Source organism: Mus caroli, unplaced genomic scaffold (genome assembly GCF_978045245.1).
Source record: "Mus caroli unplaced genomic scaffold, Mus_caroli_1 scaffold_1, whole genome shotgun sequence".
Lineage (NCBI taxonomy): Eukaryota > Metazoa > Chordata > Mammalia > Rodentia > Muridae > Mus > Mus caroli.
In genome coordinates this window covers 161051489-161123577 of record NW_028227256.1, presented here as the reverse complement: position 1 = coordinate 161123577, position 72089 = coordinate 161051489, and the positions used below count along the sequence as shown (strand labels likewise).

The 72089-nt window shown below is 39.8% G+C and overlaps 1 protein-coding gene and 1 pseudogene across 2 annotated transcripts; one reads left to right on the top strand and one right to left on the bottom strand.

Moving 5' to 3' along the window:
• Positions 1–32786: 32786 nt before the first annotated feature.
• On the top strand, positions 32787–53082 carry Gorab (golgin, RAB6 interacting). Of its 2 annotated transcripts, XM_021167294.3 has the most exons (5): positions 32787–32934; positions 39535–39892; positions 42022–42123; positions 44118–44258; positions 49923–53082. In XM_021167294.3, the coding sequence occupies exons 1-5, from the start codon at positions 32874–32876 to the stop codon at positions 50365–50367; spliced, it is 1107 nt and encodes a 368-aa protein (XP_021022953.1). In that variant the 5' UTR covers positions 32787–32873; the 3' UTR covers positions 50368–53082. The 2 variants fall into 2 exon arrangements, with proteins under 2 accessions (XP_021022953.1, XP_029338304.1); XM_029482444.2 differs by lacking the exon at positions 32787–32934 and having other exon boundaries at positions 39611–39896.
• Positions 34098–34197, bottom strand: LOC115032533 (U6atac minor spliceosomal RNA; annotated as a pseudogene).
• Positions 53083–72089: the final 19007 nt, after the last annotated feature.

The following is a 72089-nucleotide window of genomic DNA, read 5'->3' as shown; positions in this document are numbered from 1 at the left end:
GCTAAAATGTCGATGTTCTAAATATAGAAGTCCTACTCCATGTTTAACTCAGTACTGTGTCAATTGCTTTCTATTTTAATTGGAAGAACATATACCAGATACCTAATTTGATAAAATGTCAGTTTTTAAGTGTATTGTTGTTATGTCTCTTTTAACGTCTTTCTGGTTAGCCAAGATACCAAATGATAGGAATATTTGTGCTTTTTTTTTTCTTATTTTTGTGGGTATTGGTCATTAAGCACATAGAAAATGATTCATCCTATCAGTTCAGAAATAGCCAAAATTGAATTACTGGGGTTTTGAGGGGATGGCACCAGAGCTATGAAGAAATTGCCAACCGGATTCTAGTGCTGAGCTCTACAGCACAGGGATATTAATTTTTAACATTCTGAGACCAAATTCTTCCAGGTAAAAGGGCACCATTGCTAAGAAAATAAGATGCCTGAGGTAAATGAGATTGTTCTTCAAACTGTTTCCCCTTAGTAACAGTTCCAAGTCCACGTGTTTTAAAGTACAGATGCCTTCCATCTCTCCTTGGGACAATTTTGTGAGCTTAAACTGCAGACAAAGAACACCTTTCTATTGTAAAAACAGAAAAATGTTCTCAGAGACACGGGCACTTGTGAGAGCAATGCTTTGACATATATATATATATATATATATATATATATATATATATATATATATATATACATACACATATATACCTTTTCTGGAGTGTTGGGGATAGAACCCAGGACCTCACACACACTAGACAATATTCTACACTGGAGGCATGTCCTTGATTCCCTGCACACAAATATTTTGATGTGTTAAACTGTAGTTTTGGGTTGGACTTTCCTAACTCAGAACAAGAATCGTATTTTAATATCTGCTTGGGAAGTTTTATTCCTTTAATACTTGCAAGAGAAATTTCTTATAAGTATATAATATTTCTACTGGATTAAACACACATCTACACAGTGTGACTCAGACAGACTGTAACAGAGAACCCCTGACCAATCAGCTTTCTATTGGGTAGATAAAAGGAGGTGAAAAGAGCGGACCATAGACACATGACTTCTTATCTCTAATATTATGTGAGATTTTCTTTTGCAAAAGTATAGGCACATGGTTGGGAATGTGGCTCAGTTAGCCGGGTGCTTGCCAAGCAAAGCCCTGGATTCCATCCCCAGCACCACATAAAACCAAGAGCAGTGATGTTTGCCTTTAATATCGGCACTTGGAAGATAGAGTAAGGATGATCACAAGTTCAAGGTTATCCTCTGAGACATAACGATTTTGAGGCCAGACTGGCACACATAAGAATCAAAGAAATAAATCTACACAAAGTAGATCAAGAGAATCAAATGGTCCCAAAAACAGCAGGTCAGTGTGAAACTGGTGGAAAATTGTGAGACAAAAGATCAATTACTATGTCTAAAGGCACTATGGACTCACACACAAACTGTAGGTTTTGGAGTCCTATAAATTGGGGTTTGAATATTGATTAGTTCTACGACTAACTTGTAGAATGATTTGGACGAGTTACCTACCCATTGTTCAATGATTTGGACTAGTTACCTACCCATTGTTCCTGGAACTCTATTTCTTCATATGTAACATGTGGATAACGCTGACTATTTCAGAGAGGTGCTGTAAGGATTATGGGGCATGTGACTAGGAATGTATAAGCTAGGCCATGCCACACAACAAGACCTGGAATGATGACTACTCTCATGGTGGGAGATTAGATTGGAAGCTTTTTAAAAAGGTTCCTAGAACTGAGTAAACATCTCTCCCAGTACAAAGCAGACAGCACCACACCAGAAGTCCATAAACCCACTCCAAGCATCTGTTTTTCTTTTTCTCTTCTAATTATAGACTAAATTAAAGAATGAAATAAAAGGTTTAGTAACAATTAGGAGTGATTTTAAAGTCTTAAATCGGATGTGTAAGACTCTGGATTTGATTCCCAGCACAGAAAATAGCCATAATAAGAGCAATAAGAAAGCATTCAGATAATGAAGATATGTATCATCTAAAAAGAACTGAAGTTATCTTGGGTCCCAGATCCCTCAGAGACTAGTCTGCGCAGGTGAGAGTGCAGACTACAGAAGCAACACAGCTTCTGGGACAGACCCCTTTCAGGCTCCAGACATCCGGGCACCTTCCCCGCCAGAGAAGAGGTGTCTGCCAGGGAGGGCTCATTTGGAGCAGGTGAGGGAGCCATCTTGGGTCCCGGGTCTCTCAGAGACCAGTATGCACAGGTCAGCTCATGGACTGTGAAGGGTGAGTGAGCAGACTGCAGAAGCAACACAGCTTCTGGGACAGACCTCATTTTGGGCTCCAGACATCCGGGCACCTTCCCCACCAGAGGAGAGGTGTCTGCCCTGGAGGGCTCTTTCGGAGCAGGTGAGGAAGCCATCTTGGGTCTCAGAACCCTCAGAGTCTAGTCTGTCCAGGTGAGAGTGCGGTCTACAGAAGTGACACAGCTTCTGGGACAGACTCCATTTCAGACTCCAGACATCTGGACACCTTCCGTGCCAGAGGTGAGGTGTCTGCTGGGAGGGCTTTGACCTCCAGAGCAGGTGAGAGAACCATCTTTTGTCCCATGTACCTCAGAGACCAGTCTGTGCAGACTGCAGAGGCAACACATCTTCTGGGACAGGCCCTGTTTTGGGCCTTCATCTTCAGCCAGGAGGCAGATATGAATGCCAGATATCTGTGCACCTTCCCTGCAAGAGGAGACCTTGCCTGCAGAGAGTACTCTGACCACTGAGACTCAGGAAAGATCTAGACTTCCAGGTCTCCTGACAGAGGCTAACAGAATCACAGGAGGAACAAACTCCAGCCAGAGACAACTATGACAACTAACTCCAGAGATTACCAGACAGCAAAAGGCAAATGTAAGAATCTTACTAACAGAAACCAAGACCACTCACCATCATCAGAAATCAGCACTCCCACCTCAGCAAGTCCTGGGTACCCCAAACCACCCAAAAAGCAAGACTCTTATTTAAAATCATATCTCATGATGCTTGTAGAGGACATCAAGAAGGGCTTTAATAATTCACTTAAAGAAATACAGGAGAACATTGCTAAAGAGGTAGAAGTCCTTAAAGAATTACAGGAAAACACAACCAAACAGGTGATGGAACTGAACAAAACCATCCAAGACCTAAAAAGGAAAGTAGAAACAATAAAGAAAACCCAAAGTGAGACAATGCTGGAGATAGAAACCCTAGGAAAGAAATCTGGAACTATAGATGCAAGCATCAGCAACAGAATACAAGAGATGGAAGAGAGAATCTCAGGTGCAGAAGATTCCATAGAAAACATCGGCACAACAATCAAAGAAAATGCAAAAAGATCCTAATGCAAAACATCCAGGAAATCCAGGACACAATGAGAAAACCAAACCTACAGATAATAGGAGTTGATGAGAATGAAGATTTTCAAATTAAAGGGCCAGCAAATATCTTCAACAAAATCATAAAAGAAAACTTCCCAAACCTAAAGAAAGAGATGCCCATGAACATACAAGAAGCCTACAGAACTCCAAATAGACTGGACCAGAAAAGAAATTCCTCACATAATACATAATACACATAATAATCAGAACAACAAATGCACTAAATACAGAGAGAATATTAAAAAGCAGTAAGGGAAAAAGGTCCAGTAACATATAAAGGCAGGCCTATTAGAATTACACTAGACTTCTCACCAGAAACTATGAAAGCCAGAAGATCCTAGACAGATGGTATGCAGACCATAAGAGAACACAAATGCCAGCCCAGGCTACTATACCCAGCAAAATTCTCAATTACCATAGATGGAGAAGCCAAAGTATTCCATGATAAAACCAAATTCACACAATATCTTTCCACAAATCCAGCCCTTGAAAGGATAATAAAGGGAAAACACCAACACAAGGACAGAAACTACACCCTAGAAAAAGCAAGAAAGTAATCCTTCAACAAACCTAAAGAACAGAATCCCAACTTTAACAACAAAAATAACAGAAAGCGACAATTACTTTTCTTTAATTTCTCTTAACATCAATGGACTCAATTCCCCAATGAAAAGACAGATTAATAGTCTGGCTACAGAAACAGGACCCAACATTTTGTGGCTTACAGGAAACCCACCTCAGGGAAAAGAGCAGATACTACCTCAGAGTGAAAGGCTGGAAAACAAATTTCCAAGCAAATGGTCCGAAGAAACAAGCTGGAGTAGCCATTCTAATATCGAATAAAATTGGCTTCCAAACCAAAGTTATCAAAAAAGACAAGGAGGGGCACTTCATACTCATCAAAGGTAAAATCTACCAAGATGAACTCTCAGTTCTGAATATCTATGCTCCAAATACAAGGGCAGCCACATTCATTAAAGAAACTTTAGTAAAGCTCAAAGCACACATTGCACCTCACACAATAATAGTGGGAGACTTCAACACCCCATTCTCACCAATGGACAGATCCTAGAAACAGAAACTAAACAGAGACACATGGATACTAACAGAAGGTATGAAACAAATGGATTTAACAGATATCTACAGAATATTTTATCCTAAAACAAAAGGATATACCTTCTTCTCAGTGCCACATGGTACCTCCTCCAAAACTGACCATATAACTGGTCACAAATCAGGTCTCCACAGATACAAAAATATTGAAATTATCCCATGCATCCTACCTGATCACCACGGACTAGGGCTGATCTTCAATAACAGCATAAATAATAGAAAGCCAACATTCACATGGAAAATGAACACTCTACTCAATGATTCCATGGGCAAGGATGAAATAAAGAAAGAAATTAAATACTCTTTAGAGATTAATGAAAATGAAGCCACAACATACCCAAAATTATGGGACACAATGAAGGCAGTCCTAAGAGGAAAATTCATAGCCCTGAGTGCCTCCAAAAAGAAACTAGAGAGTGCATACACTAGCAGCCTGACAGAACACCTAGAAGCTCTAGAACTAAAGGAAGCAAATTCACCCAAGAGGAGTAGACAGCAGGAAATAATCAAACTCAGGGCTGAAATCAACCAAGTGGAAACAAAAAGAACTATTCAAAGAATCAACCAAATCAGGAGATGATATTCTTTGAGAAAATCAACAAGATAGATAAACCCTTAGCCAGACTAACTAGAGGGCACAGGAACAGTATCCTAATTAACAAAATTAAAAATAAAAAAGGAGGCATAACAACAGAACCTGAGGAAATCCAAAACATCATCAGATCCTACTACAAAAGGTTATACTCAACAAAACTAGAAAACCTGGATGAAATGGACAACTTCCTAGACAGATACCAGGTACCAAAGTTAAATTAGGATCAGATTAATGATCTAAACAGTCCCATTTCCCCTAAAGAAATAGAAGCAGTCATCAAGTGTCTCCCAACCAAAAAAAGCCCAGGACCAGATGGGTTTAGTGCAGAGTTCTATCAGAACTTCAAAGAAGACCTAATTCCAACTCTTCTCAAATTATTCCACAAAATAGAAACAGAAGGTACTCTACCCAATTCATTCTATGAAGCCACAATTACTCTGATACCTAAACCACACAAAGATCCAACAAAGATAGAGAACTTCAGCCCAATTTCCCTTATGAATATCAATGCAAAAATACTCAATAAAATCCTCCCAAACCGAACCCAAGGAACACATGAAAATGATCACCCATCATGACCAAGTAGGTTTCATCCCAGGGATGCAGGGATGGTTTAATATATGGAAATCCATTAACATAATCCACTATATAAACAAACTCAAAGACAAAAACCACATGATCATCTCATTAGATGCTGAGAAAGCATTTAACAGAATCCAAAACCCCTTTATGATAAAAGCCTTGGAAAGATCAGGAATTCAAGGCCCATACCTAAACATAATAAAAGCAATGTACAGCAAAACAGTGTCCAACATCCAACTAAATGGAAAGGAACTTGAAGCAATCCCACTAAAATCAGGGACTAGACAAGGCTGCCCACTTTCTCCCTACCTATTCAATATAGTTCTAGCCAGAGCAATTCGACAATAAAAGGAGATCAAGGGGATATAAATTGGAAAGGAAGAAGTCAAAATATCACTATTTGCAGATGATATGATAGCACATATATGTGACCCAAAAAATTCCACCAGAGAACTCCTAAACCTGATAAACAGCTTCAGTGCAGTAGCTGGATATAAAATTAACTCAAACAAGTCAATGGCCTTTCTCTACACAAAGGATAAACAGACTGAGAGAGAAATTAGGGAAACAACACCCTTCTCAATAGTCACAAATAATATAAAATACCTTGGTGTGACTCTAACTAGGGAAGTGAAAGATCTGTATGATAAGAACTTTAAGTCTCTGAAGAAAGAAATTGAAGAAGATCTCAGAATTTGGAAAGATCTCCCAGGCTCATGGGTTGGCAGGATTAATATAGTAAAAATGGCTCTCAGGCCGAAAGCAATCTAAAGATTCAATGCAATCACAATCAAAATTCCAACTCAATTCTTCAATGAATTAGAAAGGGCAATTTGCAAATTCATCTGGAATAATAAAAAAAACCCTAGGATAGCATAAACTATTCTCAACAATAAAAGAACCTCTGGTGGAATCACCATGCCTGACATTAAGCTGTACTACAAAGCAATTGTGATAAAAACTGCATGGTACTTATACAGTGACAGACAGGTAGATGAATGGAATAGAATTGAAGACCCAGAAATGAATCCACACACCTATGGTCACTTGATCTTTGACAAGGGAGCTAAAACCATCCAGTGGAAAAAAGACAGCATTTTCAACAAATGGTGCTGGCACAACTGGCAGTTATCATGTAGAAGAATGCGAATTGATTCATTCTTATCTCCTTGTACAAAGCTCAAGTCTAAGTGGATCAAAGACCTCCACGTAAAACCAGAGACAATGAAATTAATAGAGGAGAAAGTGGGGAAAAGCCTCAAAGATATGGACACAGGGGAAAAATTCCAAAACAGAACAGCAATGGCTGGTGCTGTAAGATCAAGAATTTACAAATGGGACTTCATAAAATTGCAAATCCTCTGTAAGGCAAAAGACACTGTCAATAAGACAAAAAGGCCACCAACAGATTGGGAAAGGATTTTTATCAATCCTAAATCTGACAGGGGACTAATATCCAATATATACAAAGAGCTCAAGAAGCTGGACTTCTGAAATTCAAATAACCCCATTAAAAAATGGAGTTCAGAGCTAAACAAAGAATTCTCAACTGAGGAATACCAAATGGATGAGAAGCACCTGAAAAAATGTTCAACATCCTTAATCATCAGGGAAATGCAAATCAAAACAACCTTGAGATCCCACCTCACAAGTGTCAAAATGGCTAAGATCAAAAATTCAGGTGACAGCAGATGCTGGCGAGGATGTGGAGAAAGAGGAACACTCCTCCATTGCTGGTGGGATTGCAAGCTTGTACAACCACTCTGGAAGTCAGTCTGGAGGTTCCTCAGAAAATTGGACATAATACTACCAGAAGATCCAGCAATACCTCTCCTGGGCATATACCCAGAAGATGTTCCAACAGGTAATAAGAACACATGCTCCACTATGTTATAGCAGCCTTATTTATAATAGCCAGAAGCTGGAAAGAACCCAGATGTCCCTCAACAGAAGAATGGATACAGAAAATGTGGTACATTTACACAATGGAGTACTACTCAGCTATTAAAAACAATGAATTTATGAAATTCTTGGACAAATGGATGTATCTGGAGGATATCATCCTTAGTGAGGTAACCCAGTCACAAAAGAAGTCATTAGATATGCACTCAATGATAAGTGGATATTAGCCCAGAAACATAGAACACCCAAGATACAATTTGCAAAACACAAGAAAATCAAGAAGAGAGAAGACCAATGGGTGGATAGTTCATTCCTCCTTAGAATAGGGAACACAATAACCATGAAAGGAGTTACAGAGACAAATTTTGGAGCTAAGACGAAAGAATAAACTATCCAGAGACTACCCCACCCAAGGATCCATCCCATAATCAGCCACCAATCCCAGACACTATTGCATATGTCAGCCAGATTTTGCTGAAGGGACCCTGGTATAGCTGTCTCATATGAGGCTATGTCAGTGCCTGGCAAATACAGAAGTGCATGCTCACAGTCATCTATAAGATGGAACACAGGGCCCCCAATGGAGAAGCTAGAGAAAGTACCCAAGGAGCTAAAGGGATCTGCAACCGTATAGGTGGAACAACAATATGAACTAACCAGTACCCCCAGAGCTTGTGTCTCTAGCTGCATATGTAGCAAAAGATGGCCTATTCGGCCATCACTGGGAAGAGAGGTCCCTTGGTATTGCAAACTTTATATGCCCCATTACAGTGGAATGCCAGGGACAAGAAGTGGGAGTGGGCAGGTAGGGAAGCAGGGCAGGGGGGGGGTATAGGGAATTTTCTGGATATCATTTGAAATGTATATAAGGAAAATATCTAATAAAAAATAAAAATAACAAAATTTTTAAAAAGAACTGAAGTACACTAAACTTCAGAACAGCAGTACATAATGAGCAGTAATACCACTAATAGGTTTAAGATATCTTCTATAGAGACAGGTATCACAGCTCCTACTTGTGATAGCTGTTCCTTGGAGGAAAAAGCAAGGAATCCTGAGTTCTTGGGTTTCCCAGCCCTGTGTAGTGAGATCCTGTCTCTAAAAACAAGGAAATAGAGAGGCCCTTCATGTATGCTTGACTTGGCTGGACAAATGAAGAGTGACAGAGCTTCTCATTGTGGTCATGGAGTCACTGCCCAGGATATCTCTAAACTAGCTGCCAAATAGATTAAAAATTTGAAGTTTTCATGACCCTAATACATATTTATTCCCAAAGAGTCTAAAAATCTATTTTGTATTCTAACGTTTTAGTTTATGTTAGGCTTCTGAGAAACTATTTTGTCTCCACTTTTCAGGTTATAAGGCAATAGAACCACAGAATAGAATGTTCATTGTTTCAATAAAACATGTTCAATATTATAGTCTTATATTTAGAAAAAGTAAACACAAAAAATGCCCAAATGCAATGGAAAAGATTATTTTGATGTAATTGTGGCTGTTAAGGGAACCTATAAAGAAAGGGGGTGGGTCAGAAAAATTGTGATAATTTCTTCCTTGCTTCATTTACCTCAGGCTTCCCTTTCTCTAGGGATGGTATACAATATTTTCCAAAGAAATATGGGGTTTTTCTTTATCAATAAAATGCAGAGGTTACTCAAAGGTTGAGAAATACTGAGGGAAACTCACCAGTCTACAAATCATTCACACAGCACCAGGGACAACACATTCTCCCTGTGAGGCTCATTGGTGAAAACTGATTGAAACCTTTGTAATCCCGTGCTGGTAGTTAGAGACCCAGATCTAATTTGAAGCACTGGAGTTCTCCATGCACCAGAGGTGTCTCTGGAGTGACTGTGTCCTAGCCTTTCTGTTATCCCTTCTCTTAGACAAAATTACTCTTCATAAATGAACAAAGTCCCTGAGTAAAGATCTACTTCTCTACAGAACTGTTGATCATGTGTCCACTTCAGAAGGGAAAACTGAGACTGGGTGTGGTATCCCCAATAATTCCATCAGTCAGGAAGCTCTGAAGCAGGAGGAGTGTGAGGGTAACCTGGGCTGTAACAATTCCCTCTCTCAAAAATAAGCCAACAAACAAACAGATGCAGAAAAAAATAAAACAAGGAAAAAAGGTTGGGGAGATAGGGATTTTTTGGGGGGAGGGTGATTGTTGTTGTCTGTCTTAGTCAGGGTTTCTATTCCTGCACAAACATCATGACCAAGAAGCAAGTTGGGGAGGAAAGGGTTTATTCAGCTGATACTTCCATACTGCTGTTCATCACCAAAGGAAGTCAGGACTGGAACTCAAGCAGGTCAGAAAGCAGGAGCTGATGCAGAGGCCATGGAGGGATGTTCTTCACTGGCTTGCTTCCCCTGACTTGCTCAGCCTGCTCTCTTATAGGACCAAGACTATCAGCCCAGAGATGGTCCCACCCACAAGGGGCCTTTCTCCCTTGATCACTAATTGAGAAAATGCCTTACAGTTGTATCTCATGGAGGCATTTCCTCAACTGAAGCTCCTTTCTCTGTGATAACTCCAGCTGTGTCAAGTTGTTACAAAACTAGCCAGTACATTGTCTTTTTGTTTGTCTGTTTGCTTGATACAAGGTCTTCCTCTCTCTAACCCAGAACTTGCAATGAAGAGACTTATGTTGAGTGCTGGATTACAGGCATGAGTCACCATGCCTTCTGCTGTCTTTCTCTTTGTCATTTTACATAAGCATATGGAGATTTTTTTGACACAGTCTTCCTTTGACCTTTTACATATGTGGGTCTTGTACTGATGTATTGAACTTTTCTATAAGAATAAAGTAATTACTACTTACATCAAGGATCTGGTGTCTTCTGCTATGAAGTCATCCACTATGTTTTTGTTTCTTTGCATCCCTTGGCCATTTGCTCAATGTTTTTGTACTCATTTCTTCAAGTAGCTCCTCATTATATTATATTTGTTGTTTTTAAAAAAAATCATACAAAAGAGAAAAAACACTTTTCTTTAGGTAATATAGACCAATTCAAAATAATCTGCATAACTCTGAAAAACCATATAAATGGTAAGTCTTGAGGTCTTAGCTGCAACTGGATTTCTGATCAGTTCAAGAGAATCTGTCATTAATAACAAGGTGCAGTTATGATCCCCAAATAATAAAAAACATCAAAGGATTCTCAACTTTATATCACTACAACCACTGCTCTTCAAATAAGAACACACAAAGGCTGTGGGTGATTGCTGAAGATTTTGGATGTTGCTAATTGTAGAACTTAGTTAATGATGTCATTCAAATAAAGTTGCCATCATGGCCAGATGGATGGTAGGTGGTATATTCCAGATAACAGTGGAGGCTGTATGCAGCCTTATATAACAGAAGTGCTTTATGGCTTACTAAACATGTTAAATCCCCATAAATAAAGGATGCACGGACAATATTGGAGTGGAGTGTAGCTTGGTTTCAAAGCACTTATCCAGCATGTACAAAACCTCGGGGTCCAGTATTAGTACTACAATAATGAAAATAAAGCCCATGTTTTCTGCCATGGATAGAGATTCTCTATATATGCACCCAAATTGAGCCCCACTCATGAAACCTACAGAGAAGACCTACTCTTCAGGTGTGGCACTAGACGACACAGCTGGGCTCCTCCAAAGACAGCTCAAGAGAAGCTAGAAAACCACTGGAGGGAAATGAAACATTCATATTGTTTATGGAAGCTGTGGCCATCCTCCCCTCCAGTATTCAGGTGGCTGACTCCAAACTGCATCAAACTACTGAGGAATAAGTAATTACTGAGAGAGGTGGCGTTTACTCCAGAGACACCGCCTTTAAAACTACTTGCATGCCTTAGGTTATTGGAATATATGGCAGTGTCTGTAGACTGGCCCCTGGGAGCTTTCTGCCATTTCAATCGCCTTGCAATCCAAATAGGCTTGCCTGTGTTTCAGGCATCCACCCATCATGGGATACAGATGAAGGAAGAAATTATGATTAGGCCTTTTACTGGCTGCTGTTGTGTGTGCCAACTTGACACAAGCTAGAGTCATCAGAGAGGAAGGAGCCTCAGTTGAGGAAATGCTTTCATGAGTTCCAGTTGTAAGGCATTTTCTCAATTAGTGATCAGTGGGAGAGGGATCAGCCCAATGTGGGTGGTGCCATCACTGGACTGATGGTCCTGGGTTCTATAGAAAGCAAGCTAAGAAAGCCAGGAGAAATAAGCCAGGAAACAGCACTCCTTCATCACTGCTACATCAGCTCCTGCCTCCAGATTCCAGCCCTGCTTGAGTTCCTGCCCTGACTTTCTCCGGTGATGAACTATGATCTGGAAGTGTAAGTGGAATAAACCCTTTCCTCCCCACTTTGCTTTGTGGTCATGGTGTTTTCATCACACGCAGCAATAGAAACTCCAAGTTTCTATTACTGAACACCCAGTACTACTTGTAAATAAAGCAGTAATTTGAAAAAAAAAACTGGGTAATGAGGAAAATATAGTAGCAACACCAAGTTCCAAGGCTTCAGTCTATGCTTAATTATTTGCTTCTGAATAATGACTTAAGAAATGTTCTTAGATGTAACAGTACTGCTTACAATTTTTGAAACCTAAAGAAACTTTTCTTGTCAGCAAGCACTTCTTAGCATCTGCAATAGTGTCTGGGTTTGGTGTCTATGTATGGGATAGATCCCCAGGTAGAGTAATATAGCTGTCTCCTGAGAGGCTCTGCCAAAGCCTGACAAATAGAGATGTGAATGCCCACAGCCAACCACTGGACTGAACATGGGGACCCCAATGGAAGAGTTAGAGAATGGACTAAAGGAGTTGAAGGAGTTTGCAATCCCATGGGAAGAAAAATATCAACCAACCCCCCTAGAGCTCTGAGGGACTAAACCACCAATCAAAGAGTACACACGGAGGGACCCATGGCTCCAGCTGCATATATAGCAGAGGATTGCCTTATCTGGCATCAATGGGAGGAGAGGCCCTTGGACCTGTGAGGGCTAGATATGTAGGATAATGCCAGGGTGGTGAGGTGGGAGTGAGTCAGTGGGTGTGGTGCACCCTCATAGAAGCAGGGGGAGTAGGGATGGATGGGGGGGTTGCAGAGGGGAAACCAGGAAAGGAGATAACATTTGAGATGTAAAGACATAAAATATCCAAAAAAAGAAAAAAAAGAAAAAAAAAAGGAATATTAACCTCAGAAGGAACTAAAGCTAGGGGTCTGTGTACAATTTCTCATTCACATGCACTCTCAGAACAAAGGCAAGATCTGGTCCAGTGATTTTTTTTTCTGAAAAAGAGGATAGTGAGTTTCATGAGACTAAGAATTTGCCAGCACCAATGTTTTAGAGTCTTAGATCTAATTCTAGATGAACTTGTGTCTATTAATTCAAAATACTTTATGGAAACAATGCCTGATAAAATCCAAAGAAAGCACAGTGATTTTAGGTTTTTTTTTAAATACCTAGTTCTTAGAATACCTAACCATAAACTTAGCATTCAGATATATCTATCTTATTGTTTAAGGGAAGGAGACAAAGAAAGAGAAAAGTCTTAGAAGAGTCAGTAGTGGCATCTTAAATATTTTTAAAATTAAGAGAGCTCATAACCAAATGTAATTGCTAATGTGAAGTTAAGGAAACTCACATTCTAAATAAATGTGGAGCTAACTGTATTTGATTTACTCAAAATTATGCCCTCTAGAGCCCGCAACACAGTAGACACTTGATGAATTTGCTTGTTGAATGAGTGCAATTCGTCTGAAGTTTTCACACGCCCAGCATATTTCGGCCAGTTGTTGTAAGTCCCACTGCCATCATTGCCATATCCCAGATTCAGCTGCCAATGCTTGGGCCCCAGTCAATTCCCAGAGAAGATAAGCATTAGACCCAGGAGACTGATTTCCCTGGAGCTTGGTCAGAAAGGGTCCTAGTTAACTATGATAAAAACACTCAGCAAAAGCAACTTGGAGGAGGAGGCTTTACTGGAATTATATGCTCTGATTACTGTTCATGGCGGAGGGAAGTTAGGGCAAGAACTTAAGAAGGAACAGAGGCAGGTACCGTGGAGGAAAGCTGCTCCCACTTGCTCACCTACCTTTCTTATCCAGCCCAGGCACAGATGCCCAGGGCCAGCACTGTCCATAGTGGACTGGATCCTCCCATATCAATCAGCCATCAAGAAAATGCCCACAGACATGCTCACGGGACAGTCTGATGGAGGCAATTTCTCAAGCGAAATTCCTTCCTCCCAGGTGTGCTAGGTTTGTGTCAATTTGACAAAAACTAATCCTGACAGAAAGTGAGCAACGAAAAGACACCAAAGGGAAGAAGGGAGGAAAGGCATTACAACTGAAGCCTGTGTAGAAATGCATAGGCTCGCCTGTATCCACAAGTGTTATCTGCACAACAGGCATACCAGTTGATCCACATCGGCTCTCTCCTAGATGTCTGAACAGAGACGTCTCTTATATATGCACGAAAGCTGGGTAAAGTGAGATGGATAAGGCAGAATCAAAGACAAAGTCTGTTCACGGATGATAGATTTTTTTTCAACTACCTGACCCTAACCTGCAGTTAATAAAAGCACTTCTGTGTTTGAAGTCTACCTGGTCCTGATCAGCGTCTCATTTTGTCTTGTTGAATAAATGAAATCAGCAGTGGAGGAAGCAATGACAAACCTGTCTCCATTCAAACAGAATCCTCCCTCCTCTCTTTTGCATATGGGTTTCCAAAGAAGCTCCAAGAGAAGGAGCCGCAATACGATGCTGTGGCTACAGTGCTCTTGTCTATTTAGCCAGGGAAACCACTGGCTGGTCCCCAGTCATCACAGTTTCTAGAGTTCGCGACCAAAGCCACATGAGGGCAAAACCTTCTCTCTCTCTCTCTCTCTCTCTCTCTCTCTCTCTCTCTCTCTCTCTCTCTCTCTCTCTCTCTTCCTTCTTTTTCCCCTTCCCTACTAAACACAGGATAGGTTCTACGGCCTTCTCTCTTACAGAGAGCATTCTCTCAGCATTCTCTCACAAGCCCCCTTTGTTTCCTGCCCTCTGCCCCATCTATATGCAGCAGCCGCAGCCACCCAGATGTTCTCTATCAAAGACTGAGCCATGCCAGCAAACTTTGGCAAGCGCAAGAGTGCTCTGCGTACTGGCCCTCCAGAAATACCTTTTCCCCCCTCTGATTTCTGCAAATATTTTTAAATGTTAATGGGTTCCACTCACCCACAACCTAGGGGGAGGTTACAGAACAGGGCTCTGTGTGTCCAGAAAATTAGCAGCCCAGGATACTGCTTGGCGCCTGGGTTCTGTCCCGCCCTGAGGCATTGGCTGGGTTCGCCAACCTTCAGCGTTTAAGGTCAGTTTGCCAGCACATTGCCTTCTAGTGACAGAGGTTAGGTGGGTTAGGTTGACAGGAAAGTTCCAATGAGCCACACAGAAATACGTAGCCTTATCTTACTCTCAAGTTTCAAGAGAGCTTGAAGCATCACTAAAAATACTTTGAAATGTTTCTCTCCCCTTACACATCCTTCGTACCCTGTCTCTCTTGTCATACCTTTTCCTGGCTCAGTAAATAGATACAGAATAATTTGACCCAAGCTCTGGTAATTCAGCAAGTCTCTTTGAAGCCTTGGTAGAGATTTTAATAAAATGGAAGCGTGGACTTTATTTGTTGAGGTTGGGAAAGTGATGTGTATTTGAAGGAGAAAGTAGAAGGCTGCTGGTCCATATTTTCCTGAGACATTCTAAGCACCTTACTTGCATAGTGTCACCTGTTTTTGTGTCTCCTTGGAACCAGATGGAGAATAATATAAAGCCACTTGCTGTGGGTCAAATACTTGCATCCTCCAGAATTCATATATTAAAATCCAAATCCTCACTGTGACAGAGTTTGGCAAGGGTATTTGGGGAAATAATAGTTTTTGAGTTCTGAACTAGAGTTGGATTTCCCTCTTCCTCTTCTTCCTCTTCTTCCTCTTCTTCTTCTCTTCTTCCTCTTCTTCCTCTTCCTCTTCTTCCTCTCCCTCTCCCTCTCCCTCTTCTCTTTTCTCTCCCCCCTTCTTTACTTCTCTTTATTTTCATCTATCCATACACCAGAAAGAGGACTCTCATCAAAAATCCAAACTGGATCCGAACTTCCATCCTCGGGAGAGGTGAGAAACATGTTTATTCCTTAAGCCACCTCATTTATGCAATTTTGTTACAGCAGCTGAAACAGACTGAGTCCTTGTTCCTAAGCCTTATTCTGAGAGCCTCACAACAACCCTGGGCAGAAAGTGCTCAGGTGGCTTCTCTTCTCAGCCTCCGTGACAGCTTCAGTTTAGCAAAATTCCCTTTTTCACTTAATAAAATCATGACACTTGGTGTCTGTGGCCCATGTGCATTGTCCATTTTGAGCAGTGGGTGATACAAATAATCACACTGCAACTCCCCACCCCCCAAGTTCCCCAATGTACACTTCCACTCTCCGTGTGTCCACGTGAGGTAGCATTTTATTACTGGATGTTCTGATGAGAAGGAAGATCCGGGTGATCCTTACCAGTGGATACAGGGCTTCATAGCCCAGATGACCTGAAACTCAAAACCAGCCATCCATACACCAGGTCTCTGAGGAGGGAAGCCACATCTTACCATCCACATCATGAGATTTTACTATTCCACAGTTTCTCACATCCAGGACTTCCCTAATAATCACATGTTTTGATTAATCATTACATTTCCCTAAAAGCCCATCAACCCCTCAATGGTGAGTACCAACAATTATTTCTTAGATTCTCTCACTTCCTTGTCTCAAAAATTATCCCCTTCCTTTAAAAGCAAGCAAACAAACAGCAACCAAAAGAACTGGTTGTAGACTGTTGTATTTGACTCCTGTACACTTTTTTAAAAGATTTGATATATATATATATATATATATATATATATATATATATGCATGCATCCCTGGAGAGTGCACCAGATTTCATTATAGATGGTTATGAGCCACCATGTGGTTTCTGGAATTGAACTCAGGACCTCTGGAAGAGCAGCTCTGAGCCTCTGAGCCATCTTTCCAGCCTACCTCCTGCACACTTTTAGTCAAGTGCCCACAATAAAAGGCCAGGTTAAAACCAAAGGTGCAATCTGGAATAAATCCTGCTTGGCCATTCTTTCTCTACTCCCAAATGTAATCAAATCTTTGTAAGGTTGTACTAGTTACTGACAGTAGTAAGCGTAAACTCAGTTCTAACCAGCAGGTTGGGAGGAAGTCCATAGAACCAGCTCTTGACACTTTTGCTGAGATACCCTGAGATAAAGCTTGGATTTTAACTTTATGCTTAGGTATATGAGGTGAGCTTTGTCAATCTTCTTTCTGAAACAAAATTTAGCTAGCACTTAAAACTTTTAGCTAGCACTTAAAAATTTCTGATATAATTATAAAATTGAAATTAAGAAGGATTTCTACTGAGTTACTTTTTAAATAAGCTCTACATAAGTTTAAGAAGAAAGTTGATAAATTAAAAACATAATCAAAGCCCATGGCATAAATCTCTTAATTGGTGGCAAATTAATTTTGTAAAATGACAAAATACTTTCAAATATTTATGTCACTGTTAAACCATTTGGGCTTTTTGAATGTTGCAAAGCCTAATGCACAGAATTATATTTTTGTCAGTCTCTGTGGTTTGACTCACTCTGAGTACAAACTAATAAGGCTCCAGTACAGTAACTCTCTGGATATCAGGAGAGCATAACTAACTATCTAATACATATGTGTGACCTTATTAAATACATTGTACAGAAAGTTTCTCCCCAAACTATATTTAGAACTCTATATGACACAGCTATACCACTTTGGAGTATCTACTGGAAGCATTCCACAAAGATTCTTGAATGTCCATGTCTTGCAAAACTATTCACAGTAGTCTGGGTGTCTCTCAGTAGAACAAGAATGAGAAAGATGTGGTATGCATCCACACTGGAGCTTATTCACCGGTAAAGAAAGATGACTTCATGGTGTTTGCTGCATGGAAGTGGAAATCATGTTAAGTGAAACAAGTGAGGGGCTGAAAGATAAATGTCACAAATCTCACCTCAGCTGTGGATCCTATATTTATTTTTTCTCACTTTATTAATTCTTGGAGAATTTTCTTTCAATGCATTTTTATCATATTTGCCTCTCATTCACCTACCCCATGTCCACCCACCCTCATGCCCACTCCACTTTGTGTCCTTTTTTATAAACCCATGGACTACAGTTGGTGTTGCCCTTGTACCCTTGGATGTGTATGGCCTTCCATTGGAGGGTAGCTAACCCACCAATGGCCATACCCTTAGAGAGCACTGTCTCTCCCTCTCCCAGAACTTATCAATTGTCAATGGCCTGGTAGTTTGGAATTGGACTTCATACCCACCACGTCCCTCCATGGTAGAATTCTGTCTTGAGTTTACATGACTCTTGTACATAGTGTCTCAACTGTTGTGAATTTGTATGAGCAACTGCCTTGCTGTATCCACAAAACACCATTTCCTCATAGTTTCTTACCACCTTGGATCTTCCTATCTTTCTGTCCCTTCTTCAATGATCCCTTAGGAGGGAATAAAATATAGACATCACACTTAGGTGTAAGAATGCTTCACTCTCTTATTCTCTTCACCTTGCACTGAAGATTCTCTGGTCTTCGGCTCTTACAATTGTTCTGGATCCTCACCCATGATATTCCCAAAGCCTTAGATGCTGGAGTTGTTCTCTACCTATCCACTGACACCCACCACCCCTTATTATCTGCATTTTGACTAGTTGAGATGAAGCTTCTTGGATGAGAGGTGAGAACAATGTTTGTCTATGAATTTAGAATTAATATTTAAAATGCAGTTAAAAATATGATTGTCAAGTAAAGTAGTTGTGGGATGTCCTTTTCTAGGATCTGTGACCTCACTAGCCCTGGATATTAGTCTAGTTTTCCAATACAAGGTATACTTTCCCTCATGTTGAATAGGCTTTAAGTAGAATTAGAGAGTTGTTGGTTGCTACTAAGGTGAGTCACTTCTGCACCCCTTAGGCCATTCATTGTCTTACAACTTGGTATGACTCTGGGTTGATGCTCTCCTTTGGATGTGTGCATAACACTGAAAGCTGGTTCTAAGAGGAGGCTTCAGATCAGATCAGATCCATATTCTGTGCCTGAAGCACATGTTACCTCCAGCAGTCGGGGCTTTCCCAGCCCTGTAGCTCCAATAGTAAAGTGCTTGTCTAGCATCCACCCATCGCAAAAGGAAAACTGTAAATATGCTGAAGACATTCCTTAAGGAATTTCACCAAATAATCTTTACTACCACTCAGTTGAAAGTTTTCCTGTGACTTTTAAAAATATTCCTTAAAAATATTAACATTGCACATCATTTCCTCCATCTGCTAGGACTTTGATATACACATAAACAACAAAAATGAGCTTATCATTTGTGTGTGTGTGTATTTGGATATACACATACATACATCTGCATGTAATAATAATAAAGAAAAAGAGGCTATTAATTTGAGAGTTAGAGAACATGGGAGGGGCTCAAGGAAGGGAGGGTAGCTAGAAAGGACTGAGGAAGGGGATGGGAGAGAGAAAGTGATGTAATTTTATTTAAATTAAAAACACATTTAAAATATTGTACCAGAGCTCTGGGAACACTGTTTCTGTGTATTATTCTCACCTTCTGTTCTGTGTTATGTTTCTTATTCTTATTTTACTTTAAGTGAAATTTAAATAAGAGTTCTTTGCTTCCATATATAATTATATGTGCATATGTGTATACATAATCATATATATGTATGTATGTACTCATATACTAATGTAAGTGTGTACATGGCATTTTACATTCTTTCTGGCCTAGGGAGCAATGTAGGGAGTGGGGATTTATTGCTTCTTGACAGATTATTTTTATTAACTGAAGGTAAGGGTGTAGTTTAGCCACATTATTATTTAATCTCAATTTTATTAAAATAATCCAAAAATTATATCTTTTAGAATGGTTCTAAGCTTAAAATGTCCACCCTTTACTATGATCTAAATTATCAATGACAGTTTCACTGTGTACCACATTCATGTATTCAATGACTATAAAAAAAAACTATAAAATATCCTAAATTATTGGTTAAATACAATTTAGATAGGCTGCTTTGTAACAGGACTTGAGAAGATGTTAATTAAGAGCAAAAATCTTAAATCAGGCCATCAGGTTAATCTAAGTTACCAGTTGCAGAAACTTGAGTCAAGTACTTCATCTCTTTATTCCTCAGAACCATTCCTATGTACACCCATGGGAATGGAGGCTCTTTGAAGGATGTCACTGAAAGCTCATTCAGAGCAGAGTACCAGTTAAAAAGTCTTTTATAAGGCACAGGTAGTATCAATCAAAAGTCACTACTTTAATTCTTTATTCAATGTGTTAAGCCAGTCATTCAAAAGTGACATAAGCTGGTGACTGGGCATTTACAAAATTTCTTCAAGCTCTATAAAAGACTAAATACTGTCAAAAGCATCAGGGGCTGAGCCCGTGATTAAGTCACACAGCACTTGCCTAGTTTGGGTTTGATCTCCAGAGCTGCAATAATAAACACTCTAAGACACGTACATGGTACATGTTCTCAGATGGTCTAAGAACACTAGTTCATCTGAGAGAAATGATTAGCACATCATTGCCTTTGATAATTATGGCTTATATCAGGACCAATTTCCTGAGGCTATTCCAATCTGCATATATGAAATAAATATGTGTTCTAGGTCCAACACTAACATTTTTGACTCAAATTCTATTCCTTCTACAAAATCTGAGAGCAGAGCCTGAGCTTTACTGGTACTGAATGGGGGTCACTATGTGGTTCTGTGAATCTACACAACAAATTAACTTGGAAATCCTGATTCATGATGTAAGTGCTTTTAGAAAATCCGTTTTATTCAGAAAATTTAAATCCAGATTTTTTTATTTTGTTCTGTAAATTTTATAAAGGCATTTTCCCAAAAGCATTAAATATTTGATTTTACTTGTTAAGATTTGCAGGAATTGCTTTAAATTTAAAATAAAAAAACTCACAGCTACAGGAACACATTTTCCCCCTTTCATTAAGAGTGAGGAAAAAAAGAATTTTAAGAGCTTTTCCATAAAAATGCTCTAAAATATTCCATTAAAATTAAAAGGCAACTGCCATTTCACACATGGTCAGATTTAACTATTCAAAGTTATTTTAGGTATATCAGTCTCTAAAGACCAAAAATTACCTGAGAGTCCAGCTGTGTTCAAAGGAGATGCTGAGCTCCAAGACTGCCTTCAGTTCCCCAGATCTGATAAAAAAAAAAAAAAAAAAAAAGCTGTTGGGATAGAGAAAACAATAAGAATTCTGTGCACCATATTAGTATTGTCCCTCCCCCAAACCTTCCCTTGATTATAGATTTTACAAGCAAACAATCATCTTCATACCGGAAGAGTTTTTTTTTTTTTTTAAATCATGGAAGTATGGAGCTTGAAACAAAAGCCAATTTCCAATACTCATGTTATCTTCTGAACACTGATTTAAGACTCATAGTATCAACCCATCCTCCAGTATGGTCACTTATACACATATTTAATTAGCCATGCAAACAGATAATTAAACAACCATTTACTTTTTCAAATATCAGGACATGTGAGTTTTAAATTTAAGCATGTTTCTCAGAGATGTATTACTGAATCATTCAAACTTGTACACTATTTGAGTAGATTCCTCATTAGGGTCTCAATTCCCCCCCCCCAAAAAATACAGTTATTTTCCTTACTACTGATGTTCTTAAAATTTTATATTTTGCTGTAAAAAGTTGTCAATAAAGGAAATCTGAGGACTAAAAGATTTTTAAGTACATAAAAAAATCTTTGTAAGTACAGTCATTAAATTTTAAAACAAAAGTATTCACCAATACGCTCTTGAGTATTATCCCTGGGCTGATGTTAGACCCTGATGCAAGTTTTGTAGTGTTTCTGCTTTGCAGTCAAGTGAAAGGTCAGGGAAGCTTTGTGCACCAAGCATATAAATCTGGCTCTATTTACTTAGATTGTCTAACATGAGAAAACCACTTGATTTCAAAAAAACCTTAATGTTTTGTCAGCTCTCACTCAGGCCCACCAGTGAACAACAAGTCAACGATGTTATTACACAAATACATTGTCAATAACAGGTAAGGATAGAGCAACAGCAATGCTATGTTATGCCATTGCAGATCTTTAGAAGGATCCCAGTCAGAGGGACTTTGGCCTCTTCTTTACAACAATTTCTTATTAAATGAGCTACAACACTATCTTAGATGAATACATTCTTCAAATTCAGACACATCTTCAGAACTTCCTTGCAAGCCAGCAGCCACTAGCTTTTCTTCCACCTAAATTAAGGAAGGGGCCATTTCCAGTCCACTTGCTTACTCATTTACTGTGAGCTCAAGTTTGTAGATTGGAAAGCTGCCATGCATTTATGAGAGCCTAAGGGATATTAGATGTCTGTCATCTTTCTCTTACTCCCTCAACTGCACCAAATGCCCTGGCAAAGTTACCACACCTGGACACTGCATTCCCTGCAGAGCACCTTGTTAACCAGAATTATGGAAAACCTGGACCGAGTTCAGAGAAGAACTACTAAAATAGTTAAGTGACTGAAGGGACCAATTTATTAGGAACTCAGAAATGTTTGGTTAAGAGGTAATTATCCTACAAAAGGTGTGGTGACTCTGGCATTAAAAACTTAAATCCAAGCCATACTCAGCAACAGGACTCTGCACTCAGAAATACTTTGAAGATGGGGTCGAAGCTGGCTCTTGTTGGTTCTCCAACCACACTACACATGAGGCCTGGGTGGTTCACATCTAAGGGGAACAAGTATTTCAAACAAGCACAAAAGAAATCACATAAGAAGACACTAGGTTGCTTCTTGGGAAGACTTTGCAAAGATCATAGAAGTTCCTTAAGATGGGAAGGAACAAGTCCCTTCTCTCAGTAAACATTTATAGTGCCATGTCTAAACACTGTGCTCAGTGGAAACTAAGAGCTGCCAAAGAGGTCCACCATGTACAGTGAAGACTAGACATTCCCAGCTAGCCAAAGATGGACACCTATGATCTGCTATGACAGCCAAGGAGACTGGTGAGGTCACAAATGAATGCTGCAGATTTCTTTGGGCTCACCATGAAGAGATCTTATATAACTATAACGTAATAAAAAACATGTCTGTTCTCATTTCATTGTATTCTTCCTAATGATACCACTGTCAAAGATATCATTATTATTTTTCACATGAAACTTATACTCTCCCTAGTCTATTGTTCTGTTAATATATATCTTATTCCAAATCATCTTGAAATGGTTTTCTCTATATCTCAATAGTTTAAACTGCAACACATCATTTTGTAAACATTACCACAAATAGAACTCTTGCAAAGATGATCTGAAGTTTTCTGTAGAATTTTTTTTCTTGTCAGAGTTTCTATTTAAATAATTCCAACCTGTGTTACTCCTAAGTTGTTACTCCAGTTTAATTCTTTAAGAAACTCATTTGCATTTATCTCATCATTTGGAATTTCCTGTTAGCTGTCCTAGATAAAAATAACTCAGCTTAATCCTTATCCTGGCTGCCTCCATTTGACATCATACCTGCAAAAAAATCAAATCTTATCATTTAACCGAAAATAAAAACATTTTATAAAATCAAAAAGTGACAAGCCACCATAATTATTTTTTATCATTAATCATAATCCAGTTTATATGTTTCTTTTTATAAATACTCAGTGTTGTGAATTTTTCAACCATATTTATTATCCGGCAAGACATTCTAGAAGTCACAAACACACATCTAGCCAATTTCTGTTCCAGACAAATCAGAGATGTGCATGGTCATTTTTTATAGCAAGAAAATTCCAAAATGCAGAACGAAGATTGGGTAATGAAGCCAAAACCTTTTCCTTGGTCCCTTCCTTTTCCCTCATCTTACACAGTCAGGGACTGTGAAAATATCCTGAGCCCAAAATAGAGGTGATGTGGTGCCAGATCAGCCACAGCCATTTCCAAGCCAGAGGGGAATTGACAGATACCCCCTTTACAAGTCTAGTGTTTGTAAATATCCAATGAAATGACTTCACTACATCAATTATTTCTGGAGAATGCTGGCAAAAAAGCATGGTGGTTAAATTGAGAACTGATGGAAACTGTTAAACAGGGGAGTTATTTTGCCTAGCAGCTCTAGTTAGTGCTTTTTATATGTTTTCATTTAAAAAAAAATGCTTGAAATACTAGTGCCGTTAAATGGAACTGCTGCTTCATTTGGAAAACATTTTACACGTGTTCCAGTGAAGATGATGTATGGGAAAGAAAAGAGAAATCCAGTTTTCAAGTATCTTCTTAGAGTTGGTATGATTTCTTTATACTACGAATGATGAATTCTGAAATCAAAAGATTATGAGTATAAAGCATATCCCAAAGCCTAAATATCACATTGTCGAAACTCAGTTGTCAACATGCTGTGCTTTCTTCATAGTAAATATTTTATCTGCCACAAACTGTGCTTAGACACTCTCTCTTTGGCTCTCCCAGTAATCACCAGCATTCCTTGTTCCATCCATCCATCCATCCACCCACCCACCCACCCACCCATCCACCCACCCACCCATCCACCCACACATCCATCCATCCATCCATATTAAGGCAGAATCTTAGACATTGTTCCATGTATTTGTAATGCAATAATAAATAAAGCATATTTTCTCATGCACCATTCACCACTGCCTAATAACCATGCATGAGGACATATAAAAATTTTAAGACTACAAATTCAAAGTTGAAAGCTGATAGAACTGTGAATGTTTACCAAAGGAAAGAAAACAAGCTGTTAACTTGTAGCTTGGTATTTGTATACATGTAGGTAAATCTTCATGTATACATGCCTGTGGAAGCCAGAGGATGATGTCATGTGTTTTCCTCTACCACTTTCTACATTTAAAAATGGCTGTGGTTGTTTTGGTTTTTGTGATGATGTCTCTTGCTGAATATCTGCAGCTAGTAAACTTGGTTAGATTGCCTGACTGGCAAGCTTCAGAGATCCTCCCGTCTGTATATCCCCAGAACTGGAGTTACAGACAGGTTCTGCCATGGTTGGCTTATTAAGATGGGTTCCCGACATGGAACTTGGGTCTTCATGCTTAGATAGCAAGTATCTTACTGAGTTATGCATGTCCCTGGGCCCAGAATTTTCTTTTTAAATACCTGTGATAGATAACTGCCATGTTTCCCAACACCAATGACATGAATGCAAATATTAATAAATAAAAATGGAAATAGTTAGGCCATCTGTAACAGTCTAGGGAATGGATTAAGAGATGTTGATAAAAAAATAAGAACAATTTTTAAAAAATCAAGCTAGAAAAATGCCAAGATGAAGTGAAACAGGGAGAGTTCATGAATAAAAATAGTGTTTTATCTTCAAAACTATTTCCTATTTCTCTTCATTATAATACAGAGAGAGAGAGAGAGACAGAGAGACAGAGACAGAGAGAGAAAGAGAGAACAAGACCCTATCTAAAAAAGAAAACAAAATACATCCAACTAAATATTTGCCATAGCTCCTTGGGAGCTAAGAAATCTCATAAACAGGATGTCAGAAGAGTTAGCCTCACAGATCCTGAGCCTATGGTACCTGAATGTGAGTAGAAGCGCAAACTGCAGTGGCTAATTTTGTCTCCTTGCAATTCACATTCTTCAGCTCTAAAACAGGAATAATATTTGAACTACTCTATAGGTATACTAACAAGTCCACTTATGCAGGTAAGTGGAAATGAGCATTAAGGAAATGAGATCAAATAAGATGTCCATCAATGGTTGAATGCATCACAAAAATGTTGTATGTGTACACAATAGAATTCTATTCAGCCATAAATAACAATGAAAATTTCAGAAAAATGTTTGGATCTAAAGACTATATATAGTAAGGTGACTCGGAGTCGGAGATATCACAAGTTCCTTCTCATGTATAAATACCCTCTTCCTTTCTCCCTCTTCTCACCCCACCCTGTGTGTGTGTACATAGAGGACATGAAACTAAAAGGGGACCATGAGGTAGTAAATAAAGAAGGATGATTGAACATATGTCACACAGATGTGTAAAGAGTAGTCATGGGGATAAAGGACCCAAACTGTGGCAGGGCGATAAGGGAGAAACAGAGAAAGATCAATAAAAGCAAATTAGATATGAATACATTGTAACACTTACTATTTTGTGTAATAACTAAAAGTAAACAAATACAAATAGTGTTAACAACTGTATTTTCAACTAACAGGCAAAAGGAGCTGAACTGACACTGTTTCCTTGTTCCGTTCCAAGACGACCAAAACAAAACAAACAAGAATGCATAAAAGAGTGATTTTTTTTAATGACACATACTATATGATATGACAGAGTGAAGGGAAAAGAATGTGGCAAGTTCTATGGCCTACATAGTCCCTATTGTAAGAAAGTTCTCTGTTCTCAGGATGGGGCATGTAGTATCCAACAAAGCCCAGAGGGCCACCTACTTGGGAAGATGGAGTTCAGAATGGGAGAGACCTAGGGTGAGAATGTGCATAGTAAAGTATCAGAAAGTAGAAGGATATCTGAAAGAACCCCAGGGGCCACCAGTGGGTTCTTCTAAGTGTGCACAGAATGTTGACAGACACCAGCAAGTGAAACTACGTGAGGTCAAAGAAAGAACTGCAGCAGACTCAGGGTAGCACACAGCACTCACAACTGCCTGTTTCCATCAGCCAGTGTGCAGAATTTATAAATTCACGGGACTCTGAGGGAGATTTCTCACCTCACTGGTGAGAAATAATTAATCTTTGCTAACCATTTGATAAAAACAACACTAAAGAGACAAAAACTCTTCCCAAGCAAATTAGCTGGATCTTACAACAAAGGTCAAAAATATTTATAGGACCAAAAAATAGCTAGAACCTAATGAGGTGAAGCTGACAGGTGTGCAGGGTATCAGGAAATATAGATCATGATGAGGAAATATTGTAACCACTTAAAAGTGATTCATAACTAACACAGTTGTTAGAATCAGCAAACAATGATATTAATTTTATCATCCCTGTTCAAAAACTTAAAGAGACATTGAAAATACAAAATGAATTGACTGAGCATCTATAATGAAAAATACAATATCTATAAGTTTAATAGCGTCATATATGGGAGTAGTGTTATATTAAAGACAATGTAAATATGATGGAAAACAGAGATGCAGCAAAACAAGTTATACAAAGTGAAGTAAAGAAAGAAGAATGTTAAACAATTAAAACAGCATTCAGTATCTCCAGGAAAGCCCAAAGGTATAACATGTGTGTAACAGAAATCATAATAGAAAAGAAAGAACAAATTCCAAGACCTCAAGAACTAGGGACCAGAACATTTTAAATTTGATAACTATAACATCACAACAGCCAAGCATTACAAAGAAACACAGCCATGAAAATTATCTGGAAACTATGACAAGTAACATCATCTTCAAACTGATCAAAACTGATGAAAAAGAAAGATCCTAAATTCAGAGAAAGACGTGTCGCGCATGAAGAAAAAAGAGGATTGTGACAGACTTTGCACTAGAAATGATACAAGTTAGAAGAACATAGAGTAACATCTATAATTTACTTAAAAACCAAAGATGTCATTCTAGAATACTGTGTACACAGGTACCATTCAAAAAAGAGCAAATTTTTTTTCACAGACCCAAGATAAAAGAATTCATCACACGTGCAGTATAGGAAAGCCCCAAGGTAGAAGAAAAAAATGACGCTTGCTGGAAATATGAATATGTGTCAAATATGGAAGGGCACAGAGTTATATTTACAGGAGTCTTATGGCTCAAATATTAAATGTCCTCCACATGCTCACGTGTTTTGGTCCCATCTAGTGGTACTATTTTGGAAGGAGCTGGAAACCTTTAAGGTATGGCTAATTACAGGAAGTAGGTAACTAAGGGTTTGCCTTGAAGGTTATACCTGTCTCTAGTGTCTGTCTTCCTCTCTGCTACCTATCTGATGTGAGTTGAAGAACATCTTCTACCACACAATATCACCTTCTTGATGTTCTGCACATGGAGCCCTGGAGCCATGGGATGAGCACTCTGAAACCGTAAGCACAAATAAATCAATCCTCCTTTCGGTGGTTCACTTGACCATGTAAGCATGACTTATACAGTGACTAATCAATAGGACTTTCTGGTTTAATTTTTCTTAAATTATATTTGACAGTTCAAAGTTAACAATGCGGTGTGGGTGTTATGGTATATGTATCATGAGATGTGATACAATAAGGTGAAGATTAAATGGGAAGATGTGAAGCTCTACATTGTTAAGGTTTTCATACTACATGTGGCATTATACTACAGACAGACAGACAGTGGTGAGTAAATGTGTGGTATTATCTTAAAACTAACCCTAGTGAAGGTAGTAAAACAAAGAGTATGCAAATAAGCTAAGAAAGAAGAGATCATTTTCCTAAAGCTGATAGTCACTGAAATAGTGAATAGTGAGAGTGGCTGATTTAATGTCAAACAACCAAAATTGACATAATTAGCATGGATAGAACATTCCACCCAATGCTACGATATAGCCCAGTAAGCCAGTGGGTAGGCCATTTCCCATAATCCATCTAATCCTCTCTGGGAATGTTCTTGTAGACACCCAGAGAAGGTATCTGTCAATTCAAACAAGTGGACAATCAAGACTGACCATCACAGACAGAATCCAGTAGGCTATTTGATTCCACTTTTATTTTATTACATCCACCAGTAATGTAAGAAAGGAAATGAAAGGCAAACAGACCATAAGAGAAATAAAGCATTAGTTGCAGATATAATTAGTGCATTTGGCTGTTATAATAAAATGTCATATATTGAGTAGATTTTACAAACACAAAGTTTATATTTTGTCATATGGGAGCTTGGGACATTCAAGCTCAAGGCTCCACCTGCTATAGTGATGGTCTACTTTCTATTTCTGACAAGCTGCATTCTTGATGTATTATCTCATAGTGATGGAGACATAAGTTCTCTCATGCTATTCCATTTGGACATGAATCCCTTCCACCAGTGTTCTAAAAGCACCCTTTACCTAGCAATTCCCCTAAAGAGCCCTTGTCTCTTCATTCTAGCGTGCTGGATTTTCCAGAATAACACCATTCAGACCATAGTGTCTATAGATACAGAATAATTGAAGATTTTTAAAGTTAATAAAACTACTTATAATAGCATTATGTTATTGGCTAGAGATACATCGGACAGAAGTATAAGAACCATATACTGAAAACTGAGAAGTTTGCTAAAGTAGTCTGTTAAGGCCTAGAAGGCTTGAAGCCGCAACTTCTCAGACAGGGTCATGTTTTGAATACCTGTTCCATCTGTTGGCACTAATTTGAAAGGGACCCAAATCCTTCGGAAGTAGGAACTAGTCTATACACATAGGTCATTGGGGCACAGATCTTTAAAGATACACCCAATGCCTGGTTAGTATCCTGCTCTCTGTTTCTTGCTCCTCTATGATGTACCTATTGCAGGATATTTGATCACACTGTGAACCCCTGGAAAAAACTGTCTCTTGGTTGTGGTGCAGCTCAAACTTAGCACACACTTTTAATCCAAGAGCTTCCTGTTTATTGTAAACAAGGTTGAATAAAGTCAGCCATAGGTCAAGAAATGGAGCAAGCAACCAGCTGACAGGGAGAGAGCATAAGGGGAAAACCACAGAGAGTGAGAAGAGATTAGGAGGATGGATAGAGAGATCACAGGAAGTAGAAAGGAGGAGCATTCAGTTGGAAGACTTGTTTTTAAAGACATCGTGGTGAAGGAGAACTGGGTTGTGTTATTTGTTTGTTTTTCTTTGTTTGTTTTTTCCCTTCTGCAATGTCAGCTGGGGAGGAAAGTCAGCCTGGTGCTTTCTAAGCCTCTCTGAGCTAGCAGGCTTTCACGCCAGTATCTGACTTCTGAGTCTTCAACTGGTAAAACTGAATGATTGGGATTTTGTTTTTAAACCAATATGTTCCATATACTGCAGCCACTGTCAACCAGGCTGCTTCGCCATGCTGAACACTAACTGCTGTTAGAAACTGCGAGTCAGAACAGCCTTGCTCAGCTTCCACTCACTCTGTCAGGCACTGCATCCAGTGTGATGAAGATGCCCAACGTCACACATTAAAAAATAATAAAATTAAATAAGGCCCTCCTGATTTTCCTCAACTAGTTAAAAATGTTTATTAACTAACGAGTTCAGAGCTCCAAGAAGAATAAGAATATGTAGTTCATATTTTCAGCACCATAGAAATTCATTCTAGAAAAAAATCTCAAATGCATTTAATGTGAAAATGTTACAAATGAGTGTAAAATTCAGAAAGGTTTGTTCTTTCAATACATATTGAGTTGTTAGCAGCTGTTAGTCTGTTCTATGCTGGGTAAAGAAGAGGTTAAGGTTCATATCATGGAACTCTTATCAAACTGGAAGATAGAAAATAAAACTGTAAAATACAAACCGCCTAGATATAACACGCAGTGCTGTAAAAGTCATAAAAAAATACAGGAAATAGGAGGATGATATTTAGGTAGTGTGGTCATAAAAAGCCCATGTGGATTTGGGGACCATAACTTAAGCAGGAAGGGTCAATGGACAAGGGGAAGAGAATAGCTTAAGGAACAGTGACTGGGAAAGCTCTGGCTAGGTCAGCAGAGTGGAGGGAGAAAGTGTATAAATTCCAAAGACCTGAGGAAATCCAGTCTGACTGGAGTTTAAGGAGAGAGAGAAAAAAGACAGCTTAATATAGAAGGAGGCAGAGGCCAAGACATAGGGTCATGAAGGAACTGGGAAGTCAGAAGTTATTTCACATGTTGTAAAAGTTACCATTGTGTGTGGGGTGCATATACAACAGCATTTGGATGGAAGACAGAGTGCCACTCTGTGCTCTAACTTCTCCTCATTCACTTTTATGTGGGGTACCAGGGATTGAACTCATGATGCCAGACTTCCACAGCAAGTACCTCAACCTCCTGAGCCAGTCAGGCAGCTCCATTTTATAAATATGTTAGAAACACAATTAGATTTTTAAAAAATATCTATCTATCTATCTATCTATCTATCTATCTATCTATTTAAATTGTACTGGGTCTCACATTGCAACCAGGCTCATCTGTAATTCACTGTGTAACTCAGACTGGTTCAAACTCATGCTGTAGCCTCTTGAGTGCTGAAATTATAGGGATGAGACACCACATCTGAGTACAGATGAAACACCAACCATCTAATGGAGAATCAACTGGAGAAAATATTACAATCCAAATTGTCATAGATGATACCTTCTCATAAACACATGAACATGCTGAATTATATATAAAACTTTTATTTAAACACAAAAATGTACATCATGGAACTTAAAAGAATATAAAAAGAGAATACTACAAAATCTAACTTCTTAAGATTGAGTTTCTTACATTTAATTGAAAACAAATTAGTAAAGAGCCTGAAAAGAAGAGAATATATAAAGATTATAAAAACACAGCTTACTGCTCTGGAGAATAAGGAAGCCTTTTGCGTGTGAGAAAACAGTAAACACCCTTCATGTATATGGTGGTAGGATCCAAATTTACTACACAAATGGGGAAATTTTTCCCTTAAATATAGTTAGTATAATGTGAGTGAGACTTCCAGCAAAACTATTCTTAGAGATACTCTCTCAACTCAGAACCAAGAACTCCCACAGAGCAAAGACTTCTGGAGCTAAGTTCCCACCAGTATCTCCTACAGCATTTGACAAAAGTGAACTCCTTGAAGAAGGGCCAACAGAACATCAAATAGGAGATTTGGAATGTTGCAAGGGGAAAGTATAATTTTATACAGATGTATTTTATTGGCCTTTATTATCTCTTGCCGGTGCCTTGATTTGCAATCACAAGCAAGGCAAAACCTTTTAAAATACCATAATTACTGACTCTATTAAGATTAGTGATAAATCTTGAAACTTATAGAAAATGTATAAATAAAATGTAACAGAAAGCACGCAAGTGGGTTTAAAATTGTTGTTGAGTCACTAGTAAATGGTTATTGTGTGCAGAGGGCAAGCTGAATCCACTACCAGATTGTGACTACTACATTCTATTCTGGAGTTAATGTATACCTGTTTACATATTTAGTCTATGTTCAAAACTTGAACGAAACTAATCCTTTTGGAAGGTATTTTACCTTTCAAATATATTGAAAATAAACTCATCTTTAAGATAAGCACGTGTGGCATTCTTGAATTTTGGAAAACCTGTTACGTTTCAAAGTTCAAAGATTACAAGAAAGATGTCAAACTTTTTTCTGATACTCATATAACTGAACTGCTCATTTCAATTGCTGGTGTCATATTTCATTTTCCAGTATACTCCTTTACTTCAACTTGATTAAAAATATTGACTCCCAAGCTGAAAATTAATATTCTTTAAAAAAATTTCAATGTAGCCAATGTAATGTTTTCAGTAAAAATAATGAAAAAAGAAATAGTCGGTTTAAAAAACGCTGACCTACGCATAAATGGACAAGCTTTGCATCTTCTAATTTTATAAACTCTGCTTAAAACGGAGAAATGGAAGCTCAAGAAGATAGCTTTAGACAAAAGAAAAAAATCACCATTTAGGACTTGAGTGTGGTGTGTTGAGGGACTTCTATAGGCAGGAGGAGACCAGCAAAATACCTTGGCATAAGGATTAGGTACTTCGACTCATTCATCATAGAAACAGGAAATCGAAATCTGCTAGATGTTATTGTCTAGAAGTGAATTTGCCAATCTTAAATCTCATCCCTACACCCTGTTTCTCCATGACTTAGAACCTACAAGCCAAGGATGCTCCGGCACCGCCCACCTCCCAGGCAATACAGGCTCCGCCCAGCTAGTCAGGCAGGTCCGACCTGTAGGCCTCCTCTGTCACTGCCTCCCTACCTGTTTTCCTCAACCCTTCCTTATATTCCCATAACCCCCACTTTCTCCCAAAGTTATAAATCAAGAAGAACTGGAACGTGTAGCAGAGGCCTGTGAGTGGAAGCGAAGGCCGTGCTTTTGTAGTCCACCGAGACGGGTTTTCAGGCATCGCTAGGGGCAGCCCCACAGGTACCGGGGCCCTGAATGCAGAGGGGGCCTAACGCCACAGTTCGGCACGCTGATTGGCTGTTTGCCGCGCCACTGAAGGAACCCGGATGTGCCTGTGGAGCTGTGTTGGCAGTCTGCGCGCGGAGATTTGGGCACTCTTTGGGTGCCCAGGGCTAGGCGGATGGCTCAGGATTGGGCGGGCTTCTCTGAGGAAGAGCTGAGGAGACTAAAGCAGAATAAAGGTGAGGTGTACTTGCGCGCGAGTGTGGAGTCTCGAGTCTGAAGGACAGGAGGCCTTCTTAGTGGGCGAGGGGGCGTGGGGGCTGGAGCTCCAAGTTGGGGGACAGGGATGGTGGGATTCCCTAGGTGTCTTTGCTGCAGAGGCCAGAGGGACGGGCCCAGGGGTTTCTCTTTTAGCATCTGTTTTCTGATGATTTGATGTTTTCCTGTAAAAAGGAATGAGGCTAGGGAGAGAAAGCGAAGCCACCACCTGAATGGCCCCTAAGGGAGGCTTTTAACCCAAATCAATGGTTGTAGACTTGGGTTCAGGGTGAATGAAGACAAGTACTGCATATACAGCATCATAATTGTGAACTTAGAAAACCAGATATTTGGGAAAGGTGTCATGAGAGTGAATCAACGCAGAAGAAGTGATATTTATGATCCATCCGCACTGCGTTTACTTCTGGCTACCAGATGAGTTTGCATTTCTTTCCAGTTCTTGGGAATCAGCAAACCAAAAGGACTTTTCGAGAGGTTAGATTTGAAGTGCGTGTGTGTATTTGTGTGTACATGCACAGTGCACTTACATGTCTGTCTCTTCTGCCTTCAGGGACAGCCGAAATCTGCTGCCCACCCCACTCCACCCCCGGGGGGATTTCTGGAATAATTATAGATAACTGTATGGGCTTGTGATAACGCTGCTTCTGATTTATTAAGTTTTCCAATACTTGGTAGGAAACGATATAAAATGCTCTTGACCTGTGATTGCAATTTCACAAAGATTTCTGTGGTAGTCTTGGTAATGCCAATCACTTCTGTGAGAACTTTGTGCCACTCTTGGCAACATTTTAAAAAGTACCTTAAGGATAAAATTCAATAAATTTTTCCATGTCTATAGTTTGTGAGAAATCTGGATATGGCTCGGGTACTTTGGAATATTTAGCCTAGATATGTGAATTATCTAGGACTGACAGGTGCAGAAGGAAGTAAATTATTAACATGGGGTCAATGTGGGGAAGACTGGACTGGCTGATCCAGGAATCTTTTTTAGTACTGTCATGGAATTATGTCAGATGTGTCCCAACTGATTCTGTCCAGCTGGCTGTTTTCAGGTTCTTTCCTTCTGTAACTCATTCTCCATTCACATACCTATATGTACAAATGCAGGCACCTAGATCTGATCTGATTCAGTTCTCAGTATCTGCTTTTGAATCAGGTGTGTTGTCTGGTCCAGGGTCCTCTTCCGTCCTTGTCAAGGGGAATGCTGACCTGCCATGAAGCACAACGTCTGCCTTAGAGATGTCAAGAGTAGCAGGACATCTTTGCCCTTAGAGACCTTGTAGATTCATGAGACAGACAGTACAATAAAGTGGTAGCAGATACTGACCCAGGGATAGCCATAGAGCAAGTTCACCCTGAGGATTTAGTGGACATTGGGGACATTTCATGGAGGTTAAATCTTGGCTTTAGCTTGATTTGACAAAGGCTTAATGTAGGACTCCAATATGCTTGTTATCTAAAAAGTATATTTTAACTATTTCTTTAATTTGGATTTGGTTAGAAGGTGATGAGGACCTAAACTTTAAGGCCCGTCACTTGGTCATGAAACGCTAGACTGTGGGTATAAAATCACTCATCTATGACATCTGTAAGAACAGAAGTATCTTCCAGTTTTTATGTAGCCATAGTGGAACACAGTGATCAGAACAAAAATACCAAGTCTCCTACCTTGGGTTTCCCATTTTTAAAGCTGCAGAAATCGAGTCCTCCTCGCAGCTGTTAAGAATGCAGTTAAATAATCTAGGAAGATGGGATCTGTTGCCAGCCAAAATAAGTACCGGGTGCTTTTGAGACACTCGAATGCATAAATGCATGTGCAGTCAAGAATGTTCTTAGCCACCTTGTTTATAATATCCAAAAGTTAGAAACAAGCCAGTTGTTTGCTAGCAGATGAGAGGATACATAATATGTGTTAGATCTATTGGTGGGACTCTATTAATCGCTAGTCACATTCATTAATAATGAATTTGTATAAATTACATGAATATTTGCAAAAGGAAGTTGTGGCTGAGTAGATAGTAGTCTAATAGAGTTTTTATATGGACAAAATTAGGGAAAGCAGGTGCATTTTGAGAGTAGCTGAAGAATATCAAAGGAGTGAAGCAGAATTGTGATTGGTAGAGAGGAGTGTGATGGGAGGGGTAAATCTATACAGAAGCACTGCTAATTAAGATATTAGGCAAAACAGTTTTAATTGAAGCAATAAAAAAAAACCCTTTAGAACAGCCAATTGTTTAAAGTAATGCAGGTTAATGTTTCAGTCTAGTGTCACTAGTCTAGTGTCACTGTTCAGTCTAGTGTAGCATGGGTTTCCAGGTGAAGCTGATACACAGTCATTCCATATTATCTTCTGATGCTGTCACATGACAGTCATTTTGGTAGGAAGAAGAGAAGATTGGAATTAGAACATTGGCAATTAAATGTTTTCACTAGCAAATAACTTTAATAAAAGTAAGTGATATAATTTTAGGAACTGGAAACATTTGTATATTACTGGAATGGTGTTACAGGGAGGGGGTATGTCAGCTGCAGTCATTGACTTCTTAAACTGAATTATTTCCAATAGTACAGGTTGGAAGAGTGTATGGCATACATATACACAAATATATGCCAAACATATACACAAATGTGTATGGTGTATATATGTACATACACATGATCTGAGGCTGGTTTCATATGTAAAAAATGGAAGAATGCAGTGCAAACATGCTGTCAGTTTTAAGATAAATAGTTCTTTCTATGTGCCCTTTATTTATTTATTTATTTATTTATTTTTTTTTGGTTTTTCGCAACAGGGTTTCTCTGTATAGCCCTGGCTGTCCTGGCACTCACTTTGTAGACCAGGCTGGCCTCAAACTCAGAAATCCGCCTGCCTCTGCCTCCCGAGTGCTGGGATTAAAGGTGTGAGCCACCATGCCCGGCTCCTTTATTATTTTTTTATGATTCACTTATTTATTGTATGGGCTCCTTGGCCATAGCATGGGCTTGGCAGTCAGAGGCTGTCTTGTAGGAGTCATTTCACTCCTCCTGCCACATGAGCCCAAGGGATCAGAACTCAGGTCTTCAGGCTTGGTGACAGATCCTGTACCTGCTCATTCATGTCACCCACTGCTTTTTATTATTGACATTAGGAGTCTCTTTGTTTTATTTAGTAATTACCTTGCTATTAGCATTTTATGCAATAGTTTTTAAACAGTTTTACCAAATTTCAAGGCATTGGATTTTGATTAGAATTGCATTGAGTCTTTAGATGAGTTTGGAGCTAACAGCATCGTGTAACTACCACCTCCAGGAAGGCTGCATGCGCTTCCATTTATTTACGCCATCTGGAATGACATGTAACAAATTTTAGAATTTTTCACTCCTACAAATTTTAAATGTTTTCTGTTTTTAGATTTTTCTTCCATAGATATATGACCATTTCTGGTATTGAAATATTCTCTCTTTAATTATCATTCTCTTATAGTAACATGTGAATAGCAAAGAAATAATAGATGTTTCAAAGGGAAGGAATATGAATAGATGCGAACCATCAACAAGAAGCAGAGCATTAGAAATCAGAAGCACAGTGAGGTACCACCTTGTGCTCTTGTGTTTGCCAAAGTTAAAACATTAAACAAAACAATGCCATGTATTAAAATGGATTCTTACACATTGCTGGACAAAGTGTGTTTTGGAAAGCAGTTTAACATCTAGTATTATATTTTATCATCCATTAGTTTGTGGGTAATATACAAGGCAAAATTTAGAACATAAGGGGATGTAACAGCCAGGTTCACAGAAGTAAACATAAAAACAACCTCAGTGTCCCCCAGGGGAAGATGAAAGGGAAGCTCTGGTTTGTCACTCAGCATTGGAAATGAATGACTGTAATAGTGTCTAATGATATGGACGCTGTCAGTGTGGTGCTGAGGAAGAAATGCTTGCTTGTGCAGTACACTTTTGATGAAATTAATACTTTTTAGAAATATTTGTAGCCCAATAAGGAAATGATCAATACATAATTCAGATGATACTGGAGACACAGAGGTCAAAGAGGATGTAAGTCCGAGACACACAGTAGATCTCACACACATAGTGTCTTGGCTAAATTACACACACATGACAAATTCCCCACTTAGCAGTTATGAGCTCTCACTGGCCTTCCAGTGGATGTGGGTTCAGTTCCCAGCTCACACCCTTAAGTAAACTACAGTTCCATGGGATCTGATGTTCCCTTCTGGCCTCTGAGGTCACGACATACATGCTGTACTTACATGCAAGCAAAACACTCATATACATAAAAATCTCCTTTTAAACTATTTAACTTTTCGGGGGTTTTCCCCTCCTTGCTTTTGACTATCCAGTTTTTAAAATATTAATAGTCATGATAATCATCAGTAATGTTTACAGAACTAACATCTGCTTGTTGGCCTCTGATATCTGGATCCGAAGATTGGACCCAGAGTGTCATAATGGTTCTTCCCCTCTGAGCTGTATCGTCAGCCTGGCTTTTAGCTGGAACGTGCCACTGCAGATTCAGAGTCACTTTCCACTGTAGCCTAATCTAGGTTTTGATGATTGTTGCAGTTCCCTGTATGTCAAACCACATGCAATTCATATAAAACGGCCACTTAGGAGCTGGAGCCAGAGCTACGTGGTTGAGCACTTGCCTGGCATGTGAAAGGTTGGGTTCAGTCCAACACCACAGAATAAATAAAGAAGTAAGTAAATAAAGAAAAATAGAAATAATTTTTAAGTGCCTGCTTTTAGTTGTGATAATGAGCGTCTGACTGTATTGACCTAAATTGCTTTAATGACAGCAGCTGACTAGAAGTTAACTGTGGCTAGTTCTCCTTGTACTGGATTTATACTCCTCGGTCGGCCCAAAGTTTCCAGAACACAGCACTTAACCAGTGTGTTCTGTTTTCACAGTCCTGATTTGTATATTGATTGCTAGTGAAAAAATATCATTCTATATAGAAAGTAAATATAAAGTAAAATAGACATAGTTGAGTTACAAAGGAACTACTGATTATTCAGTTAGTGTTTTCAGTTGGAGCCCAAATCAGTCTCAGTGACGTTTTCGATGTTGCTAATCAGAACAATAACCAACAGTAATCTTTATCAGAGAGGAGGGCACTTTGTATTTTCTGCGAAAGTCCATGGCTTAGTTATTTTTCTTGTGGCTGTAATAAAATACACTGAAAAAACCCTTAAAGGAAAAGGATTTATGGCTCACAGTTGGAGAATACTGGCCATCATGATGGAGAAGTCCTAGAGGCAGAAGCTTGGGGTGACTGGTTGTGGCACATCTTCATTCTGAAAGCAGAGAACAATGTATGCCTGTCTCCCCAGGGAACATCATCACACAGTGGGTGGGTTTTCCACCCTAGTTAACCTAATCAATAATCCCCCTCATACATGCCTATAGGTCTGTCTCCTGGTAATTCCTAATCTCATCAAGTTGATGATTCAGATTAACCGACACAGGACACAATTTTTGATATTATCTCTGTCTTTTTAAAAAACCATTTTCCATGCATATCTCACTCTTTCCTTGTCTCTATTGGTTAAGTCCAGCAGATAGTTCACAACTGGAATGACAGGTGTTGAGTCCAACAAACAAATTTGAAGCAAAGCTGGTGATTCAAAGTTTCAGCTTTATTTTGCAAAGTTTAAATTAATAAACTTTGTACTTCAACAGTAGATCAGTGTGTAGAATTTAAGCATCACACTTGAAAAGTCTTTGGTTGGTTAGATTTTGTTTTCTTGCTGTGCTGAGGATTGAACTAGGGCCTTGCTAGGCAAATGATGCACTACTGTGTGACATGCCCAGCCTTAGAAGTCCTGTTTGAGTTGCTCACTAGTAAGGACTCATAACTTTATAGTGTGTATTATGAGAGTGAAATTCCCTATTTATTTGCCCTAAGAGTTTAATCTTAATATAAATAGTTCCCAAAGGAGCATCATTTGTATTTAAAAGAACAAATTCCCTGTGATTGTTTTATCTTCCTCTGTTGCTTCTTTCAAGCTGCTGTTAAAATTAGCTTGAATGCATTGATTAGAACTTACCCAGTGTTTGGTGAATGAACATGCCTTTGCTAGATCTCTGTAAGCTAAAGCAGTATGGAAATAAGTAGCAATGCTGGAAATAGCATTGAATCCAAGGGAAGGGTGTCACCTGTGAGAACCAGCCACTGTTGTTTCTGTAGAACAGAAAAAACTTGAATCAATCCAACAAGTCAATGGGCAAATTAGTTTCATCAAAATTAGTCAGTTCTTTCTTAGACCTCAAGTCAAAATGAAAACTTTGCCTTGTGTCCTTGGGCCTGTTTCAATGAAGTAGATTTCCTATAGAGATGAACTGGGAACAAGAATGGGTTTTGTTAAATATTAATAGTGTGATATAAGAACTGTTGCACCCAGGAAAATGGCTGACTTTTCCTGGGCTTTCAAGATGGATGGGAGGAAGGGGCCCTTAGAATTACAAAAATTTAATGCCACTACTTTATGTTTTTAGAGAAATGGTCATTATTTGTTGTTCAGCAAGGACACTTCATTTGCTCTCTTTTATGTAGATCCATTTGAACCTCAGCGTCGTATTCCTGTGAAGAAAACCCGACAACAGCTTCAGCGTGAAAAAGCCCTTCTAGAGCAGAGCCAAAAGCTTGGCCTCCAAGATGGGTCAGCCTCATTGCTTCCAGAGCAGCTGCTCTCTGCACCAAAACAGAGAGCTAACAGTCAAAAGCCACGCCCTCCTTCCCCTGTGGCCCCCAGTCCCCTCACACCCACCTCTTCCTCTGTTGATGGAAAGCTACCTGGTGTTGGAAGTCAGCCACAGGAACCAGGACTTGAGAATTCCCACCATGGTCACAAAAGTGCCGAGGTTCGAGCTCCAAAGCCAGATTGCAAAGTGGAGAAAAAGAAAATGGAATTGTTAGTAAGTCTATGAGACTTTTCATCTTTTTTCCCCCAGAGACTTGGAAAAAATATAGTTAGTTGAGTTTTTTCCTAGAATCTACCACTTAAATATATTAGGAGCTAAATTATTTTATCATACATGCTTATTGTTTTCACCTTATAGAGGAGTTATTTAGGACTTAGAAAAGCTACTGTTTGCTTATCACTAGACACATGCCACATTCCACTAAGGCTAGCACTTGGCCTAAGGAAGAAGCTGTCAAGTCTGGAGACCACAGTGACCTACATACTGAGTACTGGGCTCAGCTGAGAAGTAGAGCAAGAGCGTTCTCAAGTTTAACACGTACACACACTTGCATACAACTCAAATTTAACACCTACACACACACACACACACACACACGCACACACGCACACACAGGCAAACACAAACTCCTGTGCATACATACACATGCAGAGGAGCTGGGAACTATCTTCCTAAAGCTAGCACACACAGCCAGTAAGTAACAGAGTTGAGATATCTTTGTATTAGAACCTATATAGTTTAGCTCTACCCATATAGAAATTTCCATTTTCTAACTTGTAAATTCTTAGTAATGGAAAGAAAAGATAGCATTTGTTTTTGTTTTTCTGAATTTTTTCAAAGTGTCTTTGTGTTTTTTTCAAATACTAGACAGTATTCCTCATCTCTGTTGGCCCAGCTTTTGTGTCACGAGAGTTCTGTCTACCAGAGTCTTATGACAGATTAGTTTTAATAAGATATAAAATCACATGAATTGTTTGTTTGCTTGGTTTTTGTTCTTACAACAGAACCTCAGTATATATCAGGAAGACTTGAAAATTGTGATGAGATGTCAGTAGGAAAAAAAATCATTGTGTTTTAGATACTTTGGGATATCCATAGGACACAGTAATTTGAGGAAACATTGATTTTAAAAACTAAGAATCCTGAAATGATAAGCTTGGGATAGGAGAGCTATATCCCGCAGTGTTCTATGATGGCATCTCAATTTTCTGAGAGAGAGAAATGCTAAAGAATAGTAGTGAAGTAAAAGAGAGCGAGGATAAAGGGGAGCCTGCGTCCTGGTGTAGCATAGGACCAGAGCCCCAAGAGGAAAATATCCTGGTCAAAGTGGATTAGAGAAATGACAGGTGTCTGTACAGTTTGGGAGAGGGAACCAGGTGAAGTGGGCCTGAAGTGCCTGTGGACTGGAAACTGAGAAAAGGCTGATGCTGACCCTGCTGGAGGCTGTAGTAAAAGAAAGAAAGGGCAGGGTTAGAAGGGAAGGACATTGGATGGGCTAGACAAACACCAGCAGGAGGAAGAAAGAGCGTCGCTGTGACCTCTTTCAGTTGATAGCTTTATGCCTATTGAAATGTGCATGCACCTTTCTCAGAAGCGGACATGTTAGGAGATACAGTCCATGTTTTAAGTTCTTTGACTTTCTGTTTTTGTGTATTCTACTTGCCTTTAGCTCAAACAACTGCTCACTTAAAATTAAGAGTTGGAGATAAGGACTCATCTGTATTATACATCCATACATGTGTATGTAACAATGAAGGCTATCAACTTGAAGGGGGGTCATGGGAGGGGTGGAGAGAGGAAAGGCAAGAGCAAAGTGACATAATTCTGTTTCAATTAAAAACCTGTGTTAACCTTTTGTTAATTTGGAGAATAATGAGCAGAATGAAGGAAAATATAAGAAACAAGACTGGCTGTTCTGTTAAGATGTTGAGGGAATCTAGACTTTTCATAAAGAAAATTCTAGAAGGCAAAACATGACATCCTACCAATACACTTTGACTTCCATTTTACATATGTTATTATCCATGCACACATTTCTTTGTACTCCTAAAAGAATGTCACAGTACTTGGGCTTCTAGTTTGTGGGTTCCTAGATTATACACATATATAGATTTCAAAGGTCCAATTTACGAAAGCCTCTTTACTTCAGACTGTGTTCTTTGTTCGTATTAGAACAGAATAATGAACTGCAGATGGGTTTCTTTTAAGGGAATTTTTGAAAGAAAATATATGTAATCTGGCTGATTAAATTTTATGCCTAGGAGACAGACTGGTAAGGTGTAGGGTTGGGTAACAGTCTTTTTCATAAATTCACTTTGTGCCTTTTTTTTTTTTTCAGGCAAGAGAAATCTCGTTGGGAAGTCCTCCAACAAGAACAGCGACTAATGGAAGAGAAAAATAAACGTAAGAAAGCCCTTTTGGCTCAAGCCATTGCGGAAAGGTGAGGCCTCCAGGTCAGGGGCTTGACCCAGAGACATCTCTATAGAGCTCATGTTTATTCTCCCATGCCTTACCCAGTAAACTGAGATGTGCACTGTAGCGCTGACTTCTAAGACAAAGTGTGCTTCAAATGATACTGACACTTTTTTTTTTAAGTAATGAATCACTTGGGTGTCAGCTGCAAGTGAACGGTTGGCATCAGTGTTAACAGTCTGTTAACATGCAGTCACGGGGCAGCAGAAGTAGGTATTGATGTGCATGAGTGAGCAGCAAACACAGGTTTTAATTTGGATGTGTTAGCATCAGGCATGTAGAGGAACAAGTGCAGTCTGGGGCAGCCTACACTGTTGGAAACCTTGCTTGCATTTCTTAAATCATTTACTGTGTTTCACTGGTGACTGGGCGGCCACCATCCACCCTGTGTGAGGTTTATTTTATCTCTTCTCGTGTGCTATGTCATACTGGCCCCAGCTGCAGCATTCCCCATGGAAGCCGTTCTTCCCAGCCTTTGCTGCCTTCCTGTGCTTTGCCTGTTACTTCCTATTCTCCTGTGTCCTTAAGGTGTGTCAGTTAAGTAGTAATTGAACTGAATTCGAGCAAATATTCATGACCTTTTGCTTTTAAAGTCCTCCAGAAAGGAGTGGTGGAACCTACCTTCTCTGCCAGCATTCCCAATAGGGAATTCCCAAACTGGAAGATTGTTTGAAGTTTAAGGTCAACCTAGGCTGCACATTGATACAGCAATACCCTGTGTTAAACTGGTGTTGCTTGAGGCTTGAGTTGATGTAAGGACAGAAATGGTGAGAGGGAGATGTGTAGATAACTCAGAGAGGAACATTTGGTAAAGATTTTTTTTCCCTTCTAGAACAACTTCTCATGAAGCATAATAAAGATACAACTCACAGGCTGGCTTATATTTCAAGAAAAGAACGAATATAACGAAAATTAATAATACCATCTTTTTCCCTACACGTAATTATGCTTTTTAAAGAATTCTCTTAGTCTTTACTAAGAGTAGAGACTGTTTATTGGGGATTTTACAAATGAATGTAGGTGTATTCAACTTGCTGTAGTGGTACACACCTATAATCCTGGTACTTAGAAGGTAGAGGCAAAAAAGTGTGAGTGCAAAGCCAGCCTTGGCCACATTGTCCCCTATCTTACCAAGAGATTATAGATTCCATACTTCTCAGCTGTTGATTTAAGACAGAATAACATTGATAGAGACAGCAATGTAGGGAAGTGGAACAGGATTATATTATTAATAGTGGATAATGAAGTACTTAAAGGAAGATCTCTGCTGGTTAGTGAGTGTGGGCAGAAAGGGCAGATCTGTGCCTATTGCAGAGAAAGTCAAGAGTGTAAGATGCACTGTTTGCTGTCACTGGGGGAGGTTCTACTCCCTAGAGAACATGTGTGAAATTTTGAAGTGAACAGATTAAGTTTGCTTCTCCATGTATTACTCTGATTCTGGTGTGTGTGTGTGTGTGTGTATACACTTGGGTATGGTGAGGGGACAGATAAATGATTGAATCGGGTGTGCTTTTCAACAGAAAAGAGTGTCTGAGTCCATGAGTGATTATATATACAGTCTTCCAAGGAAACAAGACGAGCCTGAAGAAATTGAAAGCACGGATGTTTTTATACAAGGAGATGTGATGTCATTAGACTGTGTCTTCATGCCCAGTGCCGGTGGAAGATGAAATGGACTTAGGAAGGAGAGTGAAGAAGGAATAGTGACATGTCCTTTCAGGACTTCTATATAAAGATCTTAGTTCGTCCTTTGTTCATGAAAATAGTATATACCAATAGGAAGTTTAATAAAACAAGGAGCACAGAGCATTATTTTGTCTCAATTCTGATTTTCTTTCTAATTTTTGAAAAGAATGTCATGAACTATAATTATATACACAGTTACCATTCTTTTTCATTTATATCATGTATGGAAATGTGGTCTTAAAGTGTTTTCTCCAACTCACATTCCTGGATTTCCAGATCTAAGAGGACCCAAGCAGAGACCATAAAACTAAAGAGGATCCAGAAGGAGTTGCAGGCCTTAGACGACATGGTGTCAGCTGACATTGGCATCCTCAGGAACAGAATCGACCAGGCCAGCCTGGAGTATTCCTATGCACGGTGAGTGGATGAGAGGTCTCAGCAGTCATCCATTGCTGACTATGCCTGTGAGCTTTATGGATATTACAGGAAAGTCTCATGAGAATGCCAGCAGTAATGTGCTAACTCAAGTGGCCACCTGTCCTATAGCTTACCCTCCTGGAATTCCTGTTTCAACACTCCCTGAATTACTTATCTTCATTTTAGTGTTTCCTGATTAACCTTCAGCTCATAATATTGGAGACCCTGAGTACTTCAGGGTCTATCAGATTATATACCCGATTAACTTGCTGCAGAACTATATGATCCTAACACCTAGTCTCTGTTCTTTCTATTAAATTTTTGACTCTTTGATATTGCCTTTATGGATTGGAGCCAAATTCTGACTTTATTTTTTTATCAAAGTAAAAACCTATATTTATTTTGAAAAGGCTTTTGAATATAAGCTAGGAATGGTGGTACATGTATATATTCCCAGCACTCAAGAGGCTGAGGCAGGAGGATCAATTCAAGTTCAAGGCCAGCCTGGGGTACAAAGTGAGATTCTGTCTATGAGTACAAAGGAAAACTACTGTGGATATTTTCTTTAAGAACTCTAAGAACTGTGAGGTTTCTTTTTTCTTGTTTGGTTATACTTTGTACAAAGTGGTCTGCTATCATGTGCTTCCCTGGCTTTCAACTGTTGGCATTTTTAATAAAGGAAAAAAACATTGTGGAATATTTTTAAAATGAATAAGCACATGTAAAGAATTACATGGGCTTTGCAAACAGATAAAAGGGCAAAAAACTGGGCCAATTTCAGGGTTCTCAGTCCCTGTAACATCGCTTTAATCATTGCAGTTTGTCTTTTCTTCGCAAGGGAATGCTGTGCTAATGACTCAGCTTTGTATCTTTCCCTGTAACACTAGAAATCAATCAGAATGCCTCATTAGTCTCGGGGAAACCACAGCCTCAGAATGTTTATATAACAATTTAATAAAGCGGAAATGCTTGGTGATAGTTTTAATTCACTGTTTAGTATTTAAAAGAGGCCTGTGGTTGTTCTTGTGACTTGGGTAATTGTTGTTTGCTTCTATGTTATAAGACACAATGTGTTGCCTTTATTAGTGGACAATCTAAATTAATACCATCAGGAGCTGATAACCAGAAGTTCCCAATTTCTGTTACTGTTCAGGAGGTGACTAGAATTTCATTACAAGTAAACTCAGCCTTAACTTTGAGCACATCTTATTCTCTGTAACTGAGCTGCCAGGGGTCATTTCACACCACTCTAGCCTCTTGTCATAGTTGTGGGTCAGCAGGAAAAGCAAAGAGAGATTTGTTGGTGTGTGTGTGTGTGTGTGTGTGTGTGTGTGTGAATACATAAATGCAATCTGCTCAGTCTGTTTCATGTCTCTTCTGAGCAGTTTACAGAAAGATGTCTTTTTTGGATTGGTATTAGCTAGGAAATGTCAGTTTTAGCTTTCAAAACCATAGAGAAAGTAAAACCGCCAATTTTTATTGAAACTGTAGAGAATTCTTAGCACAGTGCTTTGTATCATATACCTTTATTTCATGTGTTTAGTAATCTAAAGACATCATTTGCATGATTCTGTTACTGACATAACGATGAATGGATGTCATAGTTGATGTGTGGGGCTCTTTTTCAAGGCTGAGCTCTGGAAGTAAATCGAAGGAGCCATAGACAGTCCTAACTAGAAGTAAGAGTGTGTCTGGTTCATTCTTAAGATTAATACAGAGTCTTCTATATTTGCATCTGTGGTTATTGAGGAATTATAAATACTTGTAAGTGCTTCCTATTGAAATGATGAGTTGCATGTGGAAATCACATTTCCTTTTTATCATGAGAGTGAAGGAATTCATTTGAGTGGGCTATTGTGCACACTGACACCTCACTTCCGTGATCAGTTATCCTGCTCAGCCTGCAGACTCTAACTCTGCATGGCTTCAGTTTCCTAGGACTACTAACAAACTACCAGAAGCTAGATGCCTTGGAACACCCGGAAGTTTTCAGCCTATATTTCTAGAATGAAGACTAGAAACCCAAAATAAATGTGTAAGCAGGACATGATTTCTGAGACACCCTACGGGTCCATTTCTTGCCTTTTCCAGCCTCTGATGTCCCTGAACTTGTGGCTACAGCTTCTGTCCTGTGTCTCGTGGTCACCTAATCACAGAGTCACGTTTCCTCCCATCTCCACATTTCCCCTGCCCTCAGTTATCACAGGTTCCATGTGATTGTAATTGGGATCCACTAGAGTTTAGAATACCTCCTCTTAAAGTCTTCAATCACCTCTGTTCTTTACTAACTTCTAAAGTTGCAGGGATTCAAAATTAATATTTTGTGGCAGCTGCATTTTGGCTTGCAATCATATTTGAATTTGTCTAGCAGCATCGAAATGGCTTTCTCTGTCAATTTTCTCTATTTCCAACATATGCAATAAATTTAAAAATGTGTTCAGTTTTATTCAGAGAAAACTTAAGAATGTTAAGATGACAGTATTACACATTCTTGAGACATAATACTTTGAACTAAGCACTTGGGAACTAACAGATGATAAGTTATTTGGTTATCACATCATTCCTGTTTTCTTGATATTTTACTTTTTATCATAGATAAGAGTGAAGACTTCCTGTAGTAATGGGATAGCAAAGTGTTTCAAGACAGAGGGAGCATATCTCTTAGATCCTGTTTTATTAACCAAGATTCCTCTGTTCCTAAGAAATTCTAAGAAAGGATATAAACCGTATGTTAATCTATACAGACAGTTGAACTTTTCAGGAAAAAGAGACCTGGAAACTAAAACAGGTCAGTGGAGCTCAGTGGTATAGAAAGGGTTAAGATTGAATTTTTTTTTTTAACTTCAAAGATGCCAAGACCAAGAAACAGTTTCTAAAAACCTTTAAATAACATTAAATCACCCTGTGTCCCCTTAAAATAACAAAACAATTCTGTAATTACATTCCCAGTTCAGTGTGCCTTACTGTCTAATGTATAATGATCTTATTATTCTCTTCCAGAGTACCCTGTCTACCCAGCATCAGTATGAGTGACAAGACTCTTAGGCTGGTCATGTAGTTTGTGAAACTAACCAATATTTTAAACAACAGTCACTCTGTAGGAGAATATATGTACTTCTTTTAGACCAAAAAGACTTTAAATAAATAAACAAATACAGAGTTTTAAGTGATTTATCTGGGGTGAACCCAGATTAGTGGTAACCTAGGAACCTGATTGCAAATGTTAGTTTCAATTCAGTATTCATGAACCTAGTCTGTAAATCTCTACTGACTGGGGAGGCAGAGGTGCAGAGTTAGGGGTAGGAATAGACCTGGAGAGAAGAAAATGCGGGGGAAAGGCTAAAGGATTCATAGCTCTATAATGTCAGAGCTCTACACTTAATGTGAAAACATTCATAAGCAGGTTATGTTACCAAGTGTAGAAATAAAGAACTGATACCCAATAAAGTCCTTTTAGCATGAGAAGTTACTGGAAAGCTATCTATTCATTCTTATGTTTATTAGGTAACAATAAAATAGAAGATATATAATAAATGAACACTCTGTAAAATTTAAACCTATAAATATCAGACCCCTAAATTTCCTCTAACCATAGTTTTATATAATGTCAATAAATGGCCATGAGGGTTTTTTTTTTTTTTTTTCATTGCTCCAAAGGGGAAACTCAGTTTTGGGGGTGCTGGGAAGGATTCTTGAACTGTTTACACTGCAGAATCTCAGGCCATATAGCTCTGTGACTCTGTTGCTGTCACTGTTTGATACAGACCCAAGGCTGACTTGAGTAACTACAGAGTTACTCTACTCTACTCGTTTTTGGTCTTTGCATGACCCCTTTTCTCTAATCCCTCCTGCAGAAATTCAAGTACTTCACTCCAGATGTTGATCGTGTTGGTACACCAAAGATTTATATCCATTCCAGGCCATTTCATTCACAGACCATCAACATTAAGAACTCCATTTAAACTGAGATGAACAAGGCCTTTCCATGCTCTCATTCTGAATATGGAGAGATTGAGTGGAATGAATCTGATGGAGAGCCAAAGCTGATAGCCATTTTGGCCCGTGAGTGTGAAGGAGAGCTCAGGTAGAAATAGTGTGGCTGCTTAGCATTGAGAACAGCCTGTGAGCCTGGTGACTTTTCTGTAATACTGCTCCTTGTAACCTGAAAAGTATTTTTCTCTCCCTTAGCTAGCTTGACTAGATAACTATGCATCTAAAGACCAAAAAGGTATACAGAATGGACAGTTGAGAACAGATTTGAGCTTTCAGTTCTCTACAATCAAAGCTTTTATAATTTTCAGTGTGTCCTTTCAAGATAGAGTCTCTTCTACCAGGAGGTTTAGTTCTTTCTTATTTTCTGTAAATTATACTTAAAGCTGCATGTTAGAATTAGTGAAGTTAAAGACACCATCAAACTGGTAAACTAACAGGGCCTTCATAAATATTAGTGATAATTAAATTGAACTAGTTGATAAATTGGAATTTCCTTTCTTTGAGGAGAGGAAGAAACCTACTTTTTTTCTAAAGAAAAGTAACTATGTAGAAAGTGAGGGTGTGATAACCTTACTGCAATCTAATGCAAGGGGTTGGGGGAGACAGGGTGGCTTCTCCCTAGAGTTATGTTACTTCACAAGAGACTGGCATTACCCATCTACAGAGCTTATACCTCTGCAGATACATAAAATGGAGTTCCTTTTCTCTCCTCCCCTCCTCTCCCCTCTTCTCTCCTCCCCTTCTCTTCCCTTTTGCTCCTTGTATATGTTAAGCAAGTATTCTGCCATTGAGCTGTTGGTTCAGCCTATAAAGTCTTTTATATGTAACAATAGTCTGTTGTTTGTTATATGGAATTTAGCCTAGAGATTTTCAACTACGAGTACTTGTGATGTTGGCAATGTCTAAAGAGATGTTTTTGGTGTTATAGCTTAATGTATGGTGGTACTAATGGATAACACAGCAATGCTGTTCAGCATCCTACAACCAATGAGATAGCTCCTCATAAGAGAATTCTGTGGTCCAAATTATCAGTGTGGACTCTAAGGAGCCCTGCCTAACTGACCCTGGCCTTGCGGTTTCTATTCTTAGTATTCACTTCTTGCCCTACTTGGTATCATTTAGTTGACCATGCTCTTTGTGTTCACTTCTTATTAAATATTTCTCTCTCAGACCATTACTAAGAGACATGAATTTCCTATTTTCTCCACCTCTTGGTTTGACTCATATGAATTTAACCAACCTTGTATTTTGAGTCGCTTGTATTAGCTGTCTTGTGCTAGCTCCTGAGAGCAGGCTCTGGGCTTTCAGTGGTGTCACACAAGTAACTTGAAATTAGCCAGAGTGGCAGTGTTTATAGTATTGCCTGGCAAGTGCCACAGAGCTGAGCTCTCTGCTTTCCTCTTCTCCCTAGAGCTAACCTGCCATCAAATGAACTCTTTTGGCCTGCTGACACTCAAGTATAGCAGAATCATTGGCAGTAAATTTATTTCAAATAATAATGTTGTAATAGTAGCCTTCTAGCCTAGCTTTCCCTGGGTGGTGTTGGCTATTGTTAAAGTATCACTTCTATAGTGTCATTGCATTTCATTTCGCATTTTGAGTTTGTTTCAGACCCTGGGGAAGCTTCATAACTGAGAATGGATGAACTGATGTTTGTCTGTGTCCTTATAGGAAGCGCTTTGATAGAGCTGAAGCTGAGTACATTACAGCAAAGCTGGATTTACAGCGAAAAACCGAGACGAAAGAGCAGCTCACCGAACACCTCTGTACCATCATCCAGCAGAACGAGCTCCGAAAGGCCAAGAAGCTGGAGGAGCTGATGCAGCAGCTGGACGTGCAGGCTGATGAGGAGGCTTTGCAACTAGAGGTGGAGGTTGAGCAGTTGCTTCGGGAACAGGAAGCAGAGGCAGCCAAACAAATGGCTTCTGTAGAGAGGCTGTGTCCGCCTTATGGGGAGAGTGGGTCTTCAGAACTGGCTGGAGAGAACAAAGAGCCTCAAAAGCAAGCTCCTTCCCCAGAGACAGACAAGCCAGGCAAATGTTGCAGTAGCTCTCCCCATAGACTAGACTGCCCAGATCCAGAAGCCAAGAACTTTTCAGCTGCTGTGGCCACATGAGCGGCCAGTGTTTTCTCAGTTAATATCTCTGCGGTAAATTATAGCTTGTCTCTGATCAAACTTCTTTAAACTCATTTGTATTTGAATCAATGCTTAGTGATAGTTAGTATGTTAGCATGTCAGATCATTCCAAAGTCACAAGTTGTGACTGTTTCCTATCCAGGGAGTGTTGACCCCTCGGAGTTGGGGTTCCTTCCAGCCTTATCACTGAGTTAGAATAGGTGACTCACAGGGTGGGAGTGCTCGGGGCCCTGGGTTTGACCTTCAACACTACAAGCACAGTGGTAGAAGAAAAACTACATGGCTTCTTAGCTCTTGGCCAAACTTAAAACAACATTGAGGGAACATTGAGACTTTGTGGCCTTCTATGTAGTCATTAAAAAGACAAAAATTCTTATATACAGAGAGAAGGAGAGAATAAAAATGGGTTAACTTACCTATCCGGATGCTACTAGAGTGAGTAGACACAAGTTGGAAATCCCAGCTTATGTAAGGAACTAGACAACGTAAGCCAACATTATTTTCCCTTTACTTTGTCAGTAAATGGTTTCTCGTTCCCACCTGAATTGTGGCTAGTTGATCCACATCCATAGATAAGCTGTGTATGTATGACTTTACCTTTACTGTCTTCTGCTTTCCTTAATGAATGGACAGGGAAACTTTGGACAGTGAAAGTGTTTCTAAAGTGACTCTGAAAGTGGCAAGTCTCATTGATCATCCAACCACGATGTATTCCCTCGATGAAGCTCTGTAATGTGGATATTTATATGTCAGGTATTGCTTCTGCTGTCATGAAGCATTGAAGCCGTTAAAGCACTCATTTTCTAATTGTTTTCATAGTTTGTTAATCACCTGTTCCCAAAAACTTGACTGGTGCATTGTGCTAGATTTAAATGTGTATAAATGTTTTAGTTTTGTCACAAATATTACCTTAAATTATCGATTTCTCAGAAATCACAAAAAATGAAAAATGTGTTTCATTCATAAAAAAGGAGCTCTATTTTAAAGGGGATAAAGACAGCTGTTTCCATAATACAGTGTAGAGAAGTTAGAGATGTCCTATTTTTAGATTATTGTCTAAGACATCTTCTGATAGTAAGGATGCTTTGTATTTTTTTGTATGATCTGAGCCACAGGTATAATTGTCCATTACTGATTTCTAAACACAAGCATTTATTTCCATAGTGTTGTTTTTATTTATGAATGAGACACATACAAATTTAAAACTTTGTTGCCCAATACAGTCTTATTTTTCTAAGGAATAAACAAGTCTGATAAGTTTACAGTATGGTCTTTCATTTACCTTAAAAATTGTTTCACACCATTTAATCTGTGTTAAATAGCATGTGTATGGAATCCCAGAATCCCAGAGAATTACAGAAGAATTGTACTGTCTACTGCACCTAGCAGAGTTCTGTACTTCTGTTACAGTTTCTGCCTATTTTAACCCATAAAATTCACTGCGTCCATCTACTAACAGTTTTGTTTTCTAACTAGCCCCTCCCCCTCCCCGTGTGTGTGTGTGTGTGTGTGTGTGTGTGTGTGTGTGTTGATGCTTTCAAATATGTGCTATGAAAGTTCCACTGAAGCCATTATTTTGACAAAGCATTGTCTCACCAGCTTTCCTTGGGTGGTATCTAAATGCTCAGGTGATGATATAAATGACAGAATTATATTGCAACAGTTTTATGCAAAGGCAGCTGCAGCCCATGTGTGTAAGGCTCCAGAGCAAATGCGTAAGAACTGGGAGGGTCCTGATGTGAGGACCATGTGCACTGACTTCCCCAGGATAGCCCTGGAACACATCCTTTAAACTGTGCCTCGTCAGCTTCGGTCGATTAAAACAAGTACATTTTTTTGTGAAGGGAACTAGGCCCAAATCACTAACCACCATCCTGCTTGTCCCTGTTAGCAGGTAGTGTTTACCAGATAGCTGTAAACTGCACTTACTGAAGAGCACAATCCTGTTTTGAATTTGAATTTAAAGAGTTCTTTAAAAACTCGATTCCCTGCAACTGTCTCTGTGTGTGTGTTTTAAACGGGCTGTTTCTGTGGGCTTCAGAGAAGCAGAGTTCCTGTAAGAGTGGTTCTTGTGTTGAAAATAACCTTTTTTTTTCCTCAAAAATTTCACCTCTGCATAATTTTGCTGAACTACAGTGCTTACAGGTGGCAAACCTGTTCTCAGGAGAGCACAGCTGATTTGTAAGTCATGATAAAAATCTCTGATTGCGATTAAGGGAGCAGACTTCATTGCTGGATGGGCATTTGGCTTACAGAGTAGAAACTCAGCTCTAAAGCCCTCTTCTTTGTTTGGAGTTAGCAGTATAGTACTCTGCAGGAGCTTATCTAACTGCTCAGCCACTTCCTCTTTCATAGTATTGGCCCAGAACTGACTCAAGTTATTCTGACCCGGCCCATTCCCTGTGACCTTTATAAATGATGTTTAAGGTTTTGTATTTCTAAGGAGCCAAGTCAGCATTTTAAAAAGCCCCAATAGATATAACTCAGTCTGCTAGATGCGACCCGAGGCCAAGCTGGTCCAGGGTAATTATCCCTCCTCTCAGCATAGATCTACCCCAGGCCTGACTTGTGCTGTTCTCTGGAGAGATGGGGTGGAGTGTGCAGGGGCCCCAGGCTACCTTCACCGTAATGTTAGAGTATTTTTGCAAGATCCTAATCCCAAGCAGCTGTCTTCAAAATGCAATGTCATCTCTGCAGCGGGTCAAGCAGCTGCATGTAACTACTCATACAGATGTGTATGTATGCATGTAACTACTGCATGTAACTACTCATACAGATGTGTATGTATGCATGTAACTACTCATACAGATGTGTATGTATGCATGTAACTACTCATACAGATGTGTATGTATGCATGTAAATACTGCATGTAACTACTCATACAGATGTGTATGTATGCATGTAACTACTGCACGTAACTGCTCATACAGATGTGTATGTATGCATGTAACTACTGCACGTAACTACTCATACAGATGTGTATGATCTGTGCCCCTCTTCACTAAGCTCATGGTCTAATTAACAGGATATGATTAACGTCTTATACCCTGATGCACAGTATCTTTAAGGAAAGCAAAGTAAGTGGCTAGAATATTGAACATGGATAATTCTCCTACTTTTAGATATTCCATCCAGTTGTTTGGCGTTGTGACCAAGAACTACTACATTATTTTACTTCACTTTTACCACTAAAATAAAACAAAATATCCATGTTAAACAATGAGTCAGATTGGAAGATTTTTTTTTTTAAGTCTCGTTACCAAAGTAAGACTACAAAGAAGTGGGGGTAGGTAGGTGTCATGTATTGAAAGTTAGACAACCCACTAGGGTAGCCAGTCCAAATCCTCATCAACTACTGGAAGAAATAAGGACACTGTTATGATAAAATGTTGAAGGTATCTTCCTGGAAGGGAAATACCAGGAGTGTAGGAGCTCAGTACAGTTGTCAAACCAAGGGGCAGTAATGGCGTACGCCAGGACAAGATAGCAAATGGAACCATGAGAAGTGAAGGTGAGTCAACACTAGGCTTGTTGGGAGATCACACGTCAGAAAGTTCTCTCCAAGCCAAATGACTCCAGGAACCTAAAATAGACATAGAATTAAGCAATAAGATGTGACGGGTAACATTGCTCGGTGATTGTAGGATGCCTTAGGGGTCCGTCACTAGGCCAAAGGTTCATCATATAAGGGATGAAATGACCTTTTGAGGTCTGGTGCCATTACAAGAAGAAGGAAATGAGTAACGAGTTAGAAAAGTCATTCCGTGAGCTTCAGAGATTGGGTAATAAGGCCATGTGTACAGTCCGTGTGGCTTTCTGAGGCTACACCAGAGGCTTCGCTTAGAAACTTATTTACTTAGCCAAGCAAAGACAAAGCAATTCAGTCACAAACTTGAAAATCTATATAGAAAACTACAGTCTGTCAGGTTTATGATTCGTTGTTAGGGCTTGGGCTTTATTGCTGGGAGGTGCTGAGGAACACACGAGTCATTTTCCATATGTTGGCTTGCTTCATGTCCCTCCAATCAGATGGGGCCTTAGTGCCACCAAGATCTGCTTTAGACTAAGCTTTCTCTGCCCTACCTCTGTGCTACCCAGAGAAGACAGGAAGGCCCCTGGATCAAGTGGCTAACCAAGCTCACCCCACCTATGTTGGAGACAGGTCTGTCCAAGGTTAGAGGTGAGATAGTAACTGTAAGGTGGAAAAAGAAATTTCCAACTGAAGGGAGCTCTGGAATGCCTTCAGATGGAAGCTGGAAGCTGACTGAATTCTTCCTCCACAGTCCTCTGAGTCCTCCCAGTTCAGAAGATGATCAAAGTGTGGCTGAAATGAGTTTCTGTGTGCCTTGATGTCTTGAGGTCAGGGCAAAGCCATGTCCTAAACATGTCAGAGCAAGCAGTGGCTTCTCTGGGCTCAGAGCCTTTTCAGGCAATGGGTTTTCACTTTTAAAATCAGTTTGTAGGAAAAGAATGGAGGGCAATGTAGGGAAATCCAAATGTCCCATCTAAGACTTCAGTGACGTTGTGGGTTGGGAGAGTGGTGAGGGAGAGGGATGTTTGGACAGTCCCACCAGGTAGCTCTGGCTGGCCTAAAACTTGCTTCCTCTACCAGGCTAGCCATGAATTTGGTCTGCCTGCCTCAACCTTCCAATCACTCCCAGTAAGAGCCAGCACACTGGGCCACTCTTCTGGAATTTTAATCTATGACATAAGCTAGCTGTAGATAGGTGAACAGGAAATACAAAAATCTACCAACATGAGATACAGGAGATAGTGTGACACCCAAGAGCACAGGTAGTTGATGGTGGGATACTTTTACAGAGAAGGGAAAGTGGAGTGTAGGTAATTTCAGAAGGCAAGCAAATCATTTTGTAAAACTAATAGGCTTAGAAGAGCCAACAATGGCTTGGAAAGAGATTCCTCTGTATTCTACATGATGTTAGACTTTCATTCTTCCTGTAATATGAAGTTGGCAATGAAATTCTAGAAAGGACATTACAGCCATTTGTGTTCCTCTTTGGATGGAATTTGATCAGGTAGAGATCTCCCTGTGCTTGATGGAGGAGGTAAATAAAGAGGCAGACTAGAAGCTTTGACTCTGAGGCAGCTTGTAGGGGTCCAGAGCTTGTTAAGACATCAAATTTCTATAACCCTGTTCTTGAAGAAACTTTGAAATCAAGGATTACTCCATCGTATCTGGAGAAGTACTTGGTGCAGATAGACTTGCAGGTTCAACAAGCTCAAATGACTGCTCCAAGTGAATTCAAGCTGCTTTGCCAGAATTGCATGGTGTTCTGTATTGGCTGGGGTCTGATTCTTATGGCTCTTTGCTTGGTTTTGAGCCAGGATCTTGCTGGGTATCCCAAGCTTTCCTTGATCCTAGGATTCTCCCAATTTCACCAGTTCTGAACTTAGGTTGTCCCCCAGCTCCAGCCTGATTGTTATCTGCCCAGGCTAGTATCTGAAACCGCCAGTCCTTGTTACCCAATCCTTGGGAATACTGTTATCATACTTGCCATAACTGTGGCATTCCTTCAGCCACCTCTATATCTGAAGGTCATAGAGAATTTTAGGCTTAGCTCCCTCACCCTCCACCCAAGGTCACCTCAGCCCTTTTAGTCTGTATATACCAGGTAGTTTCTCTGGCCATAATACCTGGTACAATGACCTCTAAAACTTGCTACCTTCTGGAACCCAACTAAGTAATACACTAAGAAATAATTGACTTAATACTTTAAAACCCAACACTCCAAAGCCTAGGAAGAGGAAGGGGTAAAAGAGCCCTGGAGATCCCTGGAGACCACATGGCTTCTAACCCTCTGGCTTTGCCTTAAAATTGCCTCTTGTATCCCAGCCAGGGGAATTTTTATCTTACGTGGGCAGGGGGAAAAAAAATTGGCTCAAATGGATCAAATAGCCTTCCAAATCTTTTTTGTCTGAAGCCCGAAGCTGAGCTTTTTAAACTCTAAAGCCAAGAATTTGTCTCTTTTGTTCTCTGACTCTGCTGTGACAACACTCCCTTGAGGCACAGAATGACTCATGGTCTAACTGCCCAGATTTTTTTTTTTTGAGGGGGGGGGGAGTAAAGAGTAACAGGAAATCACGGGGAAAACACATTGGTTAATACATCAAAATATTAGCCTGCTATGCTGCGATTTCTCTTCTCTTTCCCATTCTCTGCTAAACAGAGACAAACCTGCATTCCTCGCTTACATTGTGTAGTAGATAGGTTTCCTTGGAAGTGACCAATAGGAGTCAGTTCTATTTCCCCTTCTTGGGGAACTGAAATGCAGGCACTAGGGGAAGAGATGGGAGAGATGGGAGTACCAGACAGACTTCCAGTTGGAGAAAACACTAATGATAAGAAATGTCTTTAAAAGCTGAACTTTGTCTGGTCTCCATTCATCTCCCAAATGTTGACTATCTGTTCCTGCTTACTGCTGTTCACTTCTTTCTGGAAAGGGACTAAGTTGTGGTCCTCTGGACTTGACTGACACTGAAATCTTAGGCTATGGTATCTGTCTTCCAAGGGAAGGGCTTCTGAATGGGTCAGTGTGGCAAGTGGGCATCAACTGAGTCTGAAAAGACAAAACCTCACGTTCCAAAGTGTCTGTGAAGTATCTACTGCCTCCGGAGGAACAGACAAAGCTTTGGAAAGTGGAGCCTAGGTAGACAAGCTCTTGGCTGTCTGGTTCACCATATCCATTTCCAAGGCGGAAGTGATTCCACTTACTAAACAAGCTTGCTGCGGTTAATGCACACCTACCCTGCAGGAGCTGTGCTCCCTACTTTCTATTGAGTTCTTGTCATGTCTTGTCCAACGGACTGTCATCAAGTTGTGTGCATGACTTTAGTTCCTCTTTCTCACAAAGGCAAACAGAGTCTTGCAGAATTTAAATTAAAAAAAAAAAGCATTGAGTTATTAGATGAATCAATGGACAAGGACTGAAGGAAAGATGTCATTGAATTAGCAAGTTCAAGCAATTAGTGGCCTCTAAAACAGGAAAGAGGTACCTAGTATTTTTGCCACTTTAAACATTGTTGGGGCAAAATGTCTGGTTGAAGCAATCTTGTTAATTTTGGCTCCCAGTTGGAGGGTACAATGCTGTGTGTCTCATGGTGTGTGAAGTCATGGTTGCAGGAGCTTAAGACAGCTAGCTGGTCATTGCATTCCAAAGCCAGGATCAGAGAGCAAGAAGTAGAAGGCCAGTGTTCTGCTCAGGTTCTCCTTCTGAATTAATTGGAGACCTTAGCGCACAGGAGAATGCAGTCATGATAACTCCTCACTGGAAAGCTCATAGGCTTGTCTCCTAGTTGATTCTAGAGCCTGTCAGATTGACAATACAGGCACACTTGGTGTTATGTTCCCAGAAAAATCTACACCTATGCTAAGGAGTTTACAGCCTGATGAAAACCAAAATGACCCTGGCTCTTTATTCCCTTCAGTAGCTATTTAGCCATATCTGGCCTATTATTTTTTTCTTTCAATTATCAGGTAAAATGTTTTAAATGTACTAATTGAGCAGATAATTAGCTTCCACCAAACCCAAAATAGCACCCAGAAAAAAATGTAGCAGAGTGCTGTCTTCCCTGCCTTGTTATAACCTGCTGTCCCCACCAATCTATCTGGTAAAGACATTGGTTTATGACTTTTCTTTTTCTGTGACTATAAAATTTTATGTAACTGCTTCCACATCAAAACATATTCAGGACAGGATGAATCCTGTTTCTATGGTATGGTCACTCATATTTTGCTCAGAATAAATAATCCCTTAATCTGAGTTGAAACAGGAGTACTGTCTAGGATAGCCTGAGCTACATAGTGTGTCTCATAAGAAACAAACAAAAATAATAAAAATAATAAAAGGAGAATAAGTACATAGTAATTATGATTTAGGGGGAAAGAATCTATGTTTGTATATGTATATGTGAATTTTCTATGGGCAGGGAAAGGGTTAAGTGGTCTGCACTTTGTTCGTGGGCTTCTGACATGATATAAAACACTACGATTTGGGCTTTTCCATTTTAGGTGACATAGTTTAAGTTGATGAATATTTTGATTTGTGCCAGTCTCAGGCAGTTTTAAATGCTATCCCTGCAGGAGTCAAGAAGTCCGGCCATAATCACAACAATATGCTTGTCCGTCAAAGGCACCGGAAGGTTGTTTAGGTGCAAAGAAAGCATTTTTTTTTCCCCTGAAAGGAAACAGGGCAATTGAAATCACCTACTTTTCAAGACATTGAAGTCAAAACTGTTACCAGTTTCATGGTGTGAAAATCCAGGTCTCAGCACCCTCCTGGTTAGACTGCAGTATGTCCTGGGGCGATCTATCTCAAAAAAAAAAAAATTACAGTCTGAAGTTCAGAAGAAATTAGACTAAAGGAAAGCACAGCGATCAAGGTTGATTTCCCCGTCATTATTTGAAGGTCAGTATTTCAGCAGGGAATGCATAATGAATACCCCCCAACCCCAGTCTCTGCAGCCAGTGCACCTTTGGGATGGATTTGCATTGCAAGCTAAATCAGAGAATTCCTGTAATTACACAAAGGTCTGGGATGAAGAAAGGGATCCCCCCCCCAAGCCCCCATCCCACCCTCCTGAGCAGATTGAGCAAAGAATGCTTGGTGGAGTTGACCTAAAGGTTAGGACATAGGAACTGTTAGCATTACGACGGGCAAAATGTTTAAAAATCCACATAGAATTGGGCTCATTAGGCAAAGGGGAAAAGTCAGAAACCACTATGGGAAAAAGAAAGAAAGAAATGAGAGGCCCAGCAGAATGGGTTTCAAAATTGGAAGCAGCCCAAGATTATTCAGATCTTGGAGTATGTTGATGTCAGGACCTTCATTTTTCAATGTTAGTGTGGCCTTAACGATTCCAGCTGCTCAACAAATTTGCCCAGTAACTGTCCCCCAACAGAGGAGCCCAACAGACCCGCCATGCTCCTTCAACTTTTATTGCATCTGTAGGAGGTTTTGTGTGGGAATGAAGTAGTTAAGTAAAAAGTTACTATAACAGAAAGTACACCTTCCACCTCCCCTGCTCCAAAGAATTCCATATACCCCATGCTGATATCAAAAGAGTCTCCTCATGGGAACAGGCAATGTGGAAAGCAGAGGGGAGCAAAGATCTGGGATTCAGAGTCCATTGGGAGCTTCAGACAAATATGAAACAATGACTTCATGTACTAGATAAATTTCTCACATTCTTCAACCAGCTTTATTGGCTCAATACTTATGTATCCAGTTATAGGAACACCAACACGCCTGCTCAAAAAAGACTCTGCCCTTGTATTAAAACATATAAGCAGAATGGGGAGTCTAATCATGTGCTAGACATTCTGTCCAGAAATTTACAAGCATTTTTATTAGTTGGTGTCACTCAAAGACATCTAAAAATAGGTCCATAATCATTCTCCATTTCAAAGAACAAGGTGACTTTGAATGGAGAAGATTTCATAAAGTAATAGCTGATTATTTATTGTCAAGGGTTTAAGTCCAACCTTTCGTGCTCTAATGATCTGAGCTGTTGTTATGTCCTAGACCTTCCAGTTTGCATCTGCCTCTAGATGATCTACTATGAGAATCTTTCTTTTCATTTACTCCATTTCTACCCACTGTCCCTAAATGGGGCCACCACTCTATCCCTGCACTCTATGTGCTTAGTGGCTCAGTGTCCCTTCTCTCTTGTCCTAGTTACATCTGCCTTTCAGACTCTGTGCCTTCACGGGAATTTCATGGAACTTCTCAGCCCTTTGTCAGATTGCTCAATTGACACTTAACCTAGACGTCACTTCCTATGCTATCTCTCTGGAAGGATTTCATTAGACTCTAAACACCATATTATCTAATGGAAAGCATACAGGCTTTGGAATCACATGGACTTGGTTTAAAAATCCAGACTCTTCTACTAAACCACAGTACTTTAACATCATTGAGGTTTAGTAGAAGAGTATGTGTAAACTGGAAATAATAACTAGTTTAAAAGTCCATGAGATCATCAAAGTTACATATCAAAATGCCCGGTCCCTGAAACCACAAAGTAAACCAGTCAGGGTGTATCTTTGTGTTTACTGTTTTATGTCATATCTACAAGAGTTCCTAGAATCAAAGCAACTCAGTAAATGTTCATTGAATGAATTGATGATTTGATGCATAGGAAATATTTTTTTTCTCTGTGTGTGTCTCTGTCTCTCTTGGTCTGACTGTCTCTCTCTCTCTCTCCGTGTCTCTCTCCTATAAATTTGGAAGACAGAATTTATGCATACATCACTTATGCAAGGAACTCTGGTGCATGTTCTCGCTATTTCCTCTCCATCTCCTTGTTATATGCCTCTCCTTGGCATGTAACATGTCTATTTGTTGCTCCAGTTGTCTACAAATGCTGCTCCTCACCAAGGGAGGCAGGCTCACAGTGACGATAACATAATCTCAGGGAAAACAACAAACTGAAGTGCCCCTGGGTGATTGCTTTAAGTGCTCCACCTGCTCAGCCGAATGCACAATGAAACTCAATGTCAAAGGTGAAGCCACAGTAAGGACAACACTGACTGGGGAAGGAAGAGAGAGAGGGGGAAAATGATGGAAGGAGAAGGAAGGAAGATGGAGAAGTAACAGGGAAGGATGGAAGGGGAAGGAGGAAGAAGCAAGGAAAGCTGCAAATGCAGCCCTGGTGCCCCAAGGTTTCCTGTCTCATGTCTGTAACCAGGCCTGCCATGACCATTCTGGCTCAGGCTGCAAACGGCCTCTGTCTGAAATCCCTCAAGAATAGCGGTATTTGAAGTCAGAAATATCAGGGCAGCATCACTCTTTCAGAGACCATGCCAAACATCCAAGTCATAGCATCTTCAGTCTCTCTCTGTTCTTCAAAGTAAGAGACTTGATCTGAGACATGAAATAGTTCTTTCTCTCCTTGCCGTGTGTGTGTTTACATGTGTGCATGTGTGTATATGTTCATGTATGTATGTAGGACATGTATGTTGAATGTGTGTGTGTGTGAATGTTCTCTCTGTTCTTTATGCTTGTGTGTGCCTGTGTGCGTGCCCCTCCTACATATCCTACATGCCCGAGTTTATTGCTGAGTGTCTTCTTTGATTACTCTCCTCATTTGGGAGGCACAGGGTCTCTCACTGCACCTGGCGAGCTCATCACTTCAGCTAGAATGGCTGACCAGCAAGCTCCAGGAATCTCCTGCCTCCCAAGCCTATCTATCTGCCTCTCACTGGGTTGAGGAAGTGACACTGTGCTTGGCTTGCCTTTTCTTGGGGATGCAGGGGATCCAAACTCAAGCCTTCAGGCTCTCAGAGCAAGCACTTCAGCCACTCAACCATCTCCCTAGTCCCTGATGCCTTTGATTCTAACCTAGGGCCTTGGGGTTTCTAAAAATGGGTTTATCCACAGGAGAGGCTGTGTTACTATAAACCACAGACTATTTGAAGCAGTGAGGACAGGCTTTCCCCCTTGACGTAATGGAAACCACATGCCCCATTACAGACTGCTAGCACTCCATTGTTGAGGTGGGTACACATTGCTTTGAAGAAAAGGAAGCCATTTCCACCCACATCTCTCCTGATTTATGCACGGGCCTCAGAAGGTCCAGACAGGTTGGAAAAGATTTGGTAACTGGAGAAGTGACAAGGGTGAGAAAGGCTATTTTGTGAAAGACTGCAAACTTGACTCTGACGTTAAACCCTTGCCTTGGGCAATGTGCACATTGCAGAGTTTAAATCACATTTGTAGTTCAAGTCAGATTGAGGGTGAAAGGCTACATGGCTCTAAGAATTAAGGAGCGGGCTGTTTTGGTAAAAACCATTGTCTAACTTAGGCAAACATAAATCAGCCCTAATGAGGTACCTGTGATTGCAGGCAGGCTTGATGGCCCTCATTTTTTTTTCTCCCTGCATTCTTAGTTTTCCCCTATTTGCATTTTTTCCCAACCAGCGAAGCAGAAATCAATGAGGATTTTCTTTTAAATCTTGTAATCATCTCGAAAGAGAATGGGGGAGCCTAGGACGACACAGGTTCAGGGCCTAGGATGCAGACGACTACAAAGCTATTCAAAAGTGCATCAGTAACAGAACTGGAGGGCAGAGGCGGGAGGCTGTGCAACAAAGGGAGCAGTTGTCCCAGGTTTCAGCATAACGTCCAAGCATCCAAATCGGCTGTCACCTGGCTTCTGACTCCCCAGCCCTCTGCCCCAACCAACCTCCAAGAAAACACAGGAGCAACATGCATGAACATGTCTCTTCTGTTGCTTTTTCTTACTCCAGCCTGTGACTCTCTTGGGTTCAGTGTATTCTGCTGGCTCATCCTTCAAGATGACTCTTGTCTATATCATAGATGCTTAACTCGATAGATTTAGCCATTCCTGAGACTCAGGAGACAGTATATACTAGAAACAGTGACTCTTGCCAATCATACTGAGTTCTTATTAAGCTTCAGATTTTGATATTGGTGGATATTTTTGTTTATTTTACTTCAGATTTTGAGACAGGCTTTCATTATATAGCTCTGGCTAGCCTATAATTCACTGCATAGATCAAGCTACCCTTGAACTCATAGGTACAAGTCACCATACCTAGCTGACACTGGTGTCTTCCTGATTCTGTCATTCCATATTACTGTATTGGATAAATGGTTTCAGCTTCTCATTTCTTCTCTGAACATCAGACACAGAGCACCAACCAAGCTACCACAGGCATTATTCCCTTTTGCCAATTGTGTAAACTGGTCAGAGAGAGTTGATCCGGGTTTTCCCTCCAGTGTGTTTGGGGAAAACTGTCTGGTGGTTGTTTCCCCTCTTCTACCTGTTTCTGAACCTTGACTTAATAGCATTCTCTGTCATTTGTAAACATTTCATGGGAAACTTTTCTTACGTTTTTGCTTACTGTTCACCACCACACATTCACTTTTTCGTTTGCCACACACTGTGCTAACAGTCCTGCGTGGTTGCTGACTTCTGAGCTGTTTCCCTTTTGGGAACATCAGGATGTGGGTCTTGCTCTTTGATTGAAACTGTGGACCCTCTGACTCTCATCAGCAATCAGGAAACAGAAGACGGCCTGATCTTGGGGGATTGATTTGGTTTGTAGTACATATTTTACATAATGCATCAAAGGCCCCATTTGGTTTACTAAATAAATGGCAGCTTCCCGTTTGTCAGACTTGAGCTGAATGCTCCACAAGCGTCTGTTCATCCTAAATGATCACATTTAAGAGCCAGATTTACATGCACAAAGTGCTCCCAAGCTGTATCTGGCAACAGGATGCTCTTTTACTGTTTACACCAGCTCCCAAAAAGGATTAGGCATTTTTTTTTAAATGAAGAACATGTTTCAGAAAGTTGAAGTCACCATTCCAAGATAGTGCAGGGCTCTAGCATAGAGTACTTGATATAGAGCTCCTACCTCTCTGATTCTAATGTCCTCTTGCTGTGCACAATGAGTAAGCGTGACACTTGCTAGGCTAGTGAAATCTCAGCATGCCCAGGTGCCAATCTTGTGGGACAGTCCTGACAGCTAGTTAATTAAGCCTGGCTAATCTCTCCTAGAGTTATCTCTACTGTAGGTTTGAGAAAATGAGTCTGTTGATTCCTTTTTCAGTGGTTTTTTTTTTTTTTTTTGTTCTTGTTTCTGACTAATATATATACTACTGTCTCCTGAGCTGACGAATGGCTAGATCCAGCTAGTTGAGTGTGCATTGTGTAGTATTTCAGAGACTTCTCATTTTTGTACTGAGAATATTTAAACTATTCTCGGCTAATCGTTTTGAAGAAGTCATTTTTTGAAGGTTTTATTTAGTGTGTGTGTGTGTGTGTGTGTGTGTGTGTGTGTGTGGAGCCATGTGCATGCCATGATGCAAATGTGGAGGTAAGAAGAAAACGTGTGGGAGTTGGTTCTCTTTCTTACTGTTTAGACTGTGGGAATGGGATGTAGGCTTGGTGGCAGGTGTCTTTATCCACTAGGCTATTTCACTGGCTCACAATACCTGTTTTGTTGTTGTTGTTGTTGTTTAAACTATGGACAACATTCTGTTGTACAATAGATTTTCTGAAGTTATCTCTTCCCACTAGCTGAAATTTCATGTCCTTTAACCAACATAATTTCAACCACAATCTGCTCTTTGTTCAATCTTTTGATGTTCCAAACAAGCCTGAGATCAGGGTAAATCTATCTTTCTGTCTTTAGTTTATTTCACTTAATATAATGTCCTCCAGGATAATAAACATTGTGGCAAGTTCCCTTCTTTAATAAGATCAGCAATAGTCTTTTGTATAGACCTCCACAATCCTCTATCTCCCAGTGTGAACACTGGCTGGCTGGTTGGTGAACTCTAGTGATCTGCAGGTCTCCACATCACCAACACTGGGTTTGAAAGTGTGTGCCCTCATGCCTGGCTTTTTTGTTTTGTTGTTCTTACATGGGGACTGGGGATTAAACTCTCCTTCCAGGCAAGCACTTTACTGACTGAGTCATCTCCCCAGGCGAACACCTACAGTTTAGAAGTTGGCTTTGGTCTAATTTGTTTTCCAGAAATTCTAGATCCTTCTCTCAACTCTCCCAAATTTATGTTTAAAACCTAAGAGATCCCTCCCAGCATTTTCTGCCCACATTCTCACACCAATGTTCACCCCTTGCTGCATTTATCCATGCTATCTTGCTGTCTAGCTTTTCAGCCATTTTATTATGAAGCTATTTGATGATTGCAGCTACAGAGGCCTGTGGTTAGACTTGCTATCCAGTGGTCTTTGAGAGTACCCACATCCACCTGGCCTATAGAGGAACTGTTTTGATCCTTTGACACCCTGAAAGATGCACATTGTCACCAGCATCTTAGAGTTTTCTGTCTTCTGTTCTGTGGTCCCCAGCAGGGTTTCTGATGGGCACATTCTTCTTTCTAATCACCCTGTTAAATGACCAGTTTCTCAGAAGACTTCTTTCTGCCCTGTTGTTTGACTGAGGTCTAAAGGACCATGATGCTGAGGTGAATAACTAATAACTGCTGTGATTTTACTTAGGAGGCCAGTTTGAGTGAAGAATAAAGGAATAGGCAGGGATATTGTGATGGCCTCCTCTTGGCAATGATAAGGAAGAGACATAGTTAGGTAGCCAGGGAGTTCTCTCTAGTAGGAGCATTTGCAGGTAGCGAGATGATGCATCAGATCAGTTGGTCCACAGGTGGAGGGAGAAAAGAAAATGTGTCTGACAAATTCCACTTTTACGTATTCTGATGGGTTGGCAATTAAGTCTGAGGGCATTAATACAGATTGCACTGTATCTGTGGTTCTGGAGCCTTAGATACTGTGTGTGGTATGAGCAGTATGGCTGCAATGTGCCTGTTTTCCCAACTCTGATGGGAGAAGACAGATACTCCCTGGCACGTGAGTGTCAGCTGAGAAGGAGATCTGATGCCAGCAGCAAAGCAAGAGGCTGTCCATCCCTAAGCCACCAAGCCAGGCTGGATTGGCAGGTAATGACAAAGCACCAAAAGACCCCTGAGACCCTCAGGAGACCCCTGGTTTAGAAGTAGAACGGGCAGGAGCACCTCTGGCCCCCCATCTCCTCTTCTTTGAGTCTCCTGATCAGCTGCAACTCTGTGACTCAGCACAAGCCTGTTACTTTGAAATTTGCTACATGGAAAGACTCTGCTAAATTTTGACACAGTGTAAGGTATTAGTTATGAAACCACATACTCATATCCTTTCTGAGAGCTGAGGCAGTAAAAATAAACGGTTTAATAATCTTTCTAAAACACCTGTTACATGCTTCAAAATTAAGCACCTGACATCTTTTATCGCAGCCAAAATAACACAATGAACATTGCTAGCAGAAAACTCCTTTCAATTTTTAAAACTCCTTAGATTCTATTAGAGAGGAAAATTGATGTCTAAATGTAAATAAGCTGAAGTGAAACCAGTTCACCCTGTAAAGTGTGGCTGTTTAGTTCTTACCATGGACTAGAAAGCAGGTTTTGTTTATTTAGACCTTTTAAAGGTTGTTTTACTGCTACGATTTTTAAGCTTGCCATGGTTACAGGCCAAGACATTTTTAGTATAACTTGCTGATGGGCTAAGAAAGGCTTGATTTCAGTCTAATGTTGGGGGAAAAAAGCTTTCCTGTTCCATATTTAAAAATCAAGATTATCTCCCAGCTAAGGAAGTTATGAAGGCTGAGTGTGGTAGAATTGACTGCCATCCTTGTAGTGAGGGATTCTGGGGCATTGGAGGCCAGCGTTAACTGCATGCCAAACCAAAGCAAATAGATAGACAGACAGACAGACAGACAGATAGACAGAGGAAGGAATAGGGGATGGGGAGGTGAGAGGAGAAAGGTGGGGAGATGAGAGCCAGAGGGAGGGGGAGAGGAAGAGGGGAGACAGGGGTGAGGAGAAAATTGCCAATATCAGAAGGCCTGGTGCTTTTTCAGGACATTCCTCCATCAATGTTGTCCTTTGATTTCTGAAATGAGATGTTTTGTTTCATTTCTGTTTTGTTTTAGTTGGTTTTGAGGTGTTTTTTGTTTTGTTTTGTTTTAAATTCAGAGTATTCACTGGTAGTGTTTGGTTTATAACATTTGGCCTGCAGTGATGGTTAAGTTAGATTAACTGATGCTGGGAATGGGAGACCCCAAAAGCTCTCTGGGCAAAGGAAGCAGGGAGAGAGGGAGTATCAAGAATAAAAGCAGTGTTGATAATTGCTGTGCACTTTGGAATTTCAAACAGGACCTCCAGACTGAGTAGTCAGAGATGAATGTGTATCATTTGAAACCTGGACATTTTGAGTTTTGAAAGGTAAAAACCCTTTCTCCTAATTTTCCTTTTAAGAAACTGACTTCTTTCTATTCGATATGGACAAAATAACGAAAGTATTCCTCCTTCAGTATCACAGAAATTTAATAATATACTTTAGTGTATCATAGACTGTATGTGATGGTGACACATGACAAAATGGCCAAGAAAGCAAAACTTCCCAATGGGAAAGCAGCTTGTTGGTATTTGTGCAAACTATTTTTGACTTGGGTTTATATTTTTAAAAAGGGGATTTGGCAAAATAACTCAATACTTCTGCATTTCTCCTATCTGTCCTATCAAAATCCTCCTTGTCTTAAACTGGCTTCAGAGAAAATGGGAGCATTTAATGATGTCCCTAAAATTGATACATAAGGAGGGTAGAACTAACCTTTCTGGAGAACCCCTCCAGCCTCGGTTCCTAGTGCACTGACAGTTAGGCGATGAGGGATACTACAGAAGCTGAATTAGCATGGAAACAGGATGGAGGCGGAAAGAGGCTGTAGCCTACGACATTTTTCTGATGATGCAGCACAGTCTGAAATGCCAGCCCTCTTCAGGGGATAAGACAGCTTCCAATAGGAAAACATCTCCCTCCGCTGATGAAACTCCAGGACAGTTGCATATCTCTTACTGCTTGATTTTCTTAAGTTATCTTTAGTCATAAAGAAAGATTATTATCTAGTAAGAGAGGACAGTGAACCGAAGAGTTAACACTGGACATCCACACACATGATCCTTTACAATATTGTTTCCATCTTTCTGATTTTGCCTGGTTCTCCAAATCAGGAATAAGGAAAGGATGGGCTTAGAGAGGTAGTATTTGGTATATATTGTCAAAGCTCCTACAAGAATCGAAAGATGGCCTAGTCGGCCATCAATGGAAAGAGAGGCCCATTGGACTTGCAAACTTTATATGCCCCAATATAGGGGAATGCCAGGGCCAAAAGAATGGGAATGGGTGGGTAGGGAAGTGGGGGGCGGTATGGGGGACTTTTGGGATAGCATTGGAAATGTAATTGAGGAAAATATGTAATAAAAATATTAAAAATCAAAAAAAAAAAAAAGAACCTGACTAAGTGTCTGTTCCCTGTTCCAAACAGCAATTAATTTGGTTATTTCAGAATATTAATAATTGACCTATTGCATACCATCATTTTAAATAATAAAAGATAAGTTAAAATTGAAAAAAAAAAAAAAGCTCCTACAAGAGCCATCAGAATAGATTCTATATCCTCTTTGTGATGAATGCTATGGTACATGGTGTGCTGGGACCTTTATCCTTCAGGAATGTGTAACCCTTTGGGAAGCATTGGCTGTTGATGGGTCACTGGCAATTCTGATAATCATTTTAAGTGTGACATGGTTACAGAGCAAGACATTTTCATTATAACTTGCTGATAGTCTGAGTAAGGCTTGGTTTCAGTCTAATGTTGGGAGAAAGGGGGGGTCCTGTTCCATAAAAATTATTTTCCAACTAAAGAAACTATCAAGGCTGAACTGATAACTCCCAGGCTTACTGTGGACTGAAAACGAGTATTTTTGCCAAAAATACTTTCTTTTGGCGGGGGGGGGGGGGGGGCAGAAAGAAGCTAGACGATAGTTATGAGTGTATAAATGATTTCTCCTTACCCCAAGTTGGGAAAAACCTGGGGCCAGACCTCGCCCACAGCATCTGGAGGAGAGAGTCGTTGGTGACTGGCGCTCCTCCCTGGACTCCACCCAGTGCTCCTTTCTGACCCACCCTTCCATTGCTTTCCTCCGGCATCCTCACCAGTAAACTTTTGTAAGCATGTCTGTGTTTCAGAGTCTACTTTTGTCAAAACCTGACATATGAGAGCCATCGATGATCTGGGGCACACATGAAAATATTAGCAAGAAGGGAAACATGACCCAAAACCCAACAATATAAATGTCAGAACACAGCAAAACAACCCAGCAGAATAAAAACATACTTTCAATAGGATGTTTAGCATTCCACAGGGATATCTAGATGTGTGGTTAAAGCTCATGTACCATAGGCCTCGCTCCTTTTAGTACTAAAATGAGTGCTGAGTCTTTCCCACATACCCCATACCCATCCTCCTCTATAATACATTTAAAGATAATTTTTTAAAGCTTTAGAGAAAAATGACTTATTCCTGGCCACCCAGTTATTAGGGGCCAGTGCCAAATATGAGATACTTTAAAATACAGCCAAGGTCAAGTCTAAATTTAACTTGATTTCATTTTTTAAAAATGCTTTAATGGCCTATACCACATGCAAGGGGGCAGTTAAATCAGAAATACTTGTTTCTAACCAAGTTTCAACATTCCTGAAATAACTATTGTCTTTCACAAAAAGGGACGCTTGATATAAATATAAACTTGATTTCTCTTATGCAATAACTGCCTTGATTCTGCTGTTTGTTTGTTTGTTTGTTTAGGCAAGCTGTATCCATTTACTTGAAATGACAATAATTCACGCAGCTTTAATCAATGCAAACCAAAGTTGGTTCAGTGGTTAAGAGCATTCACTGTTTTTTCAGGGGAACTGAGTTCAGTTCCCAGTACCTGTGTGGAGGCTTACAACTGTCTGTAACTCCAACTCCAGGGGACCTAGCGCCCTCTTCTGACTCCCAGGCCACAAGGCTTGCATGTGATATCCGTGCAGACAAAGCTTGCTTACACACAAAATAAAAGTAAAACGTTTTGAAAATCAATTCATTTTCTTCATAGTAATGTGATAATGTAATGTGTGATAGTATACATTTGAATTTCAGTGCAGCCCTGTGATGTGATGTTTCTTTCAAAGGATCAACTTTTAGGAGCTTGGCTTATAAATGGATCTCTAAACCTGAAAGGAGATTCAGTTGTAGGAAAAGAAATCCTTGATGCTTGGGATCTACTGTCTGCATCCTCCTCATAACCAGGATCCTCCACTGCCAGCTGAAGGACCATGCACAGCCTTTTGTTTCCTGTTCTGGATTAGCATCGCTGCATTTCGTGGAGGGGGAAAAGGACATTCCAACTATAACGCGCTGGCTGTGTGGAGGCTGCGTGGTTACGTAACACCATATTTTTTAATACAACTGACAGTCTGTCTTGAGATTTAAGTGTTTTTTGACAGTTTTTATGCACCTGTTAATTCAAAGCTCTTAACATATGCCAGTTAAAAAGAGCCAGGCACTAAAACATCTAGCATGAGAGGCTAAATACAGCTCAACTGCAGTCTCAGGCAGGCAGGCTGACAGAAACAATTCCTTCCTTCAGGATGGAAATCAGCTGGAGTCTCCTGAACCAATCCTACGATGGTGGAGTAGGGCATAATGTCACTTGATTTCTCAAGGAACAGATATCAAAGTCTTCAGCAGCGTTGCTCACTCTGGACAGTCTTCTACTCTTTTCAGATGGAGAACACGGAATCTGGAAAGATGTTTGTGCCCGCTGTGAGTACTCACAGTGTTACTGATGCGAGCTTAGACCGGACTCCATTTAACACAACTCTGTCCCACACTCATCCTCCATTCCCTTCTATGTATAAATAGCAAAGCGGAGAGCAAATGATTTTTTTTTTAATGTTGACTTTATAGTTTTCGTGGAATAGAGCAATGCCTTCACTTACAGTACAAACAGTGCTCTAACAGCATAATTAGATCTCATTAAGCTTCAACAAGATTAATTAAGGGACACTCTGTTGAAAACTAGTTACACACCAAGAAGGAAGTGCTCTGTCCATTTATGCAAAGCAACCTATAGTGAAAGTCACAGATCTGGAGGAGGGTAGCTCCCTGGGCCTTTGCTTTGGTTCTTCTGTGAGCCTACCTGAGGATAGAAACAGAACTATCTTCCTGTTGCAAGATTTGAGATAAGTTCTGCCCAATAGAAATATAACACAGAGTCCCACAGGGAAGCCACAAAGGTCATGAAAGGATTTTGATTGCCACATTTAAATGAGTAAAAATAAACACGTCAAAAGAATTTTAATAGTGTGCTTACTTCACATCGGAACTACCAGAAATGTTAACAAAATGTTGCCCTTTTGCTAGATAATGCATAAATGAGGTATTTTACATTCTCCCGGGCTGCAATCTAGAGTATATTTTGCATACCTCGGCATAGAAAGGTATAGCCAGGTATAGCAAGTGTAGTCTGAGTATGTTTTTGTTTTGTGTTGGAGACAGGGTCTCACTGTGTAATTCTGGCTGGCCTCAATCTTCCCTCCTTGGTGTGAATGCAGTTCTAATAGATCATCTTGAAAGTATGCTGACAAAAATAACATTTAATGACCATGGAGAATCTCACCAACACCCGACAGTGGCAGGAACCCTGGAGAGAATCCAGAAGCCCCCTCCCCCACACCTTATGACTATAACAATTTTGTTCAAAGGTTCCTTCTAGCTTTGTTATAATGGTTATCTGATTCAAAGAATTAGAAGGAAAAAAGAACTGCATCAACTTGTAGAATGAATTACCTAGATAGAAAAGTGAGTTTTATATTATCAAAGCATCTAGCAGTGTTTCAGTGACTCTGAGGTCCCAGGGGATTCTGTTCTTTCTGATCAGGAGCTCAAGAAAATATGCACAGTTCCTAAGCTTTCAGTCAAATAGACCTGGGTTCGCATTTCATACTTATGCTTTTTGTCACAACAATTTTTATTTTACTACTGAGTATCCATTGCCTCATTTTGAAGCACGTTATTTCATACAATCATTAGGAGAAACAAACAAAACAAATACATTTAAGTACAGCTGGCAATAAAATGTTATGAGAATATATCATTGTTGTTGCTAAAGCACCAAAAACCATCTGGATATTTGGTGTTAAGGGTGAATGTAAGAGTCTATTTAGCATTTAAGATACCATTTGTCATATCTCCTACAACTTGTACAATTACACTATTATCTGAGTTATGCAGTTATATCAGGACCAGGTCA

Bases quoted from the DNA above. Each gene is read 5' to 3' on its own strand.
- Gorab (XM_021167294.3), top strand. From the start codon at position 32,874: ATGGCTCAGGATTGGGCGGGCTTCTCTGAGGAAGAGCTGAGGAGACTA. The intron at 32,935-39,534 runs GTGAGGTGTACT...TCTTTTATGTAG, and splicing joins GAGACTAAAGCAGAATAAAG to ATCCATTTGAACCTCAGCGT. The intron at 42,124-44,117 runs GTGAGGCCTCCA...CTGGATTTCCAG, and splicing joins GCTCAAGCCATTGCGGAAAG to ATCTAAGAGGACCCAAGCAG.